The 72,089-nt window shown below is 41.1% G+C and overlaps 12 non-coding genes across 12 annotated transcripts; 2 read left to right on the top strand and 10 right to left on the bottom strand.

The window, feature by feature from the left end:
• Window positions 1–4,203: 4,203 nt before the first annotated feature.
• TRNAN-GUU (transfer RNA asparagine (anticodon GUU)) lies at window positions 4,204–4,277 on the bottom strand. The gene has a single exon. It is a non-coding gene; the product is annotated as a tRNA-Asn (tRNA).
• A 1,021-nt stretch (window positions 4,278–5,298) lies between these two features.
• TRNAN-GUU (transfer RNA asparagine (anticodon GUU)) lies at window positions 5,299–5,372 on the bottom strand. The gene has a single exon. It is a non-coding gene; the product is annotated as a tRNA-Asn (tRNA).
• Window positions 5,373–6,397: 1,025 nt separating this feature from the next.
• TRNAN-GUU (transfer RNA asparagine (anticodon GUU)) lies at window positions 6,398–6,471 on the bottom strand. The gene has a single exon. It is a non-coding gene; the product is annotated as a tRNA-Asn (tRNA).
• A 1,025-nt stretch (window positions 6,472–7,496) lies between these two features.
• Window positions 7,497–7,570, bottom strand: TRNAN-GUU (transfer RNA asparagine (anticodon GUU)). The gene has a single exon. It is a non-coding gene; the product is annotated as a tRNA-Asn (tRNA).
• A 2,443-nt stretch (window positions 7,571–10,013) lies between these two features.
• TRNAN-GUU (transfer RNA asparagine (anticodon GUU)) lies at window positions 10,014–10,087 on the bottom strand. Its single transcript has one exon. It is a non-coding gene; the product is annotated as a tRNA-Asn (tRNA).
• Window positions 10,088–20,258: 10,171 nt separating this feature from the next.
• Window positions 20,259–20,332, bottom strand: TRNAN-GUU (transfer RNA asparagine (anticodon GUU)). Its single transcript has one exon. It is a non-coding gene; the product is annotated as a tRNA-Asn (tRNA).
• Window positions 20,333–21,352: 1,020 nt separating this feature from the next.
• On the bottom strand, window positions 21,353–21,426 carry TRNAN-GUU (transfer RNA asparagine (anticodon GUU)). Its single transcript has one exon. It is a non-coding gene; the product is annotated as a tRNA-Asn (tRNA).
• A 1,021-nt stretch (window positions 21,427–22,447) lies between these two features.
• TRNAN-GUU (transfer RNA asparagine (anticodon GUU)) lies at window positions 22,448–22,521 on the bottom strand. The gene has a single exon. It is a non-coding gene; the product is annotated as a tRNA-Asn (tRNA).
• A 160-nt stretch (window positions 22,522–22,681) lies between these two features.
• On the top strand, window positions 22,682–22,753 carry TRNAM-CAU (transfer RNA methionine (anticodon CAU)). Its single transcript has one exon. It is a non-coding gene; the product is annotated as a tRNA-Met (tRNA).
• Window positions 22,754–23,542: 789 nt separating this feature from the next.
• TRNAN-GUU (transfer RNA asparagine (anticodon GUU)) lies at window positions 23,543–23,616 on the bottom strand. Its single transcript has one exon. It is a non-coding gene; the product is annotated as a tRNA-Asn (tRNA).
• A 158-nt stretch (window positions 23,617–23,774) lies between these two features.
• TRNAM-CAU (transfer RNA methionine (anticodon CAU)) lies at window positions 23,775–23,846 on the top strand. Its single transcript has one exon. It is a non-coding gene; the product is annotated as a tRNA-Met (tRNA).
• Window positions 23,847–33,636: 9,790 nt separating this feature from the next.
• TRNAN-GUU (transfer RNA asparagine (anticodon GUU)) lies at window positions 33,637–33,710 on the bottom strand. The gene has a single exon. It is a non-coding gene; the product is annotated as a tRNA-Asn (tRNA).
• Window positions 33,711–72,089: the final 38,379 nt, after the last annotated feature.

Below are 72,089 nucleotides of genomic sequence, written 5' to 3' on the forward strand. Positions count from 1 at the left end.
CTTTCACACAGCTGAGCAATGAAACAGGTTTAAATAGTTACACTCTTCCCATGACCGTAGCTTGATGGACAGATGACACTCCCACTTTGTCCTAAAAAAGCAATTTGTTACAGGTGCTCTGTTTTGATTGCAGAGACACCCTGGCAGGCTGCAGCTACCTGTGGAAAAGATGTTTTTTTTTAAACTACTTCAAAACATGTAAGTTAAATCAGACTCTTTACAATTATTTTGTTACACATACTGTATGTCCTGCACCTGTATCTCTTTAACTTAGGTGCACTAGTTTACAAATGTGTAACTCTGTTTTCAGCCCCTCTGTCAGCTAAATACTCGTCTCCTCTTTTAGAAGCCTGTGGAAAATACCTCCCTTTGTCACTATATATTAGAGATGAGCGGGCTCGGATATCTGAAATCCGAGCCCACCCGAACGTTGCCGATCCAAGCCGGATCCGAGACAGATTCGGGTATTCCCGCCAATTGCAAAACTGAAACCGAGGCTCTGAGTCATAATCCCGCTGTCGGATCTCGCGATACTCGGATCCTATAAATTACCCGCTAGTCGCCGCCATCTTCACTCGGGCACTGATCAGGGTAGAGGGAGGTTGTGTTAGGTGGTCCTCTGTCCTGCTATATCTCATGCTGTGCTGTGCTGTGCTGTGCTGTGTTGTGCTGTTCAGTTCTGTGCTGTGCTGTGCTGTGCTGTGTTCTGCTCAGTCCAGTGGTGCTGTGTCCTGTGCTCTGTCCTTCTGAGTTCAGTAGTGCTGCTGGGTCCTGTGCTGTGTCCTGTTCAGTCCAGTGGTGCTGTGTCCTGTGCTCTGTCCTTCTAAGGGCATTGTTATTTCTCCATTATTCCCAAATTATAAAAAAATTAAAAAAGAGTTATAAAAAAAAATTACAAAAAAAGTAATTATAAAAAAAAAAATATCCCAAAACAATCCTGCAGTATAAGTCCATTGGTACTGCTATATTACAAAGTTCACTGATTCTGCAGTATAAGTCCAGTGGTACTGCTATATTACAAAGTTCACTGATTCAGCAGTATAAGTCCAGTGGTACTGCTATATTACAAAGTTCACTGATTCAGCAGTATAAGTCCAGTGGTACTGCTATTACAAAGTTCACTGATTCAGCAGTATAAGTCAAGTGGTACTGCAATATTACAAAGTTCAATGATTCAGCAGTATAAGTCCAGTGGTACTGCTATATTACAAAGTTCACAGATTCTGCAGTATAAGTCCAGTGGTACTGCTATATTACAAAGTTCACAGATTCAGCAGTATAAGTCCAGTGGTACTGCTATTACAAAGTTCACTGATTTAGCAGTATAAGTACAGTGGTACTGCTATATTACAAAGTTCACAGATGCAGCATCATAAGTCCAGTGGTACTGCTATTACAAAGTTCACTGATTCAGCAGTATAAGTCCAGTGCTACTCTCCTGTGCCGCATATAATTTTTTAAGGCTTTGCCGAGTGTGTGTGGCTTAGGGGTACGCTCTCTTATGCTACATATAATGGAAAACAAAAATTTGAAGGATAAAGTAGGGAAAGATCAAGACCCACTTCCACCTAATGCTGAAGCTGCTGCCACTAGTCATGACATAGACGATGAAATGCCATCAACGTCGTCTGGCAAGCCAGATGCCCAATCTCCTAGTACAGGGCATGTAAAATCCAAAAAGCCCAAGTTCTCAAAAAGTAGCAAAAATAGAAACTTAAAATCATCTGAGGAGAAACGTAAAGTTGGCAATATGCCATTTATGACACGTAGTGGCAAGGAACGGCTTAGGCCCTGGCCCGTGTTCATGACTAGTGGTTCAGCTTCACCCAAGGAACTAAGCCCTCCTCCCCCCCTACAAAAAATTTAAGAGAGTTATGCTGTCAGCAACAACACAGTAAACAACTCTGCCTTCTAAAGAGAAATTATCACAAATCCCCAAGGTGAGTCCAAAGGTGTTAAATTAATTAGAGGTAGTGACTTGCTAGAACTCCACCCTCTATATGCTGCAGAGGATGGAGGAGCATCAAAAGGCCATTCAAGCCTACACAGTCAACTACGACATAGGAAAAGGAGTGGGGATGCGCCTGAGTCAAGCGCACAAAATTTTAAAAAATCTAGCTTGTACTGCTATTTAAAAGTCTAACTACGATCATTCACTGTTGCTGTACCCAAAAATAATAGGTACTGCTATTAAAGTACAGTCCAGTGGTACTCTCCTGTGCCGCAGATAATTTGTAAAAGCTATGCCGAGTGTGTGTAGTTATGTATCACAGGTGTTAAGAAGAGCCACAACATTGACAACCTGTTAGAGAAACTGAGGGAAATAATCTCTCTGTGGCTCACCCCACTTAGACTCTCCTGGGGATCTGAATAACTGCCATTTCTAGTATTACCTTCTTTCTTTCTCTATTTAAAAGAAACTAAATAACTGCCATTTCTAAAACTACCTTCTTTCTTTCTATATTTAAAAAAATAAAAACCTGTCATTTCTATTACTACGTTAATTGTTTGTGCAGTCACAAAAAAGAGGTACTGCGCCCTTAACTGCTATGTTGGTTTTAGATGTCCATCCGGTGTCCGCCATCTGTTCCCTGGAATTCAGACCAGTTGAGGTTTTTTTTTATTATATTGTCGGGACCATTCCACTACGCAGTACAGATACTTTTTTGGTAAAATTCAGACCACTTGAGGGTTTTTTTATTATATTGTGGCCCTGGTATCAAATTGGGTACCGGGGCCACTCCACTACGCAGTCCAGAAACTTGTTTGGTGGAATTCAGACAAGTTAAGGGTTTTTTTATTATATTGTGGGGACCACTCCACTACGCAGTCCAGATATTTTTTTGGTAAAATTTAGACCAGTTGAGGTTTTTTTTATTATATTGTGGCCCCGGTATCAAATTGGGTACTGGGGCCACTCCACTACGCTGTCCAGATACTTTTTTGGTGGGATTCAGACAAGTTGAGGGTTTTTTTATTATATTGTGGGGACCACTCCACTACGCAGTCCAGATACTTTTTTGTTAAAATTCAGACCAGTTGAGGGTTTTTTTATTATATTGTGGCCCCGGTATCAAATTGGGTACTGGGGCCACTCCACTACGCAGTCCAGATACTTGTTTGGTGGAATTCAGACCAGTTGAGGGTTTTTTTATTATATTGTGGGGACCACTCCACTACGCAGTCCAGATACTTTTTTGGTAAAATTCAGACCAGTTGAGGTTTTTTTTATTATATTGTGGCCCCGGTATCAAATTGGGTACCGGGGCCATTCCACTACGCAGTCCAGATACTTTTTTGGTGGAATTCAGACCAGTTGAGGGTTTTTTTATTATATTGTGGAGACCACTCTACTACGCAGTCCATATACTTTTTTGGTGGAATTCAGACCAGTTGAGGGTTTTTTTATTATATTGTGGGGACCACTCCACTACGCAGTCCAGATACTTTTTTGGTGGAATTGAGACCAGTTGAGGGTGATATATTGTGGCCCCGGTAGCAAATTGTGTACCGGGACCACTGCACTATGCAGTCCAGAAAGCTACCTCGGTGAAACATTTTGGACTAAAAACAATATTGTGAGGTGTGAGGTGTTCAGAATAAACTGGGAATTAGTGGAAATGATTGCTAATGAATGTTATTGAGGTTAATAATAGCGTAGGAGTGAAAATAAACCCAAAAAACTTGATTTTAACACTTTTTATGTTTTTTTCAAAGTAAATCCGAATCCAAAACCTTAAATCCGAACTAAAACCTTTCGTCAGCTGTTTTGCGAAACAAATCCGAACCCAAAACGTCAAGCAAATCCGAATCTAAAACACAAAACACGAGACACCAAAAGTGGCCGGTGCACATCCTTAGTTTTTGGCAACAATAGAAGAACAAATGCTTGTGCACAGGCTTTATTCATGGACTTGGCTTCGTAGGACACTTTTTAGAAAGTCCGTTTTGGTAGCGTAACTACAAGGTAGGAACAGGGAGAGCAATTTAAATACTAATTTAGTTTCCACAGTCTGTCCAATATATTAACCTCTGCAACCAGTTGCTAAATTGGATTTCCAAAGTATGAAGTTGAGTAAAACTGTCTAGAACAAACTAAACTCACCATTGATAGGCATGAAGGTAATTGGATCAGAGGTACCCCACACCTCAAGAGGATAAATTAGATGATGTCTAAAATTTGATACAAAAATCAGTCCTCTACGTCCCTGGGTGGGCTTGACCCACCAACCTTTCAGTTAACAGCCGAACGCGCTAACCAATTGCGCCACAGAGACAACTTGCAGCATGCATTCATGACATTGGCTGAAATGCATTATTCCGGACAAATTTCATGACATTTCATTACTGTTCTTTATCTGCCAACCAACAAAAATACACATTGGTTCTTTCCTGGGTGGCCTCCAACCTTCAGGAGTCAACAAACATTGCATGACTAGCAGAGTGGTGCAGTGGAAGCGTGCTGGGCCCATAACCCAGAGGTCAATGGATCGAAACCATCCTCTGCTACTTGCTTTTTCTTCCTTATCTAAGGCAATCCTAAATTGGTAAACTTGTGGTAGAAACTTTGTTTTTTTTCTGTTTAGTTAAAGAAAAAAGTCTATTACAATCTCAGCTCATTTTAACAGAATGCTGCTGGCAGTCTTTATGTCAAAATCAACATACTTTCTTTTCTTTACCCTAACAGTGCTCTGGTTACATAGGTAAAAATCGACCTTGCCCATAGCAAAACAATGCAGGTTTCCAAAATGATAAATCTAGTTCACATATTCATGGTGAAATGGGACAATGATGGAGTCCAAAATTTTTTCACACTAAAAAAAAAATAAAAAAGCGGAGGGACACTTGGATAGCTGAAATGGTGTAGAGCAGTTTATTTTTCTTCCTGTGAACTTGTTATTTCTAGGGAGACACTATACTGTGGAAACATTTAGCTGCCATTGCATATGGAATTGGTTTTTGACAACAATAGAAGAACAAATGCTTGTGCACAGGCTTTATTCATGGACTTGGCTTCGTAGGAGACTTTTTAGAAAGTCCGTTTTGGTAGCGTAAATACAAGGTAGGAACAGGGAGAGCAATTTAAATACTAATTTGGTTTCCACAGTCTGTCCAATATATTAACCTCTGCAACCAGTCGCTAAATTGGATTTCCAAAGTATGGAGTTGAGTAAAACTGTCTAGAACAAACTAAACTCACCATTGATAGGAATGAAGGTAATTGGATCAGAGGTACCCCACACCTCAAGAGGATGGATTAGATGATGTCTAAAATTTGATATAAAAATCAGCCCTCTACATCTCTGGGTGGGCTTGAACCACCAACCTTTCGGTTAACAGCCGAACGCGCTAACCAATTGCACCACAGAGACAACTTGCAGCATGCATTCATGACATGGGCTGAAATGCATTATTCCGGACAAATTTCATGACATTTCATTACTGTTCTTTATCTGCCAACCAACAAAAATACACATTGGTTCTTTCCTGGGTCGCCTCAAACCTTCAGGAGTCAACAAACATTGCATGACTAGCAGAGTGGCGCAGCGGAAGCGTGCTGGGCACATAACCCAGAGGTCGATGGATGGAAACCATCCTCTGCTACTTGCTCTTTCTTCATTATCTAAAGCAATCCTAAATTGGTAAACTTGTGGTAGAAACTTTGTTTTTTTTCTGTTTAGTTAAAGAAAAAAGTCTATTATAATCTCAGCTCATTTTAACAGAATGCTGCTGCCAGTCTTTATGTCAAAGTCAACATACTTTCTTTTCTTTACCCTAAAAGTGCTCTGGTTACATAGGTAAAAATCGACCTTGCCCATAGCAAAACAATGCAGGTTTCCAAAATGATAAATCTAGTTCACATATTCATGGTGAAATGGGACAATGATGGAGTCCAAAATTATTTTACACTTAAAAAAAAAAAAAAAAAAAGCGGAGAGACACTTGGATAGCTGAAATGGTGTAGAGCAGTTTATTTTTCTTCCTGTGAACTTGTTTTTTTCTAGGGAGACACTATACTGTGGAAACATTTAGCTGCCATTGCATATGGAATTGGTTTTTGGCAACAATAGAAGAACAAATGCTTGTGCACAGGCTTTATTCATGGACTTGGCTTCGTAGGACACCTTTTAGAAAGTCCGTTTTGGTAGCGTAACTACAAGGTAGGAACAGGGAGAGCAATTTAAATACTAATTTGGTTTCCACAGTCTGTCCAATATATTAACCTCTGCAACCAGTTGCTAAATTGGATTTCCAAAGTATGAAGTTGAGTAAAACTGTCTAGAACAAACTAAACTCACCATTGATAGGCATGAAGGTAATTGGGTCAGAGGTACCCCACACCTCAAGAGGATGGATTAGATGATGTCTAAAATTTGATATGAAAATCAGTCATCTACATCCCTGGGTGGGCTTGAACCACCAACCTTTCAGTTAACAGCCGAACGCGCTAACCAATTGTGCCACAGAGACAACTTGCAGCGTGAGTTCTTGACATGGGCTGAAATGCATTATTCCGGACAAATTTCATGACATTTCATTACTGTTCTTTATCTGCCAACCAACAAAAATACACATTGGTTCTTTCCTGGGTCGCCTCAAACCTTCAGGAGTCAACAAACATTGCATTACTAGCAGAGTGGCGCAGCGGAGGTGTGCTGGGCCCATAACACAGAGGTCGATGGATCGAAACCATCCTCTGCTACTTGCTCTTTCTTCATTATCTAAGGCAATCCTAAATTGGTAAACTTGTGGTAGAAACTTTGTTTTTTTTCTGTTTAGTTAAAGAAAAAAGTCTATTACAATCTCAGCTCATTTAAACAGAATGCTGCTGGCAGTCTTTATGTCAAAGTCAACATACTTTCTTTTCTTTACCCTAACAGTGCTCTGGTTACATAGGTAAAAATCGACCTTGCCCATAGCAAAACAATGCAGGTTTCCAAAATGATAAATCTAGTTCACATATTCATGGTGAAATGGGACAATGATGGAGTTCAAAATTATTTCACACTTAAAAAAAAAAAATAAAAAAGCGGAGAGACACTTGGATAGCTGAAATGGTGTAGAGCAGTTTATTTTTCTTCCTGTGAACTTGTTTTTTTCTAGGGAGACACTATACTGTGGAAACATTTAGCTGCCATTGCATATGGAATTGGTTTTTGGCAACAATAGAAGAACAAATGCTTGTGCACAGGCTTTATTCATGGACTTGGCTTCGTAGGACACCTTTTAGAAAGTCCGTTTTGGTAGCGTAACTACAAGGTAGGAACAGGGAGAGCAATTTAAATACTAATTTGGTTTCCACAGTCTGTCCAATATATTAACCTCTGCAACCAGTTGCTAAATTGGATTTCCAAAGTATGAAGTTGAGTAAAACTGTCTAGAACAAACTAAACTCACCATTGATAGGCATGAAGGTAATTGGGTCAGAGGTACCCCACACCTCAAGAGGATGGATTAGATGATGTCTAAAATTTGATATGAAAATCAGTCCTCTACGTCCCTGGGTGGGCTTGAACCACCAACCTTTCAGTTAACAGCCGAACGCGCTAACCAATTGTGCCACAGAGACAACTTGCAGCGTGAGTTCTTGACATGGGCTGAAATGCATTATTCCGGACAAATTTCATGACATTTCATTACTGTTCTTTATCTGCCAACCAACAAAAATACACATTGGTTCTTTCCTGGGTCGCCTCAAACCTTCAGGAGTCAACAAACATTGCATGACTAGCAGAGTGGCGCAGCGGAGGCGTGCTGGGCCCATAACACAGAGGTCGATGGATCGAAACCCTCCTCTGCTACTTGCTCTTTCTTCATTATCTAAGGCAATCCTAAATTGGTAAACTTGTGGTAGAAACTTTGTTTTTTTTCTGTTTAGTTAAAGAAAAAAGTCTATTACAATCTCAGCTCATTTAAACAGAATGCTGCTGGCAGTCTTTATGTCAAAGTCAACATACTTTCTTTTCTTTACCCTAACAGTGCTCTGGTTACATAGGTAAAAATCGACCTTGCCCATAGCAAAACAATGCAGGTTTCCAAAATGATAAATCTAGTTCACATATTCATGGTGAAATGGGACAATGATGGAGTTCAAAATTATTTCACACTTAAAAAAAAAAGCGGAGGGACACTTTGTTATGTGCGTATTGTCGCTAACCAATAACGATTGTCGAACCTCGATTTGTGTTTCCAATGCACAAAGATTTATTCGCAAATAGTAGAATAATATGTTCAAGCGAAGTGATAATAAATACAGCCGTTACTTATCGCAGGCGCCCTGGATCCAGTGTGCAGTCATTCAATCCTGAAGTCTGGGGTCAAGATGTCTGAACACTAGATGTGAAGCTGCTGCTTATATGCACACAGAAAGACAGTAATACAATGAAGATGGTATAGCTTGCACATATTGGTCCAGGTCTCAGGAAGGTCCAAGGGGTTGTCAATCATTGGCTAGTTCATCCTAAGGAATCCAAAGGAGGGGGTCATCTCTCCAGGGGGTATGCTCGGCTCTTCCCGCCAAGATTCCTTAGTCTTAAGTAGTTCATAATTCCTTATCATTCATAACTTGCGTATGCACTCTGCGATTCCTTTGCAGAGTGAACCAAACAGTGTCAAATGTTAAGAGGTTTATTATGATACCACATATGATATGATTCCTTCAACCTGTTCCATATATTTCACTAATATGCATGTAACTTTAATATAAAACATAAATACTACTATATTTCGACATAACTGACTATGTGTTGCAACTACCATTAATGTGTACTATTTTATAAGTATGCGTGTTTGTGCGAATGTATGGTAAAAGACCAAATACTGTTGCTGCCACGTGTAGTAGCTGCGTACGCCATTTCACGCAGTAGCGTGCCCTTGTACGTAGATGCGTACCGTACGCATCTTTTCAGACAAAGACAACCAAGTTTGCTCGACTTTAATTGAAATGACTTTATCCAATTTGCTGATTTCGACAGCTCCACCCTTTGGAAGTGTAACAAACTATCACCCAATCACCGTTTCAAGTTCAGGATTATACAATACTTCTTCACAGACCATGATCTCGGTATCTGGTACCACCCTTTCAGTCTCTTTCTCAGTGTTACTCCTATGAGACCTTTTTCCACACTTCAACACAGTAGGGACACATTTGACAACTAAACCAATTGCTAAGATGACACCCAGTATAAGGAGAAGGAGCTTACCTACACTAGCAACCATTTCCTGTACCCACTCCCCCAGACCAGAGAACCATTTCACAGGGTTCAACCATGAGAACTAACCCGCCACCTTTTCCCCGACCTCATATAACAAAAAATTATGGCTCTTTCGAAATTCCCATTTTAGCTGCAAAATTTCATCCATCTTCCGGTCTATAACCTCTTTAGGGTCATCCGTGTTATTAGTGATGTACGTGCAACATTTGACACCGAACTGGGTGGCCAGTGTCACACAGTACCCACCAGTAATAGAGGTGAGATAATTTAGTACCAGTCTATGTTGCACCAACTCCTTCTTGTACGCTTGTAGCTCCCTTCCAGTATACCTGAAAGTGTCATCATACATCTCGGTGATATTATCTATTAATTTAGCTAGGTCTTGGATATATTTAAAGTTTAATGTTCCCCGAGCAGTCCTGGTGAGATCTAGAGCAACCATAACTTGAAAACCAGCAGTTTCACTAATCAATTTTGTAGCTATGGGTTCCTCACCAGGAATCATATTTCTCTTGCCACGGTGTTCATACTGTGTGTGTATGTATGGTGGTGATGTAGTCTTGTGAATACTAACCTTTTCTTCATGAGTAATAGTCATGATTTCAGGAACCAGTTTAGCTAAGAAACACAAGCCCTTAGAACTCGAAGTCACCCAGGAATAAGCTTTCCTTATAAGCTGTCTAGAACAAACTAAACTCACCATTGATAGGCATGAAGGTAATTGGATCAGAGGTACGCCACACATCAAGAGGTTAGATTAGATGATGTCTTAAATTTGATATGAAAATCAGTCCTCTACGCCCCTGGGTGGGCTTGAACCACCAATCTTTCGGTTAACAGCTGAACGCGCTAACCAATTACGCCACAGAGACAACTAGCAGCGTGTTCGTGACATGGGCTGAAATGCATTATTCCGGACAAATTTCATGACATTTCATTACTGTTCTTTATCTGCCAACCAACAAAAATAAACATTGGTTCTTTACTGGGTGGCCTCAAACCTTCAGGAGTTAACAAACATTGCATGACTAGCAGAGTGGCGCAGTGGAAGCGTGCTGGGCCCATAACCCAGAGGTCATATTTCTCTTTCCACGGTGTTCATACTGTGTATGTATGTATGGTGGTGATGTAGTCTTGTGAATACCAACCATTTCTTCATGAGTAATAGTCATGATTTCAGGAACCAGTTTAGCTAAGAAACACAAGCCCTTGGAACTCGGAGTCACCCAGGAATAAGCTTTCCTTCCACAAGCAAAATACACATCATCAGGGAGAACATAAGGAACAGTATGCCCATTAATTATATCACATAGAGTTTTGATAAAACTACCCATGCCTAGTGTCTCCATTTGCTCTAGACACGTGTCGGCATGGATGACATTTTTACAATTATCTATAGAGACTATTCCAATGGATACCTTCTTATGTTTGGTTATATGCCCTAATTTGTGACTTCCATCAACATTCCTGCCTATTGGTGACCTTGTGAGTCTCCCTCTAAAATGAGTGTGGCGAGCCATTGTCTTATCTGATGGGTCAGCCTCCCAATTCTCCAGGCGCTTTGCATGAGATATATTTAGGCACAGCAAAGATCTGCCTATGGAGTATTGTCGAAGCGTCAGACTAGGGGACCTAGTGTTATTGTACCTCCCGTCTATGGGCCTCCCCCCCTCAATTCGAGTACTTCGGATATGTTTAGAGGGAATGGCACTAGTCCTATATTATGCTGCCCTTGCGGCACGTGAGAGCACACCCAACACTCGGTTTGGTTTAGCACCTTACCCACCAGGGAGTGATAATCCTCCAAAGGATGCCCGCCTATATTCAGGGTACTGGGTGACTGGCATCGTTAGATGCATCTCTCTTCAACTAGGGAGTCGCAGAACTTTTAGATACAATACTCATCAGACAATAGCCCCTCACACTGCCTCCGAGTTCCTGAGCTAGCAGACCTTTTCATAACCCTTGGACCAAGCTTGATAATGGGCTGCTCTGAGTATTCTAATAACTTTTCCTTTGCCTCCATCTCATCCGTATCACTACCAGAACTCTCCTCCGTCCTCCATCCTCCTTTACAAAAATAGAATGTCCTAAAAAGAGTAAAAACAAGGAAATTCCTGGAACAAAAGAAAAACAAAAACCGCCACTCCATCGCTGGAAAGATCGTTCTGGGGCAACGTCTCTGGTTCAGGTGTCTCGACTGCAGGCTTTAGGTCTCCCGGAACAGACTCACAAGTGACAGATCTATGTCGTCGGTCTCAGTTTTATCTTGCACTTTCTCCGGATTATGGTCTCTCCTGCAGTGGGTGGAATGGACCCATGTGTCTCTCTCTGCAACCTTCAGTGATGTAGTACTGGTCAGCAGCACTTGGTATGGGCCTTCCCAACGTTCTGTTAAACAACCTGAACGTAAGAAATTGCGGATCATAACATAGTCTCCAGGTTCAACATCATGACAGTTCGTTTCTGGCATACCAGATGACAGCATTTTTAGTTTTTGTTCTTGTTGTTTTAGCTGTCTACTCATTCTTATAAGATATTGTACAGTCACTTCATTATTACACTTCAAGTCGCCTTGTGGACTCACCATCAAATGAGGTTGTCGTCCGAACAGTATCTCAAAGGGGGACAGATTAAGAGGAGGTCTAGAAGTGGTCCGAATGCTATGGAGGACCAATGGCAAAGCCTCTGGCCATGCCAACCCAGTTTCAGCCATTACCTTACCAAGCTTGTTCTTTATAGTACCATTTACTATCTCCACCTTATCACTGGCTTGTGGTCGGTACGGGGTGTGAAGTCTGCTACTGATTCCCATGAGTTTACACATATTTTGGAAGATATCACCAGTAAAGTGGGTACCCCTATCACTTGCAATGATTCTAGGGATGCCAAACCAAAACCCAGCCTGAGAGGAAAATCCGGGAGCACACCAGTATGCTCTCACCAGTTTGCACATACCTTCTTTACCCAGGTGAGTCAGGCCGTGTGCTGCTTCAGCCAGGCTTGGATAGTACGTTCGGGGAGCTACAGGCTTACCTTGTCCATCCCTCCAGAGTCCTGAGGACTCTTGACCAAATCCCTTCGCCTTCCAGACCGCCTTTTCCTGCAGGGAACACAAATCTTGCATTTCAATTAATTTCTGCATGTCTAATGTCTGAAAAACCATCATAGTCTCGGTCGATACAGTCATAGGTTGCCCTGCTGCCCATTTAGCAACTTTGTCTGCCCTGTTGTTGCCCAATGACACTGGGTCTTTTTCAAAGGTATGGGCTTTGCACTTTATGACGGCTACTGTTCTGGGTAACTGTATCGCTGTCAGAAGTCCTTTTATGTGTTGTGAGTGTGCCACTGGCGTACCTGCTGCTGTCGTAAAGTTTCTAAGATGCCAAAGGGCCCCAAAATCGTGCACTACCTTAAGGCGTACCTAGAGTCAGTATATATATTGGCTGATTTACCCTCTGGCAACTCACACGCTCTCCTTAATGCTACTAGCTCCACCACCTGGGCTGAGTGAGGTGGGCCAAGGGGTTCAGCTTCTACCACATCCTGATCGTCTACCACAGCGTAACCAGTACATAGCTCTCCCGTCTCTGTCTGTCTATGACAACTTCCGTCTGTATAAAACGTAAAATCTACATTTTCTAAGGGGGTGTCACGTATGTCGGGCCTTGCAGTAAAGGTCTGATTCAGGTGTTCCATACAGTCATGCGTGTCAGTATTCTTGCCTAACTCATCATCAACCAGGGTCTCCTCACCTCCCACCCTTTGTGTCTCTAGAGACACATATGGTAGGTATGTAGCTGGATTTAAGGTGCTACTTCGTTTGATGGTGATGTTTAAGGGTGCCATCAGGGCTAGTTCCCACTTTGTGAATCTAGCTGAAGAAACATGTCTGGTTTGGGCTGAATTTAACAGAGCTGATACAGCATGGGGTGTATAGACAGTTGAATTATGTCCTAATACTACGTCATCGCTCTTACTTACCAGAGGAGCAGTTGCTGCTACACTTCTGAGACATGTTGGGAGTGATCTTGCCACATTGTCTAATTGTGCACTGTAGTATGCTACCGGTCTGCTAGCGTCACCATGTTTCTGTGCGAGGACACCTGCTGCACAACCATCAGCTTCTGTACAGTATAGCTCAAAAGGCTTTTCCTAATCAGGTATTCCCAATGCGGGTGCTCTAGTCAGACTATCTTTAAGATTAAAGAACGCTTGCTCTGACTCTTCTGTGTGTACGACACGTTCTGGTTTTGAGGAAGAGACTAGCTCCTGCAATGGTAATGCCAGAATAGAAAAACCTGGGATCTAGGATCTACAGTATCCACACATCACCAGGAAAGTACGAATCTGCTTCTGGCTCTGCGGCAGAGTCATGTGTTGTATGGCCTCAATCCTGTCGGTTGTCAGGTGTCTTAGCCCCTTAGTGAGGCAGTGTCCTAAGTATTTGACCTTAGTCTGACATGGCTGTAATTTATCCTTTGCCACCTTGTGCCCTGTTTGTGAAAGATGAAGCAACAATATTTTAGTATCATGTAAACATGACATAAAAGAATCAGAGCACAACAACAAATCGTCCAGATATTGAATTAGAACAGACCCATTGTGGGGTTGAAAGGATTGCAAACAGTCATGTAAGGCTTGGGAGAAAATACAGGGGCTGTCAATGAACCCCTGGGGTAGTCTGGTCCATGTGTATTGCACTCCCCGGTAGGAGAATGCAAAAAGGTATTGGCAGTCAGGGTGAAGAGGGACTAAGAAGAAAGCAGAACATAGATCAATGACAGTAAAATGACTAGCAGACGGTGGAATCTGCATGAGGATGACAGCTGGATTCGGCACTACGGGGAATTGGCTCTCAACAACTTTGGTAATTCCCCTTAAGTCCTGGACTAATCTATAGCCCCTCCCCCCACTCTTATATACAGGGAAAATGGGACTATTTGCTGTACTGGCTGTACGAATTAAAATCCCTTGTTGTAACAGCCTCTCAATAACAGGATATACCCCTAGTTCCAGCTCCGGTTTTAATGGATACTGTGGGATTTTTGGAGCTATCCTACCACTTTTTAGATTGACCATGACAGGGGCTACGTTTGCCATCAGTCCAGTGTCCTATCCCTCTCTGGTCCATAGTGAACCTGGTATTTCCAGCAACATCCCCTTTACTTGAGATGGACTGTGTTCTATAACAGTAGAGTGTAACATTAACCTTTGAGGGGTGTCCAATATGTCCTGTACCTCATGAGCGACCTTCTCGGGTATATCTAGGAACACACCATCTGAAGTACAGTATATGACACATCCCATTTTACATAGCAAGTCTCTCCCTAGCAAGTTAGTAGGAGCCGCTGCAGCCAAGAGAAACGAATGCTTAGTATGCAGAGACCCGATAGTAACTTCAGCGGGTTTAGTTAGAGGATAATGCAACACTTTTCCCGTTACCCCCATAGCTGGAATAGTGTTACTGGTCACCTGTAAATTTAAAAGAAGAGGTTATTACAGATCAGGCCGCCCCTGTATCTACAAGAAAGGTTTGTTTCCTACCAGCCATGTCAACTATTATTGTTGGTTCTTCACTCTGACTCTCAGTTAACCTCACTGGCTGTAGATTACAGGTATGACCTGACCCCTAGCACTGACTATTGCTTTCCCGCACAGCATTTGCTGCTATAACATGCGCAGGTAACTGTGTGTTCTCTTGCCTATGTGTGTTTCTCCGTGGAGGATACCTATATGATTCCCTATCCATATGTGTATCCTGTCTTGCTTTTTTACAATCTCTTGCAAAATGGCCTTCTTCGTTACACCTGAAACATCTGATCACTTTAGGTTTCTTGTTATATGGGTTGTATGCTGGTGGTCGTGTATGCATCCCTTCTAGAGCCTGTATACTTACCGTCATTAACCTATCACTTTTCTCTTCCTTCTTCCTAAAAAGGTTTTTGTCATGCTCCACAGCAGACTCCCTGAGAGAATAAACTGTGATGCCTCTCCAATTAGGTAATGTGGTTTGTACTCTCGTCTTTAAATTTTCTCTAAGGCCATCCATCAATACTCCTACAGCTACCTCTCTGTGATGTGGGTCCTCACCTATGTTGGATATCCCAGTGAACTGTGTTATCGCTGCTATAGCTCTAGCAAAGTAATCTGAGGCTGTTTCACTATCCTTTTGTTTTATGGTGAAAATCTTACTCCAATTTACTACTATTGGAAAATAGATGGCTAAATGTTTGACAATTTGTTCTATATTTTCTTGGTTAATCTCATCAGTCAAGGTGTCATCTTCATCCAACACACAATCTTTAATAAATTTTTGTATGTCAGTATGGGGAGGAAGACACGCCCTCAACACTACACGCCAATCCTTATCAGTTGGTTCGTGTGCATTTCCTAAGTCTTTAACAAATTTCTGACACTTTGCCAACTCTTTTCTGGGATCTGGGAATTCAGTCATAATGGAACGTAATTCTGATCTAGTCCACGGACAATGCATTGTAACATTTCTTAAAGGAACTACACCATCATTATCCGGTTTCCCATTGGGAACTGATATTGTGCGGACTGGGTATGCACCCTGTCACGGGCACTAGGAGTCTTTACCCAGGTATCACCAGATGATAGACTTACCAGAGCAGTATAGGTGGTAATATGATACTCTGGTAGCGGGGTGATCACGGAACAGGAGACAGCAGATGGTAGAGAATTCTCGTGGAAAGTCTATGACTAGCAGCACTGGTAATATGTAGGTAATAGTACACGAGGAACTGAATGGACAAGGGAAACGTGAGGGTAGTCAGAGGTCTGCGGATAGCAAGTTGTACCACTGCTATAGTGAGGAGGAATGTCCAGAAGTAACGAGGAGGTGATAAGAGTCAGCGCTCTGCGTGTAGCAAGTTGTACCGCTGTCTAGGTGAAGGAATGGAATCCAGGTGGAGGTATCCGGGAAGTCAGTGGTCTGCGTTAGCAAGTTGTACCACTGCTATGTGAAAGGATACAGGAAACAGGTGACTAAGGAAACAGGGAACAGTGGTCTGCCTCTAGCAAGTTGTACCACTGAATATATATGTGAGGAGGAGCACGGGGAGCGGAATGCAATGCAGAGTATACACGGGCACACTGAACTTGATCCCACGATGACATGCACAATATAGTAATGACTGAACAGCACTGCACAATAATACAAAGTCACAGGAACTATCCAGGCAAAAGGTAACACAGTCAAATGATGGCAATAGTCTCAGCGGATAGTAAACTCCAGAGGAGAACAACTTAGTCCAGCAAGATATGCAATACACCAGCACAGTCAATGAGAAGTATGCATACCGAGGTTCAGGAGCAGGCTGTCAGACAGAAGTGCAGGGATACCTGAACGGCTGGAGGCCGGCAGGATGCGAAGTCCCAGGAGGGTAGAAGCGGTAATCAAGTAGGTGCAGCGCACAGGTAGGTAGACCAGCAGGGATAGAAACAAATACTCAGGAAGCAGTAGTATATAGAAATGGACACCTGGAGAACACTGAAGAGTAGAGATGGTCTAGATGAGATGAAAGCAGCGAGGCGTTGATCCGATGCAGACAGGCGAGTTGACACAAGCGGAGACACTGTAGAAGCACGGAGAGCGGATCAGCTGGCTGCAGACACGAGAAGTACTGGAGGGTTGCGATGAGCAGGGAACTGCAGATACCCGGAGGCAGCGGATAGGAATCAGCTGGTGCAGTCACGATGAAACACGGGAGAGTTGAAGTGAGCAGGATACTGTAGATAAACGGAGGCAGCGGATAGGAATCAGCTGGTGCAGTCACGATGAAACACGGGAGAGTTGAAGTGAGCAGGATACTGTAGATACACCGAGGCAGCGGATAGGAATCAGCTGGTGTAGTTACGATGAAACACAGGAGAGTTGAAGTGAGCAGGATACTGTAGAGCACGGAGGCAGCGGATAGGAATCATCTGGTGTAGTTACGATGAAACACAGGAGAGTTGAAGTGGACTGCAAACTGAAGTAGCACGGAGGCAGCGGATAGGAATCAGCTGGTGCAGTCACGATGAAACACTGGGAGGTGAAGTGGTCTGGAAACCACAAACGAACAACAGGAATCAGCAGGAGCTGAACACACGAGGAAACACAGGAACACCTTCAGAGGCTCATGGGGAATGAGACTCCAAGATCAGGCAACGAGGTATGGAACTCAGGTGCTTTAAATAGAGAGTGTTGCCTGATCACCAAATAACTAAAAGGAACATGAACAGAAGGTTTGAAAGGGCTGCACATGCGCAGACCCTCAGGATGGTGGACGGCCACAGTTCCTAAGCACACGAGAAGTAGCACTCACAGTCTGGTGAGTGACACACCCACTGGTTCACTGGTTTCAGAAGTCACTACCGGATCTGCTGTTTCAAGATTTAGAACGCTATCACTCCTAGTGATCATACTACTCTCACCTATCTCAGCCATTGCTCCTTTCCCATACTTACGCTGAACCTCTAGCATATTAACAGCATGAGCAATGGCCGAAATCACAGTGGGTTCATCTTCATCTTCTGATACACTTGTTTTAAACTGGCTTAGAACAGGATATAATTTAGCAATTTTCCTTTTTTCAGTTTTAATAATGGCTGTACTTATCGCTCCCACCACATTTCCTATTGTTGGGAAAGGCCTATCACAAACTTTGGTCATCTTGACCCACGTGTCGCAATATGCAGTTGCGTATGCACCATATTTCTTACACATGAGAAATCTCGCTGAACCAATGGGACCTTCCTTAGGCAGTACACTGGCCATCTCTAGCGTATGCTTAGCACCCATGTTGAACAACACCAATCTACACGGAACACAGACACACCGCAATGCTCTGTTCTTTCCAACCAACAATTTCAACCCTGTTGCTACAATCACCGCTAGAGATCTCTAATGCCCTTGTGAACGTATTTCCAAATAGCCGCGTCCACTCGCTTTCTCTTATTCCAAACAAGAATCCCTAATACAGAAATAGTTCCTCGATAGCCCGGCTATCTCAAATTCCTGTTGAGTTTATTATCGCTGGGAGCACAAGTTGATAAAATCAACCTGCCTTTCCAGTATAATTCCTCCTAGCTGCTTCACCAATTCGCACTAACGGTGCGGTTAGATCGCACTGCCTACCAATACTAATTATTAGCAAACCTTGCGATCTATTGGTAGCGCTTTGCGAAAACCCGGTTTTCGCATTCGGTATACCTGCCCTGTATACCGTCCTTCAGTTGGGCAATCCGCCTCGTCAGACAGCAACTGAGCACAATGAATAGTAAACAGTGTATCTACGTTACAAAATCACACACTATACACCTTTTCTGCGCAGAAAATCAAAAGTTCCCAACAACAGTAATAATGTCTCAGAGGTTTTCACAAGTAATTATACTATGCACATATGATAACTATCAAAACGATTGTTTAACCACGTGGCAAATCTACCGGAGGTTCGCGTACGCACAGCAGGAAATACACATACGCTAAGCAATGCAATACAGTTGAAACGCACAATGACAGTAAAAAGAAACAGTTTTCTCTTTTGTCCCTAGGTTCTAGTTAGCGTGCCCTAGACAATGCAAAACGGACATTCGGTTTCACAACACAGAGTAAAAATCAGGTTTTGAACACATTGCGTTCTTACCCGTTTATGACGCGTCTCCACCCTTTGTTGAGGAACCGAAATCTGTTGGTCTTGAGTATCATCGGCAACGAAACCTCCAAAGCTCACGAGCCACCAAATTGTTATGTGCGTATTGTCGCTAACCAATAACGATTGTCGAACCTCGATTTGTGTTTCCAACGCACAAAGATTTATTTGCAAGTAGTAGAATAATATGTTCAAGCGAAGTGATAATAAATACAGCCGTTACTTATCGCAGGCGCTCTGGATCCAGTGTGCAGTCATTCAATCCTGAAGTCTGGGGACAAGATGTCTGAACACTAGATGTGAAGCTGCTGCTTATATGCACACAGAAATACAGTAATACAATGAAAATGGTATAGCTTGCATCTATTGGTCCAGGTCTTAGGAAGGTCCAAGGGGTTGTCAATCATTGGCTAGTTCATCCTAAGGAATCCAAAGGAGGGGGTCATCTCTCCAGGGGGTATGCTCGGCTCTTCCCGCCAGGATTCCTTAGTCTTAAGTAGTTCATAATTCCTTATCATTCATAACTTGCGTATGCACTCTGCGATTCCTTCGCAGAGTGAACCAAACAGTGTCAAATGTTAAGAGGTTTATTATGATACCACATATGATATGATTCCTTCAACCTGTTCCATATATTTCACTAATATGCATGTAACTTTAATATAAAACATAAATACTACTATATTTCGACATAACTGACTATGTGTTGCAACTACCATTAATGTGTACTATTTTATAAGTATGCGTGTTTGTGCGAATGTATGGTAAAAGACAAAATACTGTTGCTGCCACATGTAGTAGCTGCGTACGCCCTTTCACGCCATAGCATGCCCTTGTACGCAATAGCGTACCGTACACATCTTTTCAGACAAAGACAACCAAGTTTGCTCGACTTTAATTGAAATGACTTTATCCAATTTGCTGACTTCGACAAATTGGATAGCTGAAATGGTGTAGAGCAGTTTATTTTTCTTCCTGTGAACTTGTTTTTTCTAGGGAGACACTATACTGTGGAAACATTTAGCTGCCATTGCATATGGAATTGGTTTTTGGAAACAATAGAAGAACAAATGCTTGTGCACAGGCTTTATTCATGGACTTGGCTTCGTAGGACACTTTTTAGAAAGTCCGTTTTGGTAGCGTAACTACAAGGAACAGGGAGAGCAGTTTGAATGCTAATTTGGTTTCCACAGTCTGTCCAATAAATTTAGCTCTGCAACCAGTTGCTAAATTGGATTTTCAAAGTATGAAGTTGAGTAAAACTGTCTAGAACAATCTAAACTCACCATTGATAGGCATGAAGGTAATTGGATCAGAGGTAGCCCACACCTCAAGAGGATGGATTAGATGATGTCTAAAACTTGATACGAAATTCAGTCATTTACGTCCCTGGGTGGGCTTGAACCACCAACCTTTCGGTTAACAGCTGAATGCGCTAACCAATTGCGCCACAGAGACAACTTGCAGCGTGTTCATGACATGTGCTGAAATGCATTATTCCGGACAAATTTCATGACATTTTATTACTGTTCTTTATCTGCCAACCAATAAAAATACACATTGGTTCTTTCCTGGGTGGCCTCCAACCTTCAGGAGTCAACAAACATTGCATGACTAGCAGAGTGGCGCAGCGGAAGCGTGCTGGGCCCGTAACCCAGAGGTCAATGGATCGAAACCATCCTCTGCTACTTGCTTTTTCTTCCTTATCTAAGGCAATCCTAAATTGGTAAACTTGTGGTAGAAACTTTGTTTTTTTTCTGTTTAGTTAAAGAAAAAAGTCTATTACAATCTCAGCTCATTTTAACAGAATGCTACTGGCAGTCTTTATGTCAAAGTCAACATACTTTCTTTTCTTTACCCTAACAGTGCTCTGGTTACATAGGTAAAAATCGACCTTGCCCATAGCAAAACAATGCAGGTTCCCAAAATGATAAATCTAGTTCACATATTCATGGTGAAATGGGACAATGATGGAGTCCAAAATTATTTCACACTTAAAAAAAAAAAAAAAAGCGGAGGGACACTTGGATAGCTGAAATGGTGTAGAGCAGTTTATTTTTCTTCCTGTGAACTTGTTTTTTTCTAGGGAGACACTATACTGTGGAAACATTTAGCTGCCATTGCATATGGAATTGGTTTTTGGCAACAATAGAAGAACAAATGCTTGTGCACAGGCTTTATTCATGGACTTGGCTTCGTTGGACACTTTTTAGAAAGTCCGTTTTGATAGCGTAACTACAAGGTAAGAACAGGGAGAGCAATTTAAATACTAATTTGGTTTCCACAGTCTGTCCAATATATTAACCTCTGCAACCAGTTGCTAAATTGGATTTCCAAAGTATGAAGTTGAGTAAAACTGTCTAGAACAAACTAAACTCACCATTGATAGGCATGAAGGTAATTGGATCAGAGGTACCCCACACCTCAAGAGGATGGATTAGATGATGTCTAAAATTTGATATGAAAATCAGTCCTCTACGTACCTGGGTGGGTTTGAACCACCAACCTTTCAGTTAACAGCCAAACGCGCTAACCAATTGCACCACAGAGACAACTTGCAGCGTGCATTCATGACATGGGCTGAAATGCATTATTCCGGACAAATTTCATGACATTTCATTACTGTTCTTTATCTGCCAACCAACAAAAATACACATTGGTTCTTTCCTGGGTCGCCTCAAACCTTCAGAAGTCAACAAACATTGCATGACTAGCAGAGTGGCGCAGCGGAAGCGTGCTGAGCCCATTACCCGGACGTTGATGGATTGAAACCATCCTCTGCTACTTGCTTTTTCTTCCTTATCTAAGGCAATCCTAAATTGGTAAACTTGTGGTAGAAACTTTGTTTTTTTTCTGTTTAGTTAAAGAAAAAAGTCTATTACAATCTCAGCTCATTTTAAAAGTATGCTGCTGGCAGTCTTTATGTCAAAATCAACATACTTTCATTTCTTTACCCTAACAGTGCTCTGGTTACATAGGTAAAAATCGACCTTGCCCATAGCAAAACAATGCAGGTTTCCAAAATGATAAATCTAGTTCACATATTCATGGTGAAATGGGACAATGATGGAGTCCAAAATTATTTCACACTTAAAAAAAAACAAAAAACGGAGGGACACTTGGATAGCTGAAATGGTGTAGAGCAGTTTATTTTTCTTCCTGTGAACTTGTTTTTTTCTAGGGAGACACTATACTGTGGAAACATTTAGCTGCCATTGCATATGGAATTGGTTTTTGGCAACAATAGAAGAACAAATGCTTGTGCACAGGCTTTATTCATGGACTTGGCTTCGTAGGACACTTTTTAGAAAGTCCGTTTTGGTAGCGTAACTACAAGGTAAGAACAGGGAGAGCAATTTAAATACTAATTTGGTTTCCACAGTCTGTCCAATATATTAACCTCTGCAACCAGTTGCTAAATTGGATTTCCAAAGTATGAAGTTGAGTAAAACTGTCTAGAACAAACTAAACTCACCATTGATAGACATGAAGGTAATTGGATCAGAGGTACCCCACACCTCAAGAGGATGGATTAGATGATGTCTAAAATTTGATATGAAAATCAGTCCTCTACATCCCTGGGTGGGCTTGAACCATCAATCTTTCAGTTAACAGCCGAACGTGCTAACCAATTGCGCCACAGAGACAACTTTCAGCGTCCATTCATGACATGGGCTGAAATGCATTATTCCGGACAAATTTCATGACATTTCTTTACTGTTCTTTATCTGCCAACCAACAAAAATACACATTGGTTCTTTCCTGGGTCGCCTCAAACCTTCAGGAGTCACCATACATTGCATGACTAGCAGAGTGGCGCAGCGGAAGCGTGCTGGGCCCATAACCCAGAGGTCGATGGATCGAAACCATCCTCTGCTACTTGCTTTTTCTTCCTTATCTAAGGCAATCCTAAATTGGTAAACTTGTGGTAGAAACTTTGTTTTTTTTCTGTTTAGTTAAAGAAAAAAGTCTATTACAATCTCAGCTCATTTTAACAGAATGCTGCTGCCAGTCTTTATGTCAAAATCAACATACTTTCATTTCTTTACCCTAACAGTGCTCTGGTTACATAAGTAAAAATCGACCTTGCCCATAGCAAAACAATGCAGGTTTCCAAAATGATAAATCTAGTTCACATATTCATGGTGAAATGGGACAATGATGGAGTCCAAAATTATTTCACACTTAAAAAAAAACAAAAAACGGAGGGACACTTGGATAGCTGAAATGGTGTAGAGCAGTTTATTTTTCTTCCTGTGAACTTGTTTTTTTCTAGGGAGACACTATACTGTGGAAACATTTAGCTGCCGTTGCATATGGAATTGGTTTTTGGCAACAATAGAAGAACAAATGCTTGTGCACAGCCTTTATTCATGGACTTGGCTTCGTAGGACACTTTTTAGAAAGTCCGTTTTGGTAGCGTAACTACAAGGTAAGAACAGGGAGAGCAATTTAAATACTAATTTGGTTTCCACAGTCTGTCCAATATATTAACCTCTGCAACCAGTTGCTAAATTGGATTTCCAAAGTATGAAGTTGAGTAAAACTGTCTAGAACAAACTAAACTCACCATTGATAGGCATGAAGGTAATTGGATCAGAGGTACCCCACACCTCAAGAGGATGGATTAGATGATGTCTAAAATTTGATATGAAAATCAGTCCTCTACGTCCCTGGGTGGGCTTGAACCAGCAACCTTTCAGTTAACAGCCGAACGCGCTAACCAATTGCGCCACAGAGACAACTTGCAGTGTGTTCATGACATGGGCTGAAATGCATTATTCCGGACAAATTTCATGACATTTCATTACTGTTCTTTATCTGCCAACCAACAAAAATACACATTGGTTCTTTCCTGGGTCGCCTCAAACCTTCAGGAGTCAACAAACATTGCATGACTAGCAGAGTGGCGCAGCGGAAGCGTGCTGGGCCCATAACCCAGAGGTCGATGGATCGAAACCATCCTCTGCTACGTGCTTTTTCTTCCTTATCTAAGGCAATCCTAAATTGGTAAACTTGTGGTAGAAACTTTGTTTTTTTTCTGTTTAGTTAAAGAAAAAAGTCTATTACAATCTCAGCTCATTTTTAAAGTATGCTGCTGGCAGTCTTTATGTCAAAATCAACATACTTTCATTTCTTTACCCTAACAGTGCTCTGGTTACATAGGTAAAAATCGACCTTGCCCATAGCAAAACAATGCAGGTTTCCAAAATGATAAATCTAGTTCACATATTCATGGTGAAATGGGACAATGATGGAGTCCAAAATTATTTCACACTTAAAAAAAAACAAAAAACGGAGGGACACTTGGATAGCTGAAATGGTGTAGAGCAGTTTATTTTTCTTCCTGTTAACTTGTTTTTTTCTAGGGAGACATTATACTGTGGAAACATTTAGCTGCCGTTGCATATGGAATTGGTTTTTGGCAACAATAGAAGAACAAATGCTTGTGCACAGGCTTTATTCATAGACTTGGCTTCGTAGGACACTTTTTAGAAAGTCCATTTTGGTAGCGTAACTACAAGGTAGGAACAGGGAGAGCAATTTAAATACTAATTTGGTTTCCACAGTCTGTCCAATATATTAACCTCTGCAACCAGTTGCTAAATTGGATTTCCAAAGTATGAAGTTGAGTAAAACTGTCTAGAACAAACTAAACTCACCATTGATAGGCATGAAGGTAATTGGATCAGAGGTACCCCACACCTCAAGAGGATGGATTAGATGATGTTTAAAATTTGAGATGAAATTTAGTCATTTACAACCCTGGGTGGGCTTGAACCACCAACCTTTTGGTTAACAGCTGAACACGCTAACCAATTGCGCCACAGAGGCAACTCGCAGTATGTTCATGACATGGGCTGAAATGCATTATTCCGGACAAATTTCATGACATTTCATTACTGTTCTTTATCTGCCAACCAACAAAAATAAACATTGGTTCTTTCCTGGGTGGCCTCAAACCTTCAGGAGTCAGCAAACATTGCATGACTAGCAGAGTGGCGCAGCGGAAGCGTGCTGGGCCCATAACCCAGAGGTCATATTTCTTTTGCCACAGTGTTCATACTGTGTGTGTATGTATGGTGGTGATGTAGTCTTGTGAATACCAACCATTTCTTCATGAGTAATAGTCATGATTTCAGGAACCAGTTTAGCTAAGAAACACAAGCCCTTGGAACTCGGAGTCACCCAGGAATAAGCTTTCCTTCCACAAGCAAAATACACATCATCAGGGAGAACATAAGGAACAGTATGCCCATTAATTATATCACATAGAGTTTTGATAAAACTACCCATGCCTAGTGTCTCCATTTGCTCTAGACACGTGTCGGCATGGATGACATTTTTACAATTATCTATAGAGACTTTTCCAATGGATACCTTCTTATGTTTGGTTATACGCCCTAATTTGTGACTTCCATCAACATTCCTGCCTATTGGTGACTTTGTGAGTCTCCCTCTAAAATGAGTGTGGCGAGCCATTGTCTGATCTGATGGGTCAGCCTCCCAATTCTCCAGGCGCTTTGCATGAGATATATTTAGGCACAGCAAAGATCTGCCTATGGAGTATTGTCGAAGCATCAGACTAGGGGACCTAGTGTTATTGTACCTCCCGTCAATGGGCCTCCCCCCCTCAATTTGAGTACTTCGGATATGTTTAGAGGGAATGGCACTAGTCCTATATTATGCTGCCTTTGCGGCACGTGAGAGCACACCCAACACTCGGTTTGGTTTAGCACCTTACCCACCAGGGAGTGATAATCCTCCAAAGGATGCCCGCCTATATTCAGAGTACTGGGTGACTGGCATCGTTAGATGCATCTCTCTTCAACTAGGGAGTCGCAGAACTTGCAGATACAATACTCATCAGACAAAGGCCCCTCACACTGCCTCAGAGTTTCTGAGCTAGCAGACCTTTTCATAACCCCTGGACCAAGCTTGATAATGGGCTGCTCTGAGTATTCTAATAACTTTTCCTCTGCCTCCATCTCATCCGTATCACTACCAGAACTCTCCTCCGTCCTCCATCCTCCTTCACAAAAATAGAATGTCCTAAAAAGAGTAAAAACAAGGAAAATCCTGGAACAAAAGAAAAACAAAAACCGCCACTCCATCGCTGGAAAGATAGTTCTGGGGCAACGTCTCTGGTTCAGGTGTCTCGACTGCAGGCTTTAGGTCTCCCGGAACAGACTCACAAGTGACAGATCTATGTCGTCGGTCTCAGTTTTATCTTGCACTTTCTCCGAATTATGGTCTCTCCTGCAGTGGGTGGAATGGACCCAAGTGTCTCTCTCTGCAACCTTCAGTGATGTAGTACTGGTCAGTAGCACTTGGTACGGGCCTTCCCAACAGTCTGTTAAACAACCTGAACTTAAGAAATTGCGGATCATAACATAGTCTCCAGGTTCAACATCATGGCAGTTCGCTTCTGGCATACCAGGTGACAGCATTTTTAGTTTTTGTTGTTGTTGTTTTAGCTGTCTACTCATTCTTATAAGATATTGTACAGTCACTTCATTATTACACTTCAAGTCGCCTTGTGGACTCACCATCAAATGAGGTTGTCGCCCGAACAGTATCTCAAAGGGGGACAGATTAAGAGGAGGTCTAGGAGTGGTCCGAATGCTATGGAGGACCAATGGCAAAGCCTCTGGCCACGCCAACCCAGTTTCAGCCATTACCTTACCAAGCTTGTTCTTTATAGTACCATTTACTCTCTCCACCTTATCACTGGCTTGTGGTCGGTACGGGGTGTGAAGTCTGCTACTGATTCCCATGAGTTTACACATATTTTGGAAGATATCACCGGTAAAGTGGGTACCCCTATCACTTGCAATGATTCTAGGGATGCCAAACCTACATACAAAGTCTTGTACAATTTTCTTTGCAGTGAACACAGCAGTATTAGTGGCTGCCGGATATGCTTCTACCCAACCGGAAAACACATCAATACAAACTAACACATACTTTAAATTCCTGCATGGTGGTAATTGGATATATTCAATTTGTATTACCTGAAAAGGTCCGTCTGTAGGAGGGATGTGGGATGGCTCAGTTGGAATAGTTTTCCCGACATTTTTCCTCAAACAAGTAAGACATGACATTGCTTTCTTACCAGCCTGAGAGGAAAATCCGGGAGCGCACCAGTATGCTCTCAACAGTTTGCACATACCTTCTTTACCCAGGTGAGTCAGGCCGTGTGCTGCTTCAGCCAGGCTTGGATAGTACGTTCGGGGAGCTACAGGCTTACCTTGTCCATCCCTCCAGAGTCCTGAGGACTCTTGACCACATCCCTTCGCCTTCCAGACCGCCTTTTTCTGCAGGGAACACAAATCTTGCATTTCAATTAATTTCTGCATGTCTAATGTCTGAAAAACCATCATAGTCTCGGTCGATACAGTCATAGGTTGCCCTGCTGCCCATTTAGCAACTTTGTCTGCCCTGTTGTTGCCCAATGACACTGGGTCTTTTTCAAAGGTATGGGCTTTGCACTTTATGACGGCTACTGTTCTGGGTAACTGTATCGCTGTCAGAAGTCCTTTTATGTGTTGTGAGTGTGCCACTGGCGTACCTGCTGCTGTCGTAAAGTTTCTAAGATGCCAAAGGGCCCCAAAATCGTGCACTACCCCGAAGGCGTACCTAGAGTCAGTATATATATTGGCTGATTTACCCTCTGCCAACTCACACGCTCTCCTTAATGCTACTACCTCCGCCACCTGGGCTGAGTGAGGTGGGCCAAGGGGTTCAGCTTCTACCACATCCTGATCATCTACAACAGCGTAACCAGTACATAGCTCTCCCGTCTCTGTCTGTCTATGACAACTTCCGTCTGTATAAAACGTAAAATCTACATTTTCTAAGGGGGTGTCACGTATGTCGGGCCTTGCAGTAAAGGTCTGATTCAGGTGTTCCATACAGTCATGCGTGTCAGTATTCTTGCCTAACTCATCATCAACCAGGGTCTCCTCACCTCCCACCCTTTGTGTCTCTAGAGACACATATGGTAGGTATGTAGCTTGATTTAAGGTGCTACATCGTTTGATGGTTATGTTTGAGGGTGCCATCAGTGCTAGTTCCCACTTTGTAAATCTAGCTGAAGAAACATGTCTGGTTTGGGCTGAATTTAACAGAGCTGATACAGCATAGGGTGTATAGACAGTTGAATTATGTCCTAATACTACGTCCTCGCTCTTACTTACCAGAAGAGCAGTTGCTGCTACACTTCTGAGACATGTTGGGAGTGAACTTGCCACATTGTCCAATTGTGCACTGTAGTATGCTACCGGTCTGCTAGTGTCACCATGTTTCTGTATGAGGACACCTGCTGCACAACCATCAGCTTCTGTACAGTATAGTCAAAAGGCTTTTCATAATCAGGTATTCCCAATGCAGGTGCTCTAGTCAGACTATCTTTAAGATTAAAGAACGCTTGCTCTGACTCTTCTGTGTGTACGACACGTTCTGGTTTTGAGGAAGAGACTAGCTCCTGCAATGGTAATGCCAGAATAGAAAAACCTGGGATCCAGGATCTACAGTATCCACACATCCCCAGGAAAGTACGAATCTGCTTCTGGCTCTGCGGCAGAGTCATGTGTTGTATGGCCTCAATCCTGTCGGTTGTCAGGTGTCTTAGCCCCTTAGTGAGGCAGTGTCCTAAGTATTTGACCTTAGTCTGACATGGCTGTAATTTATCCTTTGCCACCTTGTGCCCTGTTTGTGAAAGATGAAGCAACAATAATTTAGTATCATGTAAACATGACATAAAAGAATCAGAGCACAACAACAAATCGTCCACATATTGAATTAGAACAGACCCATTGTAGGGTTGAAAGGATTCCAAACAGTCATGTAAGGCTTGGGAGAAAATATGGGGCTGTCAATGTACCCCTGGGGTAGTCTGGTCCATGTGTATTGCACTCCCCGGTAGGAGAATGCAAAAAGGTATTGGAAGTCAGGGTGAAGAGGGACTAAGAAGAAAGCAGAACATAGATCAATGACAGTAAAATGACTAGCAGACGGTGGAATCTGCATGAGGATGACAGCTGGATTCGGCACTACGGGGAATTGGCTCTCAACAACTTTGTTAATTCCCCTTAATTCCTGGACTAATCTATAGCCCCTCCCTCCACTCTTCTTCACAGGGAAAATGGGACTATTTTCTGTACTGGCTGTATGAATTAAAATCCCTTGTTGTAACAGCCTCTCAATAACAGGATATACCCCTAGTTCCACCTCTGGTTTTAATGGATACTGTGGGGTTTTTGGAGCTATCCTACCACTTTTTAGATTGACCATGACAGGGGCTACGTTTGCCATCAGTCCAGTGTCCTGTCCATCTCTGGTCCATAGTGAACCTGGTATTTCCAGCAACATCCCCTTTACTTGAGATGGACTGTGTTCTATAACAGTAGAGTGTAACATTAACCTTTGAGGGGTGTCCAATATGTCCTGTACCTCATGAGCGACCTTCTCGGGTATATCTAGGAACACACCATCTGAAGTACAGTATATGACACATCCCATTTTACATAGCAAGTCTCTCCCTAGCAAGTTAGTAGGAGCCGCTGCAGCCAAGAGAAACGAATGCTTAGTATGCAGAGACCCGATAGTAACTTCAGCGGGTTTAGTTAGAGGATAATGCAACACTTTTCCCGTTACCCCCATAGCTGGAATAGTGTTACTGGTCACCTGTAAATTTAAAAGAAGAGGTTATTACAGATCAGGCCGTCCCTGTATCTACAAGAAAGGTTTGTTTCCTACCAGCCATGTCAACTATTATTGTTGGTTCTTCACTCTGACTCTCAGTTAACCTCACTGGCTGTAGATTACAGGTATGACCTGACCCCTAGCACTGACTATTGCTTTCCCGCACAGCATTTGCTGCTATAACATGCGCAGGTAACTGTGTGTTCTCTTGCCTATGTGTGTTTCTCCGTGGAGGATACCTATATGATTCCCTATCCATATGTGTATCCTGTCTTGCTTTTTTACAATCTCTTGCAAAATGGCCTTCTTCGTTACACCTGAAACATCTGATCACTTTAGGTTTCTTGTTATATGGGTTGTATGCTGGTGGTCGTGTATGCATCCCTTCTAGAACCTGTATACTTACCGTCATTAACCTATCACTTTTCTCTTCCTTCTTCCTAAAAAGGTTTTTGTCATGCTCCACAGCAGACTCCCTGAGAGAATCTACTGTGATGCCTCTCCAATTAGGTAATGTGGTTTGTACTCTCGTCTTTAAATTTTCTCTAAGGCCATCCATCAATACTCCTACAGCTACCTCTCTGTGATGTGGGTCCTCACCTATGTTGGATATCCCAGTGAACTGTGTTATCGCTGCTATAGCTCTAGCAAAGTAATCTGAGGCTGTTTCACTATCCTTTTGTTTTATGGTGAAAATCTTACTCCAATTTACTACTATTGGAAAATAGATGGCTAAATGTTTGACAATTTGTTCTATATTTTCTTGGTTAATCTCATCAGTCAAGGTGTCATCTTCATCCAACACACAATCTTTAATAAATTTTTGTATGTCAGTATGGGGAGGAAGACACGCCCTCAACACTACAAGCCAATCCTTATCGGTTGGTTCGTGTGCATTTCCTAAGTCTTTAACAAATTTCTGACACTTTGCCAACTCTTTTCTGGGATCTGGGAATTCAGTCATAATGGAACGTAATTCTGATCTAGTCCACGGACAATGCATTGTAACATTTCTTAAAGGAACTACACCATCCTTATCCGGTTTCCCATTGGGAACTGATATTGTGCGGACTGGGTATGCACCCACTGGTTCACTGGTTTCAGAAGTCACTACCGGATCTGCTGTTTCAAGATTTAGAACGCTATCACTCCTAGTGATCATACTACTCTCACCTATCTCAGCCATTGCTCCTTTCCCATACTTACGCTGAACCTCTAGCATATTAACAGCATGAGCAATGGCCGAAATCACAGTGGGTTCATCTTCATCTTCTGATACACTTGTTTTAAACTGGCTTAGAACAGGATATAATTTAGCAATTTTCCTTTTTTCAGTTTTAATAACGGCTGTACTTACCGCTCCCGCCACATAAGGTGGCGGGGGCGCGCTTGCGCTGCATTCGCCACGCTTCTAAATGGCTACTTCCGCCGTGCGCGTGCTTTTCGCCACGCCTACTTCCGCTGTGCATTCTTTGCTATGCCACGTGTTACCTTTCATTTGCCACAATTTTAAACAATCATTATTTATATTTCTCTTTTTCGTTGACTTAATCAACCATACTTTATCTTTTACAGTATTTAGTACCTCTGCATTAAAACTTCCTATTGTTGGGAAAGGCCTATCACAAACTTTGGTCATCTTGACCCACGTGTCGCAATATGCAGTTGCGTATGCACCATATTTCTTACACATGAGAAATCTCGCTGAACCAATGGGACCTTCCTTAGGCAGTACACTGGCCTTCTCTAGCGTATGCTTAGCACCCATGTTGAACAACACCAATCTACACGGAACACAGACACACCGCAATGCTCTGTTCCTTCCGGCCAACAATACTCTTCTCTGTGGAACACAGACACACCGCAATGCTCTGTTCTTTCCAACCAACAATTTCAACCCTGTTGCTACAATCACCGCTAGAGATCTCTAATGCCCTTGTGAACGTATTTCCAGATACGTCCACTCGCTTTCTCTTATTCCGAACAAGAATCCCTAATACAGAAATAGTTCCTCGATAGCCCGGCTATCTCAAATTCCTGTTGAGTTTGTTATCGCTGGGAGCACAAGTTGATAAAATCAACCTGCCTTTCCAGTATAATTCCTCCTAGCTGCTTCACCAATTCGCACTAACGGTGCGGTTAGATCGCACTGCCTACCAATACTAATTATTAGCAAACATTGCGATCTATTGGTAGCGCTTTGCGAAAACCCGGTTTTCGCATTCGGTATACCTGCCCTGTATACCGTCCTTCAGTTGGGCAATCCGCCTCGTCAGACAGCAACTGAGCACAATGTAAACAGTGTATCTACGTTACAAAATCACACACTATACACCTTTTCTGCGCAGAAAATCAAAAGTTCCCAACAACAGTAATAATGTCTCAGAGGTTTTCACAAGTAATTATACTATGCACATATAATAACTATCAAAACGATTGTTTAACCAAGTGGCAAATCTACCGGAAGTTCGTGTACGTACAGCAGGAAATACACATACGCTAAGCAATGCAATACAGTTAAAACGCACAATGACAGTAAAAAGAAACAGTTTTCTCTTTTGTCTCTAGGTTCTAGTTAGCGTGCCCTAGACAATGCAAAACGGACATTCTGTTTTACAACACAGAGTAAAATTCAGGTTTTGAACACATTGCGTTCTTACCCGTTTATGACGCGTCTCCACCCTTTGTTGAGGAACCGAAATCCGTTGGTCTTGCATATCATCGGCAACGAAACCTCCAAAGCTCACGAGCCCCCAAATTGTTATGTGCATATTGTCGCTAACCAATAACAATTGTCGAACCTCGATTTGTGTTTTCAACGCACAAAGATTTATTCGCAAATAGTAGAATAATATGTTCAAGCGAAGTGATAATAAATACAGCCGTTAATTATCGCAGGTGCTCTGGATCCAGTGTGCAGTCATTCAATCCTGAAGTCTGGCGACAAGATGTCTGAACATTAGATGTGAAGCTGCTGCTTATAAGCACACAGAAATACAGTAATACAATGAAGATGGTATAGCTTGCATCTATTGGTCCAGGTCTCAGGAAGGTCCAAGGGGTTGTCAATCATTGGCTAGTTCATCCTAAGGAATCCAAAAGAGGGGGTCATCTCTCCAGGGGGTATGCTCGGCTCTTCCCGCCAAGATTCCTTAGTCTTAAGTAGTTCATAATTCCTTATCATTCATAACTTGCGTATGCACTCTGCGATTCCTTCGCAGAGTGAACCAAACAGTGTCAAATGTTAAGAGGTTTATTATGATACCACATATGATATGATTCCTTCAACCTGTTCCATATATTTCACTAATATGCATGTAACTTTAATATAAAACATAAATACTACTATATTTCGACATAACTGACTATGTGTTGCAACTACCATTAATGTGTACTATTTTATAAGTATGCGTGTTTGTGCGAATGTATGGTAAAAGACCAAATACTGTTGCTGCCACGTGTAGTAGCTGCGTACGCCCTTTCACGCAGTAGCGTGCCCTTGTACGCAGTAGCATACCGTACGCATCTTTTCAGACAAAGACAACCAAGTTTGCTCGACTTTAATTGAAATGACTTTATCCAATTTGCTGACTTCGACAACTTGGATAGCTGAAATGGTGTAGAGCAGTTTATTTTTCTTCCTGTGAACTTGTTTTTTCTAGGGAGACACTATACTGTGGAAACATTTAGCTGCCATTGCATATGGAATTGGTTTTTGGCAACAATAGAAGAACCAAATGCTCTTGCACAGGCTTTATTCATGGACTTGGCTTCGTAGGACACTTTTTAGAAAGTCCGTTTTGGTAGCGTAACTACAAGGTAGGAACAGGGAGAGCAATTTGAATACTAATTTGGTTTCCACAGTCTGTCCAATATATTTACCTCTGCAACCAGTTGCTAAATTGAATTTCCAAAGTATGAAGTTGATTAAAACTGTCTAGAACAAACTAAACTCACCATTGATAGGCATGAAGGTAATTGGATCAGAGGTAGCCCACACCTCAAGAGGATGGATTAGATGATGTCTAAAATTTGATATGAAAATCAGTCCTCTACGTCCCTGGGTGGGCTTGAATCACCAACCTTTTGGTTAACAGCCGAACGTGCTAACCAATTGCACCACAGAGACAACTTGCAGCGTGTTTATGACATGGGCTGAAATGCATTATTCTGGACAAATTTCATGATATTTCATTGCTGTTCTTTATCTGCCAACCAACAAAAATAAACATTCGTTCTTTCCTGGGTGGCCTCAAACCTTCAGAAGTCAACATACATTTCTCGACTAGCAGAGTGGCGCAGCGGAAGCGTGCTGGGCCCATAACCCAGAGGTTGAAGGATCGAAACCATCCTCTGCTACTTGCTTTTTCTTCATTATCTAAGGCAATCCTAAATTGGTAAACTTGTGGTAGAAACTTTGTTTTTTTTCTGTTTAGTTAAAGAAAAAAGTCTATTACAATCTCAGCTCATTTTAACAGAATGCTGCTGGCAGTCTTTATGTCAAAATCAACATACTTTCTTTTCTTTACCCTAACAGTGCTCTGGTTACATAGGTAAAAATCGACCTTGCCCATAGCAAAACAATGCAGGTTTCCAAAATGATAAATCTAGTCCACATATTCATGGTGAAATGGGACAATGATGGAGTCCAAAAAATTTTCACACTTAAAATTAGAGATGAGCGGGCTCGGATATCTGAAATCCGAGCCCACCCGAACGTTGCCGATCCGAGCCGGATCCGAGACAGATCCGGGTATTCCCGCCAATTGCAAAACTGATACCGAGGCTCTGAGTCATAATCCCGCTTTCGGATCTCGCGATACTCGGATCCTATAAATTTCCCGCTAGTCGCCACCATTTTCACTCGGGCATTGATCAGGGTAGAGGGAGGTTGTGTTAGGTGGTCCTCTGTCCTGCTATATCTCGTGCTGTGCTGTGCTGTGCTGTTCAGTTCTGTGCTGTGCTGTGCTGTTCAGTTCTGTGCTGTGCTTTGCTGTGTTGTGCTGTGTTCTGCTCAGTCCAGTGGTGCTGTGTCCTGTTCTCTGTCCTTCTGAGTTCAGTGGTGCTGCTGGGTCCTTGTGCTGTGTCCTGTTCAGTCCAGTGGTGCTGTGTCCTGTGCTCTGTCCTTCTAAGGGCATTGTTATTTCCCCATTATTCCCAAGTTAAAAAAAATGTAAAAAAAAGTTATAAAAAAAAAATATATATATTACAAAGTTCACAGATTCAGCAGTATAAGTCCAGTGGTACTGCAATATTACAAAGTTCACTGATTCAGCAGTATAAGTCCTGTGGTACTGCAAGTCCTGTGGTACTGCTATATTACAAAGTTCACTGATTCAGCAGTAAAAGTCCAGTGGTACTGCTATATTACAAAGTTCACTGATTCAGCAGTATAAGTCCAGTGGTACTGCAATATTACAAAGTTCACTTATTCAGCAGTATAAGTCCAGTGGTACTGCAATATTACAAAGTTCACTTATTCAGCAGTATAAGTCCAGTGGTACTGCTATATTACAAAGTTCACATATTCACCAGTATAAGTCCAGTGGTACTGCTATATTACAAAGTTCACTTATTCTCTAAGTCCAGTGGTACTGCAATATTACAAAGTTCACTCATTCTGCAGTATAAGTCCAGTGGTACTGCTTTATTACAAAGTTCACTGATTCAGCAGTATAAGTCCAGTGGTACTGCTATATTACAAAGTTCCCTGATTCAGCAGTATAATTCCAGTGGTACTGCAATATTACAAAGTTCACTCATTCTGCAGTATAAGTCCAGTGGTACTGCTATATTACAAAGTTCACTCATTCTGCAGTATAAGTCCATTGGTACTGCAATATTACACAGTTCACTCATTTTGCAGTATAAGTCCAGTAGTACTGCAATATTACAAAGTTCACTCATTCTGCAGTATAAGTCCAGTGGTACTGCAATATTACAAAGTTCACTCATTCTGCAGTATAAGTCCAGTGCTACTGCTATATTACAAAGTTCACTCATTCTGCAGTATAAGTCCATTGGTACTGCAATATTACACAGTTCACTCATTTTGCAGTATAAGTCCAGTAGTACTGCAATATTACAAAGTTCACTCATTCTGCAGTATAAGTCCAGTGGTACTGCAATATTACAAAGTTCACTCATTCTCTGAGTCAAGTGGTACTGCAATATTACAAAGTTCACTCATTCTGCAGTATAAATCCTTTGTTGTTACTGCCATATTACAAATTTCACTGATTCTGCAGTACAAGTCCAGTGGTACTGCTATATTACAAAGTTCACTCATTCTGCAGTATAAGTCCAGTGGTACTGCTATATTACAAAGTTCACTCATTCTGCAGTATAAGTCCAGTGGTACTGCAATATTACAAAGTTCACTCATTCTCTGAGTCAAGTGGTACTGCAATATTACAAAGTTCACTCATTCTGCAGTATAAATCCTTTGCTGTTACTGCCATATTACAAATTTCACTGATTCTGCAGTACAAGTCCAGTGGTACTGCTATATTACAAAGTTCACTCATTCTGCAGTATAAGTCCAGTGGTACTGCTATATTACAAAGTTCACTCATTCTGCAGTATAAGTCCAGTGGTACTGCAATATTACAAAGTTCACTCATTCTGCAGTATAAGTCCAGTGGTACTGCAATATTACAAAGTTCACTCATTCTGCAGTATAAGTCCAGTGGTACTGCAATATTACAAAGTTCACTCATTCTGCAGTATTAGTCCATTGTTGTTACTGCCATATTACAAATTTTCCTGATTCTGCAGTATAAGTCCAGTGATACTGCTGTATAACTCCAGTCCAGTGGTACTCTCCTGTGCCGCATATAATTTTGAAAGGCTTTGCCGAGTGTGTTTGGCTTCGGGGTACACTCTCTTGTGCTACATATAATGCAGAACAAAAATTTGGAGGATAAAGTAGGGAAAGATCAAGACCCACTTCCTCCTAATGCTGAAGCTGCTGCCACTAGTCATGACATAGACGATGAAATGCCATCAACGTCGTCTGGCTAGCCCGATGCCCAATCTCCTAGTACAGGGCATGTAAAATCCAAAAAGCCCAAGTTCAGTAAAAGTAACAAAAAGAGAAACTTAAAATCATCTGAGGAGAAACATAAAGTTGCCAATATGTCATTTACGACACGCAGTGGCAAGGAACGGATTAGGCCCTGGCCCGTGTTCATGACTAGTGGTTCAGCTTCACCCAAGGAAATAAGCCCTCCTCCCCCCCCTACAAAAAATTTAAGAGAGTTATGCTGTCAGCAACAACACAGCAAACAACTCTGCCTTCTAAAGAGAAATTATCACAAATCCCCAAGGTGAGTCCAAAGGTGTTGGTGGTTGCGAAGCCTGACCTTCCCATCACTGTACGGGAAGAGGTGGCTCCTTCCATCATTTGCAGCACGCCCTCTGCATATGCTGGAAGGATCACCCACAGTCCAGTTACAGATTTGGCTAATGAAGGTGTGAATGTTGTACACCGGGAGGAGGATATTGATGTAGCTGGCACTGAGGAGGATGTTGATGATTATGATGCAGACAGATACCAAATTGCCTTTCTCAATTTCTATTTATATTCTAGATTATATATAACGGCTGAATAGTTTTCTATTTTACTCCTAGTGGAGAGGGGATCTGATGCAGACAGATACCAAACTGCCTTTGTCCATTTCTTTGTATATTTGAATTTCTAGTTCTAAAGTCTATGCAGGCTGCTTTTTTTATATTCAACTACAAGTGTAGGGCGGGGGGGGGGGGCATAGATAGCCACCAAAGTAATGTGGTCCATTTAATTTCACTTTCTAGCTCCACAGTCTGTGCAGCCTGCTTTTTTTATCTTCAAAGTATTTACAAGCCTTGCAATCTAAATTAACAAGAGGTAGTGACGTGCTAGAACTCCACCCTCTATATGCTGCAGAGGATGGAGGAGCATCAAAAGGCCATTCAAGCCTACACAGCCACCTACAACATAGGAAAAGGAGTGGGGATGCGCCTGAGTCAAGCGCACTGGAGAATGATTTCCGTGTTGTGCAAGGTTCTGCAGCCATTTGAACTTTCCACACGAGAAGTCAGTTCCGACACTGCCAGCTTGAGTCAGGTGATTCCCCTGATCAGGCTTTTGCAGAAGCAGCTGGAGAAAGTGAGGGAGGAGCTGGTACACCATTGCGATTCCACCAAGCATGTAGCTCTTGTGGATGAAGCCCTTCATACGCTTTGCCAGGATCCGAGGGTGGTCAGTCTTTTAAAGTCAGAGGAATACATTCTGGCCACCGTTCTCGATCCTCGGTTTAAAGCGTATGTTGTGTCTCTGTTTCCGGCGGACACAAGTCTACAGCGGTGCAAAGACCTGCTGGTCAGGAGATTGTCCTCTGAAGAGGACCGTGACATGCCACCAGCTCCACCTTCATTTTCATCACTGTTTGTGCAGTTACAAAAAACAGGAACTGCCATTTCTATTGCTACCTTCTTTCTTTCTGTATTTCCTGTGTCCTGTGGTCTGTTCTGCTAAGGGCATTGTTATTTCCAAGTTATCCAAAAGTTCAAAAAAAACAAATTTATTTTTATAAAAAAAATTATAAAAAATTAATTAAAAAAAAAATAAAAAAAAATAATAAAAAATTTTCCAAAAATAATTGGAAAAAAATATTACAAAATTTTAAAGAATCTAGCTTGTACTGCTATTTAAAAGTCTAACTACGATCATTCACTGTTGCTGGACCCAAAAATAATAGGTACTGCTATTAAAGTACAGTCCAGTGGTACTCTCCTGTGCCGCAGATAATTTGTAAAAGCTTTGCCGAGTGTGTGTAGTTATGTATCACAGGTTTTAAGAAGAGGCACAACACTGACAACCTGTTAGAGAAACTGAGGGAAATAATCTCTCTGTGGCTCACCCCACTTAGACTCTCCTGGGGATTAGAATAACTGCCATTTCTATTACTACCTTCTTTCTTTCTCTATTTAAAAAAAACGAAATAACTGCCATTTCTATTACTACGTTAATTGTTTGTGCAGTCACCAAAAAGAGGAACTGCGCCCTTAACTGCTATGTTGGTTTTAGACGTCCATGCGGTTTCCGCCATCTGTTCCCTGGAATTCTGACCAGTTGAGGGTTTTATTATTATATTGTGGGGACCACTCCACTACGCAGTCCAGATACTTTTTGGGTGGAATTCAGACCAGTTGAGGGTTTTTTTATTACATTGTGGCCCCGGTATCAAATTGGGTACCGGGGCCACTCCACTACGCAGTCCAGATACTTGTTTGGTGGAATTCAGACCAGTTGAGGTTTTTTTTTATTATATTGTGGGGACCACTCCACTACGCAGTCCAGATACTTGTTTGGTGGAATTCGGACCAGTTGAGGTTTTTTTTTATTATATTGTGGGGACCACTCCACTACGCAGTCCAGATACTTTTTTGGTGGAATTCAGACCAGTTGAGGGTTTTTTTATTATATTGTGGGGACCACTCCACTACGCAGTCCAGAAACGTTTTTGGTGGAATTCAGACCAGTTGAGGTTTTTTTTATTATATTGTGGGGACCACTCCACTACGCAGTCCAGATACTTTTTGAGTGGAATTCAGACCAGTTGAGGTTTTTTTTTATTACATTGTGGCCCCGGTATCAAATTAAGTACCGGGGCCACTCCACTACGCAGTCCAGATACTTGTTTGGTGGAATTCAGACCAGTTGAGGGTTTTTTTTATTATATTGTGGGGGGACCACTCCACTACGCAGTCCAGATACTTGTTTGGTGGAATTCGGACCAGTTGAGGTTTTTTTTTATTATATTGTGGGGACCACTCCACTACGCAGTCCAGATACTTTTTTGGTGGAATTCAGACCAGTTGAGGGTTTTTTTATTATATTGTGGGGACCACTCCACTACGCAGTCCAGAAACTTTTTTGGTGGAATTCAGACCAGTTGAGGGTTTTTTGATTATATTGTGGGGACCACTCCACTACGCAGTCCAGATACTTTTTGGGTGGAATTCAGACCAGTTGAGGGTTTTTTTATTACATTGTGGCCCCGGTATCAAATTGGGTACCGGGGCCACTCCACTACGCAGTCCAGATACTTGTTTGGTGGAATTCAGACCAGTTGAGGGTTTTTTTATTATATTGTGGGGACCACTCCACTACGCAGTCCAGATACTTTTTTGGTGGAATTCAGACCAGTTGAGGGTTTTTTTTATTATATTGTGGGGACCAATCCACTACGCAGTCCAGATACTTGTTTGATGGAATTCAGACCAGTTGAGGGTTTTTTTATTATATTGTGGGGACCACTCCACTACGCAGTCCAGATACTTTTTAGGTGGAATTCAGACCAGTTGAGGGTTTTTTTATTATATTGTGGCCCCGGTATCAAATTAAGTACCGGGGCCACTCCACTACGCAGTCCAGATACTTGTTTGGTGGAATTCAGACCAGTTGAGTTTTTTTTTTATTATATTGTGGGGACCACTCCACTACGCAGTCCAGATACTTGTTTGGTGGAATTCGGACCAGTTGAGGGTTTTTTTTATTATATTGTGGGGACCACTCCACTACGCAGTCCAGATACTTTTTTGGTGGAATTCAGACCAGTTGAGGTTTTTTTTATTATATTGTGGGGACCACTCCACTACGCAGTCCAGAAACTTTTTTGGTGGAATTCAGACCAGTTGAGGGTTTTTTTATTATATTGTGGGGACCACTCCACTACGCAATCCAGATACTTTTTAGGTGGAATTCAGACCAGTTGAGGGTCTTTTTATTATATTGTGGCCCCGGTATCAAATTAAGTACCGGGGCCACTCCACTACGCAGTCCAGATACTTGTTTGGTGGAATTCAGACCAGTTGAGGGTTTTTTGATTATATTGTGGGGACCACTCCACTACGCAGTCCAGATACTTGTTTAGTGGAATTCAGACCAGTTGAGGGGTTTTTTATTATATTGTGGGGACCACTCCACTACGCAGTCCATATACTTTTTTGGTGGTATTCAGACCAGTTGAGGGTTTTTTTATTATATTGTGGGGACCACTCCACTACGCAGTCCAGATACTTTTTTGGTGGAATTCAGACCAGTTGAGGGTGATATATTGTGGCCCCAGTACCAAATTGTGTACCGGGACCACTCCACTACGCAGTCCAGATACTTTTTTGGTGGAATTCAGACCAGTTGAGGGTTTTTTTATTATATTGTGGGGACCACTCCACTACGCAGTCCAGATACTTTTTGGGTGGAATTCAGACAAGTTGAGGGTTTTTTTATTACATTGTGGCCCCGGTATCAAATTGGGTACCGGGGCCACTCCACTACGCAGTCCAGATACTTGTTTGGTGGAATTTAGACCAGTTGAGGGTTTTTTTATTATATTGTGGGGACCACTCCACTACGCAGTCCAGATACTTTTTTGGTGGAATTCAGACCAGTTGAGGGTTTTTTTATTATATTGTGGGGACCAATCCACTACGCAGTCCAGATACTTGTTTGATGGAATTCAGACCAGTTGAGGGTTTTTTTATTATATTGTGGGGACCACTCCACTACGCAGTCCAGATACTTTTTAGGTGGAATTCAGACCAGTTGAGGGTTTTTTTATTATATTGTGGCCCCGGTATCAAATTAAGTACCGGGGCCACTCCACTACGCAGTCCAGATACTTGTTTGGTGGAATTCAGACCAGTTGAGGGTTTTTTTTATTATATTGTGGGGACCACTCCACTACGCAGTCCAGATACTTATTTGGTGGAATTCGGACCAGTTGAGGGGTTTTTTTATTATATTGTGGGGACCACTCCACTACGCAGTCCAGATACTTTTTTGGTGGAATTCAGACCAGTTGAGGGTTTTTTTATTATATTGTGGGGACCACTCCACTACGCAGTCCAGATACTTTTTGGGTGGAATTCAGACAAGTTGAGGGTTTTTTTATTACATTGTGGCCCCGGTATCAAATTGGGTACCGGTACCACTCCACTACGCAGTCCAGATACTTGTTTGGTGGAATTTAGACCAGTTGAGGGTTTTTTTATTATATTGTGGGGACCACTCCACTACGCAGTCCAGATACTTTTTTGGTGGAATTCAGACCAGTTGAGGGTTTTTTTATTATATTGTGGGGACCAATCCACTACGCAGTCCAGATACTTGTTTGATGGAATTCAGACCAGTTGAGGGTTTTTTTATTATATTGTGGGGACCACTCCACTACGCAGTCCAGATACTTTTTAGGTGGAATTCAGACCAGTTGAGGGTTTTTTTATTATATTGTGGCCCCGGTATCAAATTAAGTACCGGGGCCACTCCACTACGCAGTCCAGATACTTGTTTGGTGGAATTCAGACCAGTTGAGGGTTTTTTTTATTATATTGTGGGGACCACTCCACTACGCAGTCCAGATACTTATTTGGTGGAATTCGGACCAGTTGAGGGTTTTTTTTATTATATTGTGGGGACCACTCCACTACGCAGTCCAGATACTTTTTTGGTGGAATTCAGACCAGTTGAGGGTTTTTTTATTATATTGTGGGGACCACTCCACTACGCAGTCCAGAAACTTTTTTGGTGGAATTCAGACCAGTTGAGGGTTTTTTTATTATATTGTGGGGACCACTACACTACGCAGTCCAGATACTTTTTGGGTGGAATTCAGACCAGTTGAGGTTTTTTTTATTACATTGTGGCCCCGGTATCAAATTGGGTACCGGGGCCACTCCACTACGCAGTCCAGATACTTGTTTGGTGGAATTCAGACCAGTTGAGGGTTTTTTTATTATATTGTGGGGACCACTCCACTACGCAGTCCAGATACTTTTTTGGTGGAATTCAGACCAGTTGAGGGTTTTTTTATTATATTGTGGGGACCACTCCACTACGCAGTCCAGATACTTGTTTGATGGAATTCAGACCAGTTGAGGGTTTTTTTATTATATTGTGGGGACCACTCCACTACGCAATCCAGATACTTTTTAGGTGGAATTCAGACCAGTTGAGGGTTTTTTTATTATATTGTGGCCCCGGTATCAAATTAAGTAACGGGGCCACTCCACTACGCAGTCCAGATACTTGTTTGGTGGAATTCAGACCAGTTGAGGGTTTTTTGATTATATTGTGGGGACCACTCAACTACGCAGTCCAGATACTTGTTTGGTGGAATTCAGACCAGTTGAGGGGTTTTTTATTATATTGTGGGGACCACTCCACTACGCAGTCCATATACTTTTTTGGTGGTATTCAGACCAGTTGAGGGTTTTTTTATTATATTGTGGGGACCACTCAACTACGCAGTCCAGATACTTTTTTGGTGGAATTCAGACCAGTTGAGGGTGATATATTGTGGCCCCAGTACCAAATTGTGTACCGGGACCACTCCACTATGCAGTCCAGAAAGCTACCTCGGTGAAACGTTTTGGACTAAAAACAATATTGTGAGGTGTGAGGTGTACAGAATAGACTGGGAATTAGTGGAAATGATTGTTAATGAATGTTATTGAGGTTAATAATAGCGTAGGAGTGAAAATAAACAAAAAAAACCTTGATTTTAACATTTTTTGTTTTTTTTCAAAATAAATCCGAATCCAAAACCTTAAATCCGAACCAAAACCTTTCGTCAGCTGTTTTGCGAAACAAATCCGAACCCAAAACCTCAAGCAAATCCGAATCCAAAACACAAAACACGAGACACCAAAAGTGGCCGGTGCACATCCCTACTATATATATATATATATATATATATATATATACACACGATCAAACACACACACACATATATAGTGTTAATTTAACCATAATATGCTAATAATATTTTTATTACAGGATCATACAAACAAAGCTTTAGGTTTATACCATATCTCAAACACTTGTCTTCACCATACACCTATGTGTGGAGTGCTTCGGTATTCTGTGGGTTGATCTCTGTATTGGTCTTGCACTACATCCAAGGGTCTGCAGGGTTGCTGCTAAAGGAAGGGAAAGGGATTGTGGAGGGGGTTAATGTTGGTATTTAAGGGGCACAAGAAACAATTGCTAAAGGACACTGGAAGAGATGTGTATGTTAGTGACAATAATAACTTTATAGGAGATATAAAGGGCAAGAAAAAAAGATAAAGAAATGAGGAAATATGTAATAAATGAAAGTGAGAAAGAATGTGGGGAAAGAAGAAAAGATGGGAAAAGAAGAGAAGAGGGAAAATATAGATAATAATAGTATAATACAGAGGAGAAAGGGAGATCAGACCAGCGGTGGGCACGGTAAAAAACAAGTGAATCCAGTCTGTATAGGAGTAGTACTCTTCCTAAAGATGTTACTTAGATTACAATTTAGTGCCCATGACTTTTCACAATGAGTATGACGAGACAATAGTTCTGCAATGTAATATTCATCATTACAAGAATAATGAGGGTAAACATTTATTCTCTTCCTATTTTCAAATATAGCTCTAATCTAGCATGGAAAAAAGGGGCAAATGTGCTCAGACAACCTGACATTGCTAAGTACAATGCTCAAGAAAATGAAGCAATGCTAGTGTTAGTGGTAATGAAGCAAATAACAGTAGTACTGATGCGTCCTTATCCAACATGTTTACAATAGAAAAAATTGTATGGATGGCACACATTTGTCAGTTGTATACTTTGGAAAGCAATTTGTGTTTACAGATCCTTGTGACATAATCTGACAAAATGTAATTCCATTAGATAACCTATTTTCAGAAATGGTTTCAAGCAGTGATGTTATAGATGAAATGGTCATGTAACTAAATCCAGCTGCCAGTCAGCAGGCACATGATAAGCAGACACAAAATTGCCTGCCCGATAAATCACATCTAAAAAGTGCAACTCCCCCTATCTAGCATTTCTGTCTTTTCTGATGGTGTTTAGGGCAACAATGATGGAAATGTTGATCAGTCTCTAACAAATCAGGGCATATTAACTGAAAATACATCATTCTCAGGCATTCATATTATCTGACCAAACCACTAATTCAATGCAGTAACTACTTTGTAATTTTACATACATGATGTAAACAAATAACTGACTGTATGTATGTAATGCTTTCAATATTTAATATTATTCCCAGTATATAAGGCAGAGTAATTGTGTCTATTCTTATAGCTACTGAATACTTGTCTATGCACAAACAACAATAATTTCCTGCTGTACATAAGTGGTACTGTATACTTTCCCATACATATAAAATAAGAGAAGATTCTGAGAATGACATCCAGCATATAGATATGTTATTATATTCTTATTTATGCCTTAATAATGAGCAGCACTGTGACCAACTACAAAGGCAGAGCAAGTACAGAGGAAGGAGGATACTTCTTCTCCCTCCCTGGTAGCTCTGCTCATGTTGTCTGCTTCTATGCTCTTAAAGAGTAACTGCAAGAAGAAGCACAAGCAACTGGTGTCTGTGTCACCCTGCACTTCCTCCTGCAGTCTGTAATAGAAGAACACAGTGACTTCCTCCACTCAGAGTCACTGAGGACAGAGGGAAAGAAGGGGATTAGTTATAGTTGGCAAACATCACAGCATCGCTAAGGATCGACTTCATACTATATAACAAGATTGTCTTTGTATCTACTAAACTACCATCTATGTTCAGCTGTCACCAACAGAGCTCAACTGTCATTGCTGTTTCCACATCTGTTCAGCTGTTCACTGAGCTCAATTGTGATTGCTGCTGCCATCTCTGTGTGGCTGCTGGACCCTCTGCACACAACTATCATTATCCTGGAATTTGTCATGTCAGAGCTACAAAAACTGCCTACTCTATTAACCCCTGCCAGGGGACGGTAAAGTATCCTTCACCTTTTCCATTGCTCTGCACCATTTGGATCAACTATTCCTTTCCAATATCTCATTACCTACTTCAGCTAATGCACAAATCATTATCTCTCACATCTCTCCATCACACACCTACACAATTTACACTCTCTCCTATTCACTATCACCGCACTTCTATTCAAACTCCTCTTCTTTCACCATCATCCTATTTCTCCCTCCCCTATTTTGATTTCCCCTTCCCTACTTCCCTCCTCACTAGTCTGCACACATGAACTGTTTTGTCTCCTGCACACACCACACTCACCAGCCTTCATATACAGAAATAAACCTCACACCCACAAATCCTCCTCATGTTTCCTCTTTCTCACTCTGATACTTCTCATGGCTGCTGGTGACATCTCTCCTAAACCTGCACCCTGTACAATCTCTATTTTCTGCTTACACACCTCGCTCCATCCCAAACCTTCATGCAATTCCGCAAACCTTATCAGCATATCTCCACTACCCTCTCTTCTCTTCTCCTGTGCACAATGGAATGCCAGATTTGTTTGTAACAAACTTGCATCCATTCATAATCTATTAATTTATGAATCCCTCAACCTCCTTCCCATTACAGGATCTTGGCTCACCTCCTCTGACACTACATCTCTTGCAGCTCTCTTATATGGGGGAACTCTCTCTCAGCCATACCACCAGACCCGGAAACAGACAGGGTGGTGGTGTAGGGATTCTACTTTCTCCAAGTTGCACCTTCCAAGTCATACCCTCTGAACCCTCACTCTCATTAACTTCCTATGAAGTCCACACTATCTGTCTATTTTATCCTCTCTAACTTCGTGCTGCTATCATTTATCGCCCCCCAGGCTCAATTTTTTCCTCTCCTTTGACCTGCCTACTCTCATACTAGGTGATGTCAACATTCCCATTGATAATCCCACTGTCTCTTCTACCACTAAACTTTTTTCACTTCCTTCTTTGTTCTCTCCCAATGGAACTCATCTCCCACCCACTGTGATGGACACTGCCTTGACCTTGTCTTCTCCCGCAACTACTCTATCTCTAGTTTCACCAATTTTGCCTTCCCAACCAGCCTCCTTTCCTTCAGCCTCACCTTACCTCCTGCCCTCCCCTCTGCACCCAAATCCACACGTACATGAAGACACCTATGTACTCTTAACCCAATCCACTTCTTATCTTTACTAAAACAACTATTTTCTTCTTTGTTGTATTGACCTGCCTCAATCAGGCCGCCTCTTTCTTCAACAAAACACTCACTTCACCCCCAGACAATGCAGTTTCAGCTACCACATATAGTCTCCGAGGATCCAAACCCAAACCACTGTACACCAAAAAGACCCACTAACTACAAAAGTGCTCCAGCACTGCAGAGCCCCACTGGAGAAAATCTCATTCCTATCCTGATTTCCTCCACTAAAAATTAATTTTTTCATCTTACAGCACTGCCCTTTCAATTGCCAAACAAACATTCTTCAAATCTCTAATGTCCACCCAGTCTTCTAACCCATATCGCCTCTTTGCCACCTTCAACTCTCTTTTCTGCCCACCTGCACCTCCTCCCCCTTCCTCCCTCGCAGCCCATGATTTTGCCCCCTATTTATAAGAAAACAAATCGACACCATTCAACAAGATATTTCCTCATGCCAAGTTATACAAACTCTACCCACTCTACCCGCCTTCACCTACACTCCCCACCCTTAATTCATTCTTTCCAACCTACTTTAAACATGTGCTTATCTCAACAATTCTAAAGAAACCATCTCTCGATCAGCCTCTTTCTCCAACTACTGCCTTATTTCTCTCTTCCCGTTTGCCTCCAAACTAATTGAGCACTTACTGTACAAATGCCTATCTCACTTTCTCTCCACTTACTCCATTCTTGACTATCTGCAATCAGGCTCCATCCCCAACATTTATCTGAAACTGTTCTCACAAAAGTGATCAATGATCTACTTACTGCAAACTCTAACGATCATTTCTCCATATTCCTTCTTCTGTAATTCTCTGCTGCTTTTCAAACTGTTGATCACCCTCTTCTCCTACACACCCTTCACTCCACTGGCCTTAATGACAGAGTTCTTTCCAGATTCACTTTCTACCTATCGAACCGCTCCTTTAGTGTTTCTACCTCTGGCATATCATCCCCTCCACTCCCACTTTCCGTTGGGGTCCCACAAGGCTCTGGTCTTGGCCTTTTACTTTTTTCATTAATCACCTCTTCTCTTGGAGCACTTGTTCACTCATTCCGCCTCCAGTACAACCTCTACCCTGATGACACCCAAATCTATATTTCTTCCCTTGGCCTCTCTCCTTCTGTACTATGTTGTGTAACCAATGGTCTTTCAGCTATCTCCACATGGATATCCCAACACTACCAAATGCTCGATGTATCCAAAACAGAGCATATTATCCTCCCTCCTGCCAGAATCACCACCTCTCCACAAGTCTTCCTCACTGTCAATAACACCACAAATTTATCTGTCTCCCAAGTCTGCTTTCTTAGTGTCACACTTGACTCCTCCCTCTGCTTTATTCGTCACATCCAGACTCTCTCACTGTCTTGTCGACTCCACCTTAAAAATATTGCAAGTATACGCCCTTTTCTTACTTAACATGCTACCAAAACTCTTATCAATTCTCTCATCATCTCCCATCTTGACAATTGCAGCCTCCTGCTATCTGGCATTCCCGACACCCATATATCCACACTTCAATCCATCCAAAATGCTGCTGCAAAACTGATCTTCCTCTCTCACCGCTCCACATCCGTGGCACCTCTTTGCAAATCCCTACACTTGCTTCCTGTGTCCTCCAGAATCCAATTCAAATTACTGACCCTTACCTACACCAGAAGAGAAAAGAAAGATGAAAGCAATGGGTTGCTAGAGCACTCCAATTTAATTCTAAGGGAATAAATGTATTTATTAATGATATAATAATAAAAACACGTCTCAAGCCTGAATGGACAGATTTTGTTATGTATTAGGACAGATGTCATATCTCAAATGAGATTAATAATGCCATCATGGTACAAAGTGAAATATAAAAGAAAAAAGGAAATTAAATGTGAAAAGAAAAAATGTAAAAGTGTATACTAAAATAATGGAGTAAATAATGGATAGTGGAGCCAGCGAAAAAATTGCCTGTCTATTCCCTAGAAAATATACTGCAAGAACCAACAGATAGAAAAATAGTTCAAATAATACTCATGATCAAAATGTATTTTAACTGAAAATATATGTATTCGTTGTTGTTAAAATTTCTAGATGTAATGTAGTGTATAAAAAAGTTATTGAATTCTGTTAATGAAATAATTTAGTCATTACATTACAGTTTAATTTAAGGCAGTTGCTGACAGGTTTTTCTATTAGAGACTTTATAGTGGAACTATAAATAAATCTGATGGATATCTACCTGAAAAAAAATATTTGTAGTGTTGAAGTTATAATTAACAAAAACCCTATATTACCAATTAGTTCAATAGAATGAACCAATGAACTTGAACTTTGTTTCTGTGTTTTTAGGAGAATGGAAAAACACATATTACATAACAAGAGACATGTTTTTAGTAAATTTCCATTATTTCACAATGTCCAAGCAAAGCCAAAAAATATTGGCTACAGATAAGGTCAAGACGACCCTTCCAAAAGGCCCTCCAAGAACATGTCACTTTAATGAAAGAGGCTTAGAGTGCCAGCCGTGATGTAAGCTGGGAAGGTGTGTTTTAAAGTAATAAAGAGTAACATTATCAATAAAAGAATGACTTAATCAAATATAGATTGTCAATTATAATTTGAGACCCTGGGCGTGTGTCTGCTTCGTCCAGTATGGATGTATCTATTCATAATATCATTTTAATAAAAAATAGAAATATTATATTTTGGAAACATGCTCATCTCATTTATTATTTAAAGATAAGAAAAGAGAAAATCTTATACAGTAGGAACCCAGAAACGACGTTTGTAATTAAGATTGTCTTGTTTAGATTTCTTTAATACTTATTGGTTGTGTGATGCCTGCTTATATGTATGTGCATAAGTGATTCACTGCGTGATGAGTAACTGAGGGACTAAAGCATTTAAATATCCACTCCACTACACAGGGGGAAAAAATGTAGTTTATTATTTTAGAATCACTTTGAAGACCAGGGCATTAAAGCATAGACTCACAGAGTAGCCTGGTATCTTGAGGTTACTTTCATCACACAGGTAATCCTATTTATATCCTGTTACCAGCCAAGTTGAAGATTTACATTGTCTGGCCATGCTGTAGAAATATCAGTAGACAGATCCTCCAGTTACTCCCCATGAAGTATAGCATCACTGGTAATGAGCTTTCAGCACAATGTACAGTCAAATTCACTTAACATCACTCCAATAGGTTATTATCAAAAGGGCAAAAATTAGGGGTAGCTTTACTAAACAGCGTTTGTGAGTTCAGTGGGGTTTTCAGCCCCAAATAACAAGATTTACCATCCTGTGATATGTAGGCTAAAAACTGAAACTGCATCCAATGTTGAATGGTTTACAAGGCTAAACCGTATAAGGCCATCTCAAGAGAAGAAGTGAGATGGATATATGACCTGGACACATTATCACCAAAGGGTCTAAAACTAGATTTTGACCTTGGCACATTTTTGGAAAATAGTTTACCAGAGGTGCCTATTTATTTTCTGTTCCTCATATCCGAATAAGATTACTATTTATAACTATATCCTGATTTTTTTTTAGTAAGGGCATATTGATCAGACAGTTGGTTCACCAAACAATTGGTTTTAATCCGTTTTTATGTACAACAAAAATTTCTGGGACTTCAACTAGTTGTTAGTATTCTCTTTTATGACAGGCTCTATGCCATTTTTAGCTCTTTAAAACTGTTTGTTTTCCATATACAGCTGTATGTATGAATGTATTACTATATTTTGAGTGTTACATTGCTAGATTTAGAGTTTACTAGCTTATACATGGGTTAGGAATAGGGTGAGGGTTAGAAATAACAATAATGTTAGGGTTAGGTACCCGGCATTGTCACTTTAAAAATACTGATATAAAGGTCGCAATTTAAGGTGACGCCAAAACACGCTGCTGTTCTTACTGCTGATCGTGATTTTTTATCACACTGATGGGGGACTTGTTTTGTCATTATTAAGGTCACTCATCAGTTACTATCAGTCGACCAAGTCAGTTTTGTTTTTTTCGCTTCATCCTACTGACTATCGTTTACACCACCTCTGTAAATTCGTACCCCAACCGATAATACAAACCCAGCTTTTAAATCCATTCCCCCCCCTGTACAAGTCCTCATTTCACATTCTCATCTGCAATTACTGGGGATACTGGAAATAAACACATCTTTAATAAAGGTGAAACTTTACTGTGGAAAAACGTAAAATTGGCAACATGTCATTTTACTCAAATATTAATAAGCATTCCAGCATCAGCTAGTTTCCTTCTCTCAGCTGGAATCCAGCACCTGCAATCTACATTGTCATCATCCTCACCCTCATCAGTGTGTACATCATCATCACTCAATATTAATTAATCCCGGCTGGAATCCACCATTGCAGAAGTCTCTGTACTTTGATCTGAATGCCAGTAAAGGCTTTCCTCGTGGAATTTGTAGTTCATTTTACTACAGAGCTGTCAAGATTTTTGGGCATTTCTTTTTTAATTTTGGCGACTATGCTTGATCCTAGGTTTAAGAGTTATGTCTTCTCTTTATATCCCACTGTCCCAGATCACAAGAGATGCAATGAGCTCCTGGTCAGCAAGCTGACAGCTCAAGTGGTACATGACATGACCACTCATCCTTCCTCAGTTTCTTTGGCAACTGCTGCTAGGGAAAAACTAAATTTTCCCAAGACAACCAGTGGTGATGCAGAACATCATTTTGACATTTGGTCTGGTGTAAAAGAATTTCTCAAAAATCATGACAGCTCTGTCGTAAAATGAACTACAAATGCCACGGGGAAGGCCATTACCAGCAATTACATCAAAGCACAGAGACTTCTGTAATGGCGGATTCCAGTGGGGAGGAATTCGTATGAGGGTGAGGATGATGACAGTGTAGATTGCACGTGCTGGGATCTAGCTGGAATCTAGCTAAGAGAAGAGAGCTAACTGATGATGGTATGCTTGTTAATATTTTGGGTAGAATGGCATGTTGGCAATTGTATGTTTTTCTGCAGTAGTTTCACCTTTATTAGAGAGATGTTTGTTTCTTTAAAAAGGTACAAGCTTTTTTATAAATTTTTGTTTCCCTGACTTAAAACCACTATGCACTTGAACATAGGCTTAAGCACATTATGTAGAGGGATTAGTATCATCATGACTGAGACTGGAGAGTGACAAGAACAATGTGATTAAAGAATGGAGAGTGACAAGAACACTGCTACTCCTGTTTCTGTGTGACCAACAGCACTGAGACTCGAGAGTGACAAGAACAATGTTGCTAAATACTGGAGAGTGACAAGGATACTGCCACCCCCCCTGGTTTTGTATGAGCTATGGCATAGTACAATGTCACTGTAGACTTTTAAAAACACTGCAAGCCCTATCATTTGAATTTCTGTTTCAGCACAAAACACTGACACCTTTCCTATTTCTGGGTGAGCTATGGCACAGTAGAATGTGATTGGAGATTTTTAAAACACTACCAGCCCTATTATTTCTATTTCAGAAATAGCAATGAGCAATGGAGCAATGGCATGTAAACTGTAGACTGGCAAGAACACAGGCACCTCTCCTGTTTCTGTGGGAGCTATAATAACACAGTACAATGTGACTGCAGATTTTGAAAAATACTGACAACCCTATTATTTCTATTTCAGCAATGACAATTAGCAATGGAGCAATAGCACGTAGACTGCAGAGTGGCAACAACACTGGGACCTCTCCTGTTTCTGTTTGAGCTGTAACTCAGTAGAATATCACTGGAGACTTAGAATTAGAATAACATGTCTATACCAGTATTGCACAATATGGTTATAGAGAATTTTCTTTTTAAGAATGGTTGAGAATATAATAATAAAAAATAATTATATTTATTGTTTAAAATATATAAATTACAAGGTATAGATTAATTTGCTTTAATTTACATCTGAATTAATATAAACATTGGCAATTACACAGCATAAAACGCAGCAGTTAAAAAAAAATTGCTTATTTGTAACGGTTCCTTCAAGAGCAAAAGATTAAGGTCTAATTAAACACCAGTTCTGAACACAACGAATCAGCTGAAGTATTACTATTAAAAACAATAACTGGTGTAATGCTTTTGTGAGTATGACAGAAAAGTGTAGTAACAAACAAGGCTAGAAAATACATGGAAACATACAGTAATAACAAACATGGTCGAGAAAAGTTTATGTGTTCATCTAAGTTCAAACTATTATGGCCCTAACACCATTGATTGTCAATAATAAACTAAATATGTTACAAAGAGATACAGAGGGTTTAATGTTTGATAAAACAAATATATAATGTAGTAATCTGGTACATTTCACTCTTGCCGTTTTCATACACCTATTTTTAGCATGAGTAAATGGCCTTTTTATTTTTAGTGATAGATTATCAATATGGGTATGTGTACAAATATAATGTGTAGGGTTTATATCTCAGTAGTGATATTTTTTTCTGTACACATTAAAGTTGTGTTGTTAATATTGTATGTAGAAATTTGTTTAGTAGTACTTTTGGAGTCGTTTATGAGTCATTTTTATTTTATTAGGAATTTATGTAGTATAGGTAATATTCATTGTCAGATATATTTTTGTAGTGATTTTAATATTTGTAGGTAATATTTCTCAGTTTGCATTTCTAGTGTAGTAATTAGTACTGTTGTTCACCTGTATTGTAGTCATTTATGCTGTCAGGATGAGAGCATAAATCTGATACGATGAAACAGAATATTAAATGCCAGGGCCCAAATAAAATATTGCATTGACACATAAATGAACCTGGTTTTTAACTCAGATAAATGTTTGACCAAATGTTTTAAAAAGGAAATAATTCGCCCAGTAGGAGGTATTTAGGTTAGGCAAACCCTTTTGTGAGGAGACCTGCTTAAGATATGCAGATCACAGACATCCATTGTTTTTGATCATGTATTCCACTTCCTAATTGACTTCCTTTCAATAGATAGTGTAAACACAAAGAACCATTAAATGAAAATGATAGAGCCAGATGCCCAGGTGAGAATCTTCGAGACAATGGCCACATTTGAAAGCCTATACAGGTATATAGAAATATGGGCTTCAAAGGAAAATATTTTCATAGTTCATATTTTGGGAAATCTGGGTGCAACTCCACACCAAGGAGCAGAAACCACACCAAGGTTGTGAATGACAGGTACTGGCGGTATCCGGGAACAGTTATAATCACATATCTTTGGAAAAGGTATGTCCCATTGTCATAATTCCATCATGTTTGGCATCAAAAGATGGACAAATTTATAGGGGATTCATTAATAATGAAATTGGGTCTGTATGACACTCCACAGAAAAGTTATGTCACATAGTAGAATTGGGTACTAAATCAGGCAACATGCAAATGGTGATTGAAAAAAGTATCACAGACACAACCCCTGGGAGCGGAGACAGGTGTTGAAGTGTCTTTAATAAACTGAGACCACTCACAACAAATTGTCAGACTTTTTGGGAAATCAATTCACATTGATAAGCTGTCCATCTTCCAAGCAAATATCCCTTGGCCAGAAAAGGCAATACACTTAAGAGCTAATCTGGATGTAACCTCTTTTATTTTAAAATGTTTTGCTTGTTATTTTAATCTATTCATCGTTTATTCATTTTTTCTTTTTATATCTGTATGCCCTGTATTTTTGTATATTAAATCTATAATCTATAATTTAATATGTTGCGTCCTTGATACTCTAACACATCCATTAGCCTGTTAAGAAGAATATAGCACGGCCAAGTTAACCCTTTGAATGCCAGTGTGTGATTTGTTGATACATTTGATTAACAAGCTGTGTGTGCTTGCATTTAGATTTGTGTAACAGTCTGGATGTGTGAAGAGTTAACCCTTTGCTTGCTGGTGTGGGTCTTGCTAGTCTGTGGATAGCTAGAAGCCTTGTGTGCCAGTGTGGGACAGTATATTGGGGTCCTATTGCCCATATTCAATAGGTGGTGGAAAACCTGAAGTGTGTGGGGTGTGAGCACTGTTTGGGGCTATTCTATAACCTGTGTGATAGGTAAAGAGAGACTGGGGGGTGGAATTGTGTGACCTCATATAGCAAACACCCCAAAGTCACGGCGGCTGGGAGCGTATTCGTGACACATTATATCGTTATATCAAATTTGTAGGTATTGTATGTATGTTTAACATTGCGTCTATGCAGCTCTCGCGATAATGTACTTGTAGGCATTTTCGTGTAGTTTATTTTTTTGTCGTCGATTTCAGTGGGGGAATTCATACCCAACCCAAGAAAATGGTCTAATGAAACCACATTGGAGATTCTATTTTATGTATTCAGACATAGCTTTTGTTTCTGGAAGAGATAAAGGATATACACGACCACGTGTTGGTACCTTCCCAGGTATTAGATCGATAGAACAGTCCGAAATTAGATGGAGTGGCAGAACTTCAGACTAATGTTTGCAGAAAGCATTGATATTGGGGAGCAATAGAAGAATTAACTGAGGTAGGTATCAAGGAAACCTTTCAGTTAGTTGTTATTCTACTGATACAAGCCAAAATTTGAGCAGAAGTAAAATCCACATTAGGCAAATTGTAATTGTAATCAGGGAAGACCAAAGAATGATAGTAGTAGAAGTATGAGGAACCACACGAAAATCAATAGCATCTTTATGAAGAGCCCCTATAAGGGGGGTTACAGGAGCAGACTGATACTGGATAATATCATATGTGATCCAGGTGTCATCAAATGGAAGTTAAAAAAATTAGTTTCCAAAGGTAGAGTAGGCTCATTTGGCTACAAGAGCTGAAAATATTAAATTCCCTGTGTCTTTGCAGTCCAGAAGTGCAGGAATAGTCACTGTCCATAGGGTCTCTAAAGATTCACAAATAAGGAGCAATTTCCATAATTGTTAGCTTGCTGAGAATGAGAAATTGAACATAACTGGACCTCCCCTGAAGCAGTTTTTCAAGTGCTTGGAACAGGAGACAAGCAAATGGCCTGATTTTGAACAATACAGGCATAGCATATTTTTAAATCTCCACCCGTGTTCTTGGGTCAAGGAAAAATATTGACCCAATTGTACGGGTTGCTCAGTAGATGTCTGGGAAGTATGTAATCTAGGTACTAACCCATTCTTTTTCCAAGGAACGTTCCCAAAAGCAAATATCTACATGGTTGCTTAGAGAGTTTAGTTCACCGAGAGGAGTCAGAAGTTCACAGTTCAGGACCAGTTCAACTGGTCCTTAACTCGGTCCGCAAGACCCTGCCAAAGGCTTCTACCAATGCCTCATAGTTCCATTGTAAATCAGAAGAGAATGTGAGAAATTGCACCTCATATTGATCAATCATCTGGGAACCTTGTCGGACGCGCACAATACTGGCAGCAGTGGAGGCAGTTTGACCTGAAGCAAACTGTTTTCTAAATTAAGATATGATGGAGGCACAGGTGTGTAAAACAGGATCATTCCATTCCCAGAGAGGGGACACCCAAGCCAGTACCTCACCAGTGAGCAGCAAGATGATGTAAGCGACTAGGGCCTTTTCAGTAGGAAAGTTGCTGAGGAGTAACTCGAATTGGACGTCTCATTGATTAAGGAAGCTGCAGCAAGTCTTTGGGTCTCCATTATATTTCACCGGAGAGGGAACTAAAGATGTGAAGGTACAACAGTAGCCACTGAAGCCATGGAAGAGAAAAGTGATTTCGTGAGAATTTCAGGGTTAACCAAAGTGTGCTGAAGCATATCCCGCTTGGTGGAAAGACATGTAAGACACTGTACTGATTGCACCTGGATAGACTCTTGTTTATCCATGGTAGCCAGTTTGTGTTGGAGTAAGGCCTTCGGAGACAGGTTACCTGGGTCCATGAGTCCATATTGCCCAGATCTTACTGTCACAGCTAAATAGAAGTAGACTCTGGACAATCAGCCTGAACTTGCATTACCTGTTGTGTTATGAAGGCACAGAATCCAATGAGGTGTATGTTTTCGGCAGGACTCCCAGCAAGGAGTTATGAACTTTGCTATTAGCACCACGCAGTTCGTGGCCCTGGCAGGTTAGCAAGTTCAGGAATTAAGGTACTACCATGAGATGCAGGAACTGTGGAGTACACTGGATGATGATGATATTACCAGGAATAATCTGGAGATGACATATACCAGTAATACACAGGAGATAACAAATACTAGGAATACGCTGGATACGCTAGATGACTGAGAACAGGAATACACTGGACATGACAGATACCAGGAATATTCTGGAGGTGACAGATACCAGGAATAATCTTATAAATAGAAACAATTCTCCAAAAACAGTGCTCCCTACTATATGCCTATATACAGAATAGCTAGCGCTTATACTGACATGAAGATCTGGCACCTATCCATGGGCACAGGTGTATTAAAGAGTGCAGGGGAAAGAGAAGGAGGCTCCCTATAACAAATTAATAAGAGCCCAAGGTTTTAAATAGCAGAGGTTCTCATGCTATTGGTTGTTAGTGAGCTTGGCAGGGGGAGTAGAGGAACAAGCTGCAGGAACAGAAATTGCTCAGCAGCAGCCCGTTGCTTTATAGAGGGAGAGCCCATCGGACCAAGGTAAGAGCGTTGGCTGGTCTAGCACGTGACATGAAGGTTCCTTTGAACCCCTATCTGTTTTGAAGCTTTCCCATTTAGTTATATTACCATGGTAGTGCAGAGTCAGGAGAGTGAAATACAGTGTGGCAAGAATGTCTGCTCTGGGGATTGGCTTTGTGATAACTCAGTTGGGACTTATGCAACCAAGAATGCCATAGCAAACCCCTCTCTTTTACTTTAACAAGAATTTAAAGCAATAACTTCATCACTATCACCATTTATTTATATAACGTCACTAATTCCGTAGCGCTGTTCAGAGAACTCACTCATATCAGTTCCTGCCCCATTGGAGCTTACAGTCTAAATTCCCTAACATACACACACACAGACCGAGAGAGACTACCTTAGGAGGATTACATGTTATACTGGCTTCCTGATCATGAGTCAGCTGGGCCAGGATAATTTCACTTTCTCCCTCCTCTCTCTTCATATACTGAGAGCCCTGCATAGATATCAGAGATGAGCCACTCGAATCATCTCCACATAGGAGTCCATCAGCACCTGTCACATCCTGAACCCAAAACTCCTCTTCTCTTGGCTTGAAGCTGCTAGATTCTCCTCTGCACTCCAATGCCTAAACCCCAAATTAACACTCTCAAATTTCTTCTCCATATTCCCCCTGTGTTGCTTGGGCTCTTCACATCTATTCTGAACTGACAAAACGGCTACTGTTCTTCTCTCTCTCTTGGGTGGTAGCTGACAATAAGAGCCTGGTATAGCATACACTACATTATCTGGGTTCTCCTGGGCTTAATCCTCCAGTGGTGCGCTTATGCAAACCGCCTGGTGCACAATTGGTGGCAATTACCAAATCTTTGCTTTGGGGCCAATTTAGGCTTTACTTTCAAAACTGTTCTGATTCTCACACCAATGCTGTTCTGCTAATTTTTCTGACACCTTTGCTGTAAGGCAGCAAATATCCTTCATCGTTGCTGGATAGTAGGAAGTCATCACAAAGGTCAAATTTGCTCAGATTAACTCTGGGACAGATAGTGAAAGGGATGGTAGAAATCAGCGAAAAGAAGGCCAAAGCTTAAGAAAATATGGAAAACAGGGCTGCGAAGCAGGCCAGGAGGTACAGAGGGTGAAGGAACAGTAGAAGGAGCACACAAGGAAAGAAGGCCCTGCTCATGAGAGCTTACATCCTAAAGGGAAGGGAGAGACACAAATAGGGTGGTATTAATTGGGGGAGAGAGCCAGGACAAGGAAGTTAGGAGGAGGACTGATAGACTTGAATAAAGAAATGAGTCTTAAGGGCACGCTTGAAGCCTTTGAGAGTAGATGCTAACCTGATGGAACGTGGAAGATCGCTCCACAGCAGGGGAGCAGCCCGGGCAAAGTCCTGAAGACGAGAGTGAGAGGAGGTGATCAGTGAAGTAGTGAGGCGGCGGTCACAGGCAGAGCGGAGGGAGCAGATAGGAGTGTAGGTAGAGATGAGATTGGAGATGTAGGGAGGGGAAGATTGACTAAGAGCTTTAAAGGTGAGGGTGAGGAGTTTAAATTTAATTCTGTACACACACACATATGTATGTATATATTGTGAGAAAGTACAGCATTCACAGGAATCCGACACAGGTATGCTGAACCATTTAACTGTTTATTAGCAGTTGTCAGGATGGCAGGAGGGTAAACAGTTCCAACACTGATTCAGCAATCATATCCAGTAACAGTACACAAAAATCCCCACCACCTACATCTGGCTAGACATAACTTCCCTGTCTGCAAGCCGGCCACTTTCTGGCATCGGTGGTCCCACCCACACATACAGTGTCTTTATCCTCCACCCCAAGCACTACAAACAAATCACAGCAAACCAATCACACCCATCTGGAACACCTTTGTGTGTGTGCGCTAAAAGAGGATCCCAGGGACCCTGTGTCACTCACCGGACTGTGAGTGCTTCTTCCCGTATGTTTAGGAACCGTGGCCGTCCACCATCCTGAGGGTCTGCGCATGCGCAGCCCTTTCAAACCCTTCAGTACCTGTTCCTTTAACTTAATTGGCAGATCAAGCAACACTCCCTATATTAAGCACCTGTGGTCAATACCACGTTGCCTGATCTTGGAGTCTCATTCCCCATGAGCCTCTGAAGGTGTTCCTGTGTTTCCTCGTGTATTCAGCTCTGCTGATTCCTGTGGTTTCCAGACCACTTCTACTCCTGTGGTTTCCAGACCACTTCAACACTTCTGTGTTTCATCGTGACTGTTAGCTGATTCCTATCCGCTGCCTCCGTGCACTACAGTCTTCAGACCACTTCAACTCTGCCGTGTTTCATCGTGACTGTTAGCTGATTCCTATCCGCTGCCTCCGTGCACTACAGTCTTCAGACCACTTCAACTCTGCCGTGTTTCATCGTGACTGTTAGCTGATTCCTATCCGCTGCCTCCGTGCACTACAGTCCTCAGACCACTTCAACCCTTCTGTGTTTCATCGTGACTGTTTGGCTGATTCCTATCTGCTGCCTCCGTGCGCTTCAGTCTTCAGCTCATCTCATCTCTCCCGTGTTTCCTCGAGACTGCTACATCTGATTCCTATCCGCTGCTCTCCGTGCTCAACAGTTCCAGCTCAGCTCTGCTCTCCCGTGTTTCATCGTGGCTGCACCTGCTGGTTGCTATCCGCTACCTCCGTGTACCTGCAGAGTCCTGCTGGCTGCTACTCCTCAGTTCTTCTCGTGTCTGCAGCAGCTGATCCGCTCTCCGTGCTTCTCCGTGTTCCCGCTGGTCTCTACTCGCCAGTCTGCATCGGATCTGCGCCTCACTGCTTTCATCTCATCTAGACCATCTCTACTCTTCAGGGTCCTCCAGGAGTCCAGTTCTACATACTACTGCTTCCTGAGTATTTGTTCCCTTGCTGGTCTACCTACCTGTGCGCTGCACCTACTTGATTACCGCTTCATCCTCCTGGGACTTCGCATCCTGCCGGCCTCCAGCCGTTCAGGTATCTCTGCACTCCTGTCTGACAGCCTGCTCCTGAACCACGGTATGCATACTTCTCATTGACTGTGCTGGTGTGTTGCATATCTTGCTGGACTGAGTTGTTCTCCTCTGGAGTTTACTATCCGCTGAGACTATTGCCATCATTGACTGTGTTATCTGTTGCCCGGATAGTTTCTGTGACTTTATATTATTGCAGTGCTGTTCAGTCATTACTATATTGTGCATGTCATTGTGGATCAAGTTCAAGGTGCCCGTGTATCCTCTGTATTGCAGTCTCTCCCCGTGCTTCTCCTCACATATATATCCAGTGGTACAACTTGCTAGAGGCAGACCACTGATCCCTGTTTCCCGTGTCACCTGTTCCAGTATCCTCTCACATAGCAGTGGTACAACTTGCTAACGCAGACCACTGACTCCCCGGATACCTCCACTTGGATTCCATTCCTTCACCCAGACAGCGGTACAACTTGCTAACCGCAGACCGCTGACTCTCATCACCTCCTCGTTTCTGTTGGACATTCCTCCTCACTATAGCAGTGGTACAACTTGCTACCGCAGACCACTGACTACCCTCACGTGTCCTTTGTCCATACAGTTCCTCGTGTATTACTACATATATATCACCAGTGCTGCTAGTCATAGACTTTCCTGAGCATCTCTATCATCTGCTGTCTCCTGTTCCGTGATCACCCTGCTACCAGAGTACCATATTACCACCTATACTGCTCTGGTAAGCTTATCACCTGGTGATCCCTGGGTAAAGACTCCTAGTGCCCGTGACACCGTGTCTGCAGCCTGCTGCTGCAGACTGGCTGTGTTTTTATCAGATCCATTATAAGGGAACTGTGGCAAAGAGGCATGTTTGCCACAATATATATAAAACATATTTAGAAAATTTTAGCAATAGGAAATTAAAAGGTTTGAGCCACTTAATGCCTCAAATTACATGTGGTCTATATGTCACTATTTTATTAAAATTGTCTTTAAATGATTACTAGAATATCTAGTGTCTTTCGAACATTTATGGAGATGTCAACCCAAGTTTAACTCAGATTGCTATCCTCAAATGCTGATATTGTCACATGAGATTGGCAGCAGGAGGTCAGACTGTTCATACTTCATTCTTTTTCATTTTTTGACAATATCTTTTATGTCGATTAAAAAGATTTCAGTTAAGTTTGAAGAGGATACTTTGTTTCAGGTTAGTAACTTCCAGTTTAGCAATAACAGTGGTAAAAGTTACTAAGAGTAGAAATATTTGACTATATATATATGACTTACTTGAGGTGCAGTATTGCTCCGGGGAGGAATATTGTATTTTCTTGCAGACAATAAATACATCAACCTATAACTTTGTACCATTCAACTAGCTCCTAAATTGCAAATCACTACTTATTATTTTCAATTATTTCTTGGAGCTCTGTATAGTATTGACCTTGTTCAACTAGGTAGATATATAGGTTGACATATAAGTAAATTTACAGGTTGACATACATAGTCATGGCTAAAAAATGTTGGCACCCTTGCACTTTTTTCAAATCACTCACAATTTGAAATTAACAACTGTATTTTATCTTCGCAATTTTTTGTTAATATTAGAGAACATTTGTCTAATTCTGAATGTAATATGGTGTATACCTTTAAATCAGAAAAGAAAAAGAAATGGAACTGACACAATTATTGGCACACTAGACGTAGTGTTTGGTAGCACAGTCTTTGGTTAAAATAACTGCAATCAATTGCATCCTTTAGCCATGTATGAGCTTCCTGCACCTCCTTACTGACAGTTTAGTCCACTCCTCTTGTGCAAACTGCTCCAGTTCTCCCAGATGTAAAGGCTGCTGTCTCCCAACTGCAGAACAGTTTAGTGCAGGGGCGGATCCAGAACTTAATTGTACCGGGGGCGATTTAGGGGGGGGGGGGGGGGGCGATTTAGCTTGGCCTCCTTTTTGCCACCTAAGGCTGCCGACGGCTGCACACTATGTTTAGGTCTGTTCAGCAGAGAGAGTTAGGGAGAGAGTCCTGCCCGGCTGCTCTGATTGTGTCAATCAGAGCAGTTGGGCAGGACTCTCTCCCTAACTCTCTCTGCCGAACGGACCTGCACATAGTGTGCAGCCGCCGGCAGCAAGCCCCTGCTAGGGGGGGGCGATCGCCCCGATCGCCCCCCCCTGGATCCGCCACTAGTTTAGTGTCTTGTCATTTTTTTGAAGTGTGTTTGGGGTCATTGTCCTGCTGGAAGACCCTTGACCTTCGACAAATACCCAGATTTCTGACTGTACTCCAAAATATCCTGGTAATCTCCCGTTTTTCATGATGCCATGCACATGTCACTGAATCCCCTCTATGTTTGACTGTATAGAAAGTTATTTTTTTCTTCGAAAGCTTCAATTTGCTTTCTGTAAACATAGGGATGATGTGCTTTACCAAAAATCTGTCATTTGGCCTCCTCTGTGCACAGGATATTCTCCCAGAATTAATTTGGCTTGTTCAGATGTTTTGGCAAACGTCACACAAACTCTCTTGTTTTTTTCCAGCAGTGGTGCCCTCCTAGGCCTCCCACCTTATAACCACCTTTTATTGAGTTGGCTACGGTTGTTGGGAGTGGAATCTGTCATACCTTGTGTCTGAAGGTCAGCTTGAATCTGGTTGGCAGTTGATTAAGGTGGTTCTTCACCATTTGAATAATCCCATGCTGCAATCTTTGAACAAGTTTTCACTTGCAGCAATGTCCCGGGAGTTTCACTACAGTGCCATGGACCTTAAACTTCCTGATAACATTATGTGTGGTGGAAACGGGAATATAAAAGTCTCTGGAGATGTATTTGTAGCCTTGAGATTGTCCACGTTTTGCTACAATCTTCTGTCTGACCTCTTCAGACAATTCTCTGGCTTTTTCTCTCTTTTCTCCACATTCTTTGCAATATACACAGTGACATGCAATGAGTGATTTTTATATTGCAGGTACTTGTTAGTCACCACAGGTGAGTTCAGTTTTAACGTGAAGGAGAATAATCTCATTGGAATCTATTTATAGACTCTTTCTGGTTTATTCCACTGCAAAGATGTACATTTGTGAATAACAAAATATTTTTTAGTTGCAACAATTTTCTGGAATAAATAGTGTATTAGTAGAAAAAACTGCAAGAGTGACAATATTTGTGGCCATGACTGTAGATATAGGTAAAGGATAAGATATTTTTCAAACAATTTAAAAATTAGACTTTGTCTTGATCCCCCTTTTTCCTGAACACTAGGGGTCTGATTCATCAAGGAATGCAAAGTGAACACAATTTGCTCTTTTTTTAAAGATGTCCCGTATCCAAGTGCAAGTGGTTCTCAAGACATGTTTTATTTGAATACAGGTATAAGTATTCTTTGGGCATACAATGCAGACAGACAGGCACAATACACTGCAGGACACACACACAATGAATATGTGCAATATAAAGTACCATCACAACACGTAGAACAAATACATAAATATATTAAAGCATGTTAATACTACAATCATTAATAAGAATATATTTACATTTTTTTTATTTTTTTTCACATAAAGTACATTTATCAGAATGTTGTTAATGTCTACTGTACATAAAAGGCATTTCTTAATTGCAAACACATGTTCTAGCATGCATTTGTGACTATCACCTCTATCTAGTTGGCACTTACACCTGCCCTATAGCTGGTGCGAGTGGTATGGCTAAAAATCATGTACCGGAGCTTGAATCGGATAAATGTGCATGCGGTCGACCTTGGCAAACCCTCACTATACATTGCCTACGTACATACACCCCTTCTCTCTCTCCCGTTCCGCCCTTCGTAGGCTGTCAGAAGTGTCATTTGCATTCAAACTTGAATTGTATGCATTTGTGTTTACTGACGTAAAGTCCGTTTCTGGACATGCGCAGAGCAATGTCATGCAAAATACTGCACACAACAGGACTAACGTTCCTTGATCAATCAGGCCCAGGTGTTCTTAATAGAACTCCATTCCTGCCAAAATGTTCTTACTAGAACTCAATTTACTATTCTCTCTTGGGAGCAGCGAAGTCATATTTAATGGTGGCAGCAATACAATTACCTTTAAAGTACTATACTGTGACATGATATCAAACTACTGTCCCATAAATTCATTTCAGAGCAGAGATGTCCAAGTTCAGTCCTCAAGGGCTACCAACAGTTCATGTTTTCAGGATTTCGGTCTGTAGAAACAGGTGGGACAATTACTGACCAAGCCAAATACTTTAGATTAAATCACCTGTGCATGACTAAAGACATCCTGAAAACATGAACTGTTGGTAGCCATTGAGGGCTGAACTTGGACACCTCTGTTTTAGAGCTTTTCCTCACAGATCTTTTCCATTCTAATTAAAGATAATTATTTGATAAATATTTAAATAGCCATTTAACAGTAGACTCCAGACATACTATGGTATCTATATTGTTAATGTACAGCTGCTGTTCAACTTCCATTAATATTACAGTCTATCTCTGATGTCAGCTTACTGTCCATGTAGTAACCAGTAGAGATTCCTGTATGAAATGTGTTAATGAAGAATGATTTTCCTTCCACAGCAGAGAACAGTAAGAATGGAGCGTTTCAGTTTTCTGTTGCTGACTATTAGCATAACTGAGTGCAGACTTGGGTAGGAAACACAGCAAATAGAGCACAAGTGACGGTAAAATTGTTCTTGAAACTGGAAGGCTAAAGGCATCAAATTTAAACCAATAAAAAAGAGGAGATAAAAGAACAGAAAAGAAACCATATTTATAATTGTCCTTATGTGGGCAACAAGTTGAGGCTTTGTCATTCCTGAATCGTTGCTGCTCATATTCCTGGTGTGTTTCAGGAGTGATACAATCAGAAGAGAAATGGCTGCACCAAATATGAGGAACGGTATGAAGGATCCTACAAGGTTGATAATCATTAAATTGGTATAATTTACTTCCAAAGTTATATTTCCATCATTAGTACCATTAATGGCATTGGTAGAATTACTGCATTGTAAAGAGTACACTAACCATACACAGGGCAGACTGGAGAGAACAGACACCATCATTGACGTCAAAAGCAGCCAAGGCACCAACCTGGAGATGTTCATCTTAAGTCTCAGGAATAATCTGTTGCTGTAGTTTGTGATCTTTACGCAGTAGAACACACAGAGCACGGTGCCCCACCACAGGCTGCAGAATGCCACAGATGCTGTTGCAATTATAATATATTCCAAAATGTGTTTAATTGGAGTTGTAATCTCAGCATTAAGTAGGAATGTAAGAAATGCCCATAAAATTAGAAGAATGATCCTCACTGCCCCCAGGCTGGTCATGATAATGTCCACAGGTTGAAGAGTTTGACCCTTCTGCCACCAAATGAAGTTTTTTGTCACTATAAAAGTATTGAGAAATAATCCGATGAACATCAAAAAACAAATTGCAACTGATAAGAAAATGAAAGTTGCGTAATTCATCTTTTCTTTTTCAGAATAATGTAACTTCACAGACTCTTCATAAGCACCCAGCCCTGTTCATCTTACTTGTTTATTGTGGATGAGACAGGCTGCACTGTGATATGAAATTATATTGAGCTAAAATTAAATATAGAACTGCTTGCTATAAGATTTGCATTATATTTGGCTACCGATCTACAAGTAAGTAAATCATTTAGATTCAATTTTAATAAAGTCGCTTTCATCCCTCTAAGCATTGTGCCACTTTTCACTGTTTTGCATTTGTAAGAACACCTGATATTGTTAAGGAATAGCAATTATGTTTAACTGCAAGGGGTGGCCATATCACATTACATATATTTGGCTTTGAGTTACATAATGTTGTGCTTTGTCAATATATCCTGTCCTTATTTATTGTAAAATAATCTATACTGCAAATGATGTCTAGATTCAAGAAATAAATGGGTGTCAAATACTTTCAGGTTCAAGATTTATAATATAGAATACTTACTTTGATACAATATGCATAAGTAAAAAAAAAAATATTCATGCATAAAATGGAAACAACAGGAAAGATTATTTAGGAACTTCATAAAAAAATAAAAAATACCCCCCCAGAAAAATGTGGATACCTGTAAATCCTTGTCCTAATTAGATTTGTATACAAACAAAAACAATGACTAGAGATATTTGATTGTCACACTTTAGCTTTAATAATCACCTACATGTAATGCTATTTTAGTTCTACAGGGGCGCTACTTAACACTTTATTTCTACATACTTAGCGTAGTACTTAACGTTTTATTGATAATGAGAGGCAGCAATATTTATTTTATTACTAATAGCGGTACAAATACTTAACTACTATCATACCCAGCGACCAGCGGTACCAGGAGGGGCCCAGAGCTATTCAGCATTGGCCCAGGATCCAGCATTAGGTTGGGATTGTTTTTTCAGGCCCCCTCCCACCAGATGAAAGATCCCAATGCCGTGTAGTACTGGGTTCTTGCACATCCAGTTTTATTATGCAGCTTGGCCTAAACCACATGCGGTTTAGGGGTTTGATTACTGCCAAACGTCAGAAGCTATTTGAGTTTCAGCCTTCAAACCACAGGATAGTAGTAAGTCTTGTGGTTTGGTGCTGAAAAGCACATCCGATGTGTGTCATTTTAAGCCACTGCTTAGTATATATACCCCTAAGTTTTATCCTTTCAACTATAACCCATTGGAGTGATGCTGAGCAAATTTGACTTTTGTGATGACTTCCTACTATCCAGTGATGATGAAGAATATTTGCAGCCTTATATAGGCATTGGAGTGCAGAGGAGAATCTAGCAGGTTCAAGCCCAGAGAAGAGGAGTTGTGGGTTTAGGATGTGACAGGTTCTGATGGGCTTTTATGTGGAGATGAATTGAGTGGCTCGTCACTGATATCTATGCAGGACTCTCAGTATATGAAGAGTGAGGAGAGTGAAAGTGAAATATTATCTTGGCCCTAGTTGAGTCATGATCAGGAAGCCAGTATAACATGTAATCCTCCTAAGATAGTCTCTCTCTCTCTTTGTGTGTATGTTAGGGAATTTTGACTGTAAGCTCCAACTGATGTGAGTTCTCTGTACAGTGCTGCGGAATTAGTGGTGCTATATAAATAGCTGATGATGATGATGATGATGAAAGAATTGCTTAAAATTTTTGTTAATGTAAACCAGAGGGGTTTGCTATGGCATTTTTGGTTGCATACATCACAACTGAGGTATCAGAGAGCCAATCCCCAGAGCAGACATTCTCGCTACTACACTGTCTTTCACTCTCCTGCACTACCTCTCAAAACAGAGAGGAAGGAACCTCCCTGTCCCACGTCAGACCAGCCAATGCTCTCATCCTTGAAAAAGTCAGCCCTTGAGCAGACGAAACGCGTCAGTTGTTTGGACAAGGATTAGTGCATGCCTGAAATTAGCAGATCTCTTTCAAGCTACAAACTGGACAAATTATACTATCGGATAACCATTCCTTTTTCAAACGAGCTTATCAGTCCTCCTTCACCCGAACAAACAGAAGCACAACAAGGGCAATCAACATTTTCCTCGGCTGCTGGAACTTTATAGGGGAAGGATTTCTTCCTAACAGCCTGGATGCCCTCTCCCTACACCAGAAAGGTTATGAACATAAGAGGTACAAGGATGATACACGCCACCTTATCCATTATATAGAAGAACTGGATCTGAAGGTACTATTAGCACTAATTACAGGTGCCGCTGTTTTTGGGTGAGACTGCTCTATTTACACTCTTTATAGTCATCTGTTGACTGATTTTCACCGCTATTGTTATCCTTGGTTCATCCACACATATTTAGGATTTTTTATTATTTGTTTACAAAGTATACTGGCTACACACTTTGTTTCTTACAAGAACATCTGTAAGTTAGTCTCCAGATTGAAGACCTTATTATAAGTGTTTACCATTTAAATTTATTGTTATTCATGCATTTGTAGACATGCACAATATTATATACAAAGATATCCTCTTTTAAAGGTTGTTTTTATATTATTCCACCACTGGTGGTTTATTTTAGTTTTATGCATTGTTCTTATTTATATTGGTTATAATAAAATACTATTTGCATTTTAGATGAAGCCCGCCTTCTTTTATTTTAATACACTTATTTACTATAAGCGCTAGCTCTTCTGCCCATTACTCCCCAATATCAATGTTTTCTGCAAACATCAGTCTGAAGTTCTGCCACATCATCTAGTTTGGGACTGTTCTAACGATCTAATACCTGAGAAGGTACCACCACTTGGTCGTGTGTATCCTTTATCTCTTCCAGAAACAAAAGCTATGTCTGAATACATAAAATAGAATCTCCAATGTGGATTCATTAGACCATTCTTTTCACCCACAAGTGCAGGCTTCTTTTTTGTTAAAAAAAAAAAAAGATGGGAGCTGCCGGCCATGTATTGATTAAGTTTGGTGACCATCAAAAATCATTACCCCCTTCCCCTGATTACTGAACTTTTTCATCAGGTCAAAGAAGCCACTGTCTTTACTAAGTTAGATCTTCATGGTGCTTATAATCTCATCCATATGCGTCATGGAGATGAATGGAAAACCGCTTTTAATACTTGAGAGGGCCACTAAGAACATCTATTAATGTTGTTTGACTTGTGTAATGCACCTGAGGTGTTCCAAAGTTTCGGGAAAGAGATATTTTGAGACTTGCTCTATCAGTATGTACCATTATGAAAAATTAATATTCTCCAATGATCTCATCATAACGGATCCTCTATCTCGCTCTTTTGAAAATGGCCAAAATTCTGGGATTATGGAGAACCATTATATTGTGGATCCCAAATGTCTTCTTATCAAATCAATGATCACTTCCTCTTCTCCTCCACATGACAAGACCTCTGTATTCTCTAAACTCCAGAAACGTTTTTTCAGTGGGCGCATTTTTCTCGCTTCCCCGGTCATGTTGTGCTACGTAAAACCCTGAAACTCATTTTCTGGGAGTACCGATGGCCATCCCTCTGTCAGGATGATTTTGATTCATCATGATCAGTGTGTGCACTGCACAAACGTTCTCACCAAGCTCCTTTGAGTCCTGTACAGCCTCTGTCAATGGATTTCACTACTGACTGTCCACCTAGTAAGAAGCATAATACCACTTGGGCTGTGATAGACCAGTTATTCCAAGATGGTCCATTTAATTTTTTAAATTTGCTTACCCTCTGCTTCAACTCCGCTGTTTTTATTTATTAAACAAATTTTCCGCATCCATGGATGTCCTCTAGAGATTGTGTTTTACCGCAGGTACACATTTTTTCCAAGTTTTGAAGAGCTTTATCTAAGACTTTCAACATCCATCTAATTTTTTCCACGACTTATCATCCACAATCTGTTGGCCAAATGGAGTGATAAATTCGGGATCTAGAAACTTTTTTTTAGAATTTACACCTCTGCCAATAAAAATGACTGGGTTGATCTTCTGCCCTGGGAGGAGTTTGCCCACAATACTCATTTCCATGAGACGTCTTTCTCTATTTCATTCCACTGTGTCAAGGGTATTTATGGATGAAGCCAATATATTAGCATGAAATATATTTATATTATTTTATCTTATTTTATTTTTATAATTTTATTTGATGTGGTATTTTTGAAGGCAATTATATTTTCTGAGGAGAGAGATGTGAGCAGCCGTGGAAGAGTTAATTCTAAGAACAGATGTTACCAATTAACTCTTATTGGACAAATGAATTCCTCACTTTTTAAAACCCCCATTACAGACTTCGGACCTCAAGGACCATGGAATGCCTATATACTACTTTAATCAATTGTAATATGACATTTAAATTATAACACAGCCTACTGTTCATTGTTTATTAAAGGGACTGCTTTGTCTCCAGAAGGCATAATTTCAGACTTGAAATTTGATGATAATATTATCACAGTGCTAGCTTTTATTTTGTTAATAAACCATTTATACTTTTTCCTAAAGTTCCATAGCTGTAGAAATCCAATTATTGCTTTTATCATGTGGCGGCACTGCTGAGATTACCATCCCACTTTTGCTGGAAAAAAACATTTGGGCTGCTTAGCTTTGCAATGCTTGGTGGCAAGTGGACGTCCGGTTTTGTGAAGGAAGGTAAGCTATGCTACCCTTTTACAAAATGTACACCATGTAATATTGATTGGCTGTCTAGCCTGTTTGCTTTTTTCACTGAAATCTGTGTTGCGGAAATATGAACTTTTATTTTATCATTACTTTTGTTGATAGTAACTGGTTTACATTTTAAAATTCAGGGTTTAAAGTGTTATATAATTATGTCTGCCACTTTGCTAAACAGTACATAATATATATTTCTGCTATTGGAGTGTGGGCAAATAAATGGCATTTGCCTACATTCAAGGGAAGCTACTTTGTGAACTGCTTACCAGAGAATGTATGTATGAGTGCTGTGATAATAAGTGTTGAGATGATAAGAGATACAATATAAGAGTAATTAAATCTACATAGTCACTGAGAAACTGTGGAGATTGACATTTTCCCAGGGGGACCTAAGTGGACTTTCTGAATGGTGGAACTGCCGGGTCAACATAGATTGTGGACTGCGTGCACGCATTCTAATTGAGAAAATAGGACTTGCGTACGTGGGTCAAGTCCTATAATAAAACAATAAATTATAGAGAGTGATTTATGTACTGCATGGGATAGATCCTCAGTGAATTATGGGAAATAGTTTGTCCATTGGTTTAGATAGAAAAGGAGTTCCAAGATGGAATTGCTAATATGTTTGTAGAACTGTAGGGTTACAAACTTTGTGAGTGTTTTGTGCATTGCTGGATATAATATAATCATTGTGATAAGCAGTTTCCAAGTGCAGAGTCGTTTGATAAAAATATTTTGATACTGTGCAAACAGAAAGTGAAAAATCAAAAATCAGAAAACAAAGTTACTTATGAAGTATTGTTTAGCATTGTGGAGGGTTGAAGCTGAACACTGGAAGCCATTAGGGATTTGTTCAATAATCACCTAAATCTACTTACAGAAAATCAAATGCATTAGCAATTCAGTGGATTTTTTTTCCATATGAAAATAATTGAATAGGGAGTGGCTGCAATACCAGAAGTAACCAGTAGATGGTGCATAGGCTGGAATAAAGCAGGGTGCTGTTAGGGGAAGTACAATATGCCTTAGTTTTTTAGACACAGTTAAAATGTTACAAAACAGGCAAACAGTTCAATTGTATGGAGCTTACAATCTAAAGGGAAGGGCAGACATATCAAAGACACAAGGGGTGGAATGGGGACAGTGTCACACAGATGGAAAGGGGAAGGGGGAAAAGAGATGAGAGGGGGAGGTAACTGACAAGGTGGGAACATAAGCAGACGAGTGGTAAGCTTTTAAGAAAATATGGGTTTTTAATGCCCATTTGAAGCTGCACAGATTGGGGGATTATCTGATAGAGCAAGGGAGATCACTCCAATGTAAGGGGGCAGCGCGGGAGAAGTCTTGAATACCTGAGTGAGAAGAGGTAATCAGAGGGGAGGAGAGATGACGATCACAAGTCGTCTAAATGACAAGTGTATACCTTTCTAGGGATGTGCTGCTGGAGTTTTAAGAATGTGTAGCAAAATAAAAAATAAAAAAATTATATTGCAGTACCTTGTCAGCCAAAAAAATCTATGTGATGTTGAATACTTTCGTGTCAAAAAAGACAAAAGTATTAAAGGAGTGATACCTTTATTGGCTAACCAAAATAAATATTTATATTTGCTAGCTTTCATAGCACAGAGACCCCTTCATCAGGCAAGTGTACAAATGAATGACTGAGAAAAGGGCACAACATTTAAGAGATGTTACATCAAGCAGTTTGTACAGGGGGGAATACATCATAAAGATAAGGTAAAGTAATAAAATGGAAGTTTTCATTACAGATGGAAGAGTGAAAGTCCTAAGAGTTCAGAGATCTGGAGTCACTTTGCTGTGGGGTGTGAAGTGTGTCCATGTAGTGGGTCATAAATCCAGGT

This window comes from Mixophyes fleayi, chromosome 3 (assembly GCF_038048845.1).
Source record: "Mixophyes fleayi isolate aMixFle1 chromosome 3, aMixFle1.hap1, whole genome shotgun sequence".
NCBI classification, from domain to species: domain Eukaryota; kingdom Metazoa; phylum Chordata; class Amphibia; order Anura; family Limnodynastidae; genus Mixophyes; species Mixophyes fleayi.